We start from the raw sequence: 72,089 nt of genomic DNA on the forward strand, positions 1-72,089 counted from the left end.
TGTGATTTTTTTAAGCTCATAAAAACATCTAGAAGGTCAGATCTGTTTAGCAGGACTTCTATTTATGATGGAGTTTCCTCACTGAAATCTTTACAATCAGACTGGGGTCAGCAACCTTTGATCCCCTCTGACCACGTTGGGAGGATGGGGAAAATTCGATCACCTTAAACAGTTCGAAGACAGAGGGCTCTGGGAGAAGGAGAAGACGATGAAAAGATGGGGGAGGACAGAGCTTGGAAGCAGAAGACAGAAGGGGTGGAGACAAAGAAGGAGGGGTCAGGTTAGAAATGACAAGAAACCGGTGCTCATCTGCTGCTCTCTGATCAGAGTCATCAAACTGAGCAGCTTAGCTAAAAGAGAATCCGGTGGTCCATCTGGGGTCCTGTGTGACACCTCCCGTTTCTCAAAGATATCTGAACTATAGTTATCTTTACTAATTTTGACAATGTAAACTCATGAATGTCGCATCAGATGAAAGAATAATTAATTTCAAAACGTAGAATGGTTGGAGCTATTTTGATGCGAAGTTTTGCTGCTTTTTGTTCGTTTCTATTGGGATGAAAAACAAAATTTTTGGAAACTATTTGCTAGACAATGCAAGTTATTTGTGGTGTCTGGAAATGTGTGATACTGATATAACTCATATCTGAAATTCCTTTGTTAAGAAAATCAGAAAAATATATTGAAAAACAAGTAACACTTCAAGCAGTAAATAATCTGTTTGCATTTATTCGCAAAGACTAAAGTTCTTGGAAGTGCAAACATTCAACCCTATTGCATTAAAAAGTAGTTCTGCACACTTAATACTAAACAACAACAGGCAGCTGCAGTGCTCCCTCCCACCTCACTCCGGATTAGGCTGACAGATTTCTTGACTTTTGTTGTTGTCCATCTCTGCAACTAAGAAGATGATTCTACCTCTGTTGTGGGGTTTGCCAGATCCCCAGATGGTCATCCAGCACGTGGCTGGAGGTGGACTGTGAAATGACCCCCCCAGCTGGACACTGTGGCCAGGTCACTGATCTCTTAGCTGCCCCTGACCCCCCTCCTCTTCCTTTTTTTTGGGGCCAGCTGCCATCGCCACAGTCCTAGCCTAATGGTGTTGGATCACCTCCCCTCTGAAAACCCCCCACATCACCAGCTAGCCAGGCCACAGGGAGTGTCCAGATGCCCTCTTACCCTCCCCTCCCTGAATACACTGGACACAGGAGAGTCAGGGGGGTGGGGAAGAGTGTAAAAGGGTGGGCTGGTCTGAGCCTCCCCCCTCAGTAAAAGACAGCAAAAAGGGGAGATGAGAGCAATAGCCACAAGGATGATGACCACATAGGCATGACATTGACACGGACGAAAGAAAAGAACCTTTTAACCATAAAAGTGGAATAGTCGCCTCTGGAAATTGGAGGCGACAGTAAATGCATTTGTGAGTGCCAGGGTGTCTCACTCATTGTCCCTATTACATGTCTCATGGAGGGCAGAGGAGAAGAGGGGGGACAGGCTGAAACTAGACTGGGAAAGGGAGGGGTGATGCTTAAAAGCATTCTCAGTGACATACGCACACATGCAGTCAGACTAGAATACTGTTCAGTTGTTTGCAACTAATGCGCTGCTGCTTCCAGATACTGGTACAGTTGGATGACTTGGCACGGGCTCACCCGGCGCAGAGGGAGGTACGCCTCTGCTGGGTTGGAGTCTGGCTGCCTACTGAGAGAGGGGGCTTCTGGGTTTGCTTGCCTGAAGTAATGTCGATAAATCAATAGGACACACGTCACTGCAAGCCCAGAGAAGCCACATGAAACTGTCATTGATCGGCATAAGGTGGAGTGTGTGGGGGAAGAGGGGTAAGGCAAGGGGGAGGGATGGATAGTGTTGGGATGGGAGGGGTGAAGCTGTGGGGGAAGGAGGATCCAAACATTTGGAGCCCAAGGGTCATCTATTTCCCCTTTACTCCCACTTCCTCTACCCCTAACAATGAAGGCTAGCGCATGGATGGGGTGTCAAAGGTCAGCTCAGTAGCCAGTGGTCCCTGAACAACAGTGTTGAGCCACGTGCCTGTCAATAGTTCGCTGTCACAGCTCACAAAACACAGAATGCCTCTGGTGCTAGAGGACAACCGCTGTGTTGTCCACAGCAGTGCTGCCTTCTACACACCAGCATGCTGTGCTCACGCTCGAGTTTCTCTATGCTGTCATTCAAGCAAATCCGCAGCAGTTTGTGATTTGTCATTCATGACTTCTCCCTCAATGAAAATACCAGAATACACTTGTAAAACAGGGCAGTCTTCAAAGAAATGCACGAGCCGTATGCATTTCATACAACACTCTCAGGAACCACCATCTCCTCCTATGCAGCAATGTCAGCAACCGCAACAGCCAGAAACAGGAGCACTGAGCGTAGCAAGAAGCCACAGCTGATTGCCTTCCCTCCCACTCTGTCTCTTGCTCTCTCCTTCTCAATCCTGCATTTTCAGCAGTAGTTGCAATTGGCGATCAATACAGTATATGATCGACACGGGCCCTAGATCATGATATCTATTCCCTTCTCTAAGGGCTAACCCATCTCAGCGCCATGGCTCTGGAGCCTGTGGTTCAATCGGGGTTAGAAGTTCAGTGCCTGCGATGGTCAGAAAGACAGAGACTCAGTGATCGCCTGGGTGTCAAGTTCTCCTGACAGTCTGTCTGGCTCAGCCTGCTGGGTTTTGATCTGAAGAAAGCTCGGGCTAACCTTGGCCACAGCACCACTCCCACCCTCCTGCCTGTCTTCACTTCTCAGTCCTTTTCAGTATCTACCACGCCATAATTCTCTGCTGTTGCGTCAACAGTTGCTCATGGCGAGCTAATGACCACCACATTGATCATGCCTGCTCGACCTCCAAATTGGGGTCAACAACAAAAGAGGCCAAGTCTCCAGTGTCAGGAAACAATTGCCATTTTCAAACTGTCATTTGTACGTCTTCTTCTGAAAATAACACAGAACAAGGAACCTGGATTTGTACCCAACATGCCGCAACCTACTTTGCCTTCGAGCGTCCTTCAACCCCCATAAGGACGGTCACCTAAATCTCCACAGAACCACTATCCTCACTGCCATTTTTCACCACTGATTTCCAGCAAGCTTTTAACCTTTATGTAATTTTTTTAATTGTGAAAGTTGACACCAGACAGGAGCCCCTCGTCACCTTTGCATTCGTTTTTCTGACATTTTCATTATCACGATAGGTATAGGAAATAGACAGGTGCAAAATGCATGGCAACCCTCTGTCCTTGCTCGACCGGTTGCCATGGAAACGGCTGATAGAGTAGGTTATCGATCGCTGTGTCCAGTCCCCCTACGTTCCCCCACCCCCTGTACCGACTTTTTTTCTGCAGTGATGGGCGTGGATCAATAGCCTGTATATTGTATGGTTTTCTCACCATTCGCCCTCCATAATAGCAAAAACCCCCCAAAAAAAACAGCATAGAGAGAGAGAGAGAGAGGCAGAATTGTAAAAATGTAAGCGATCATATTTAATAGGAAAGATGAGTTGAAAAAAAAATCAAATCAAGAGAAAAATGCCTGGAGTCTGATGAAATGTAAATACTGTGGAGCTGTATTTGTATTAAGGAAACTGAAAATTCCTACCAAAACAAATAAGCAAGCAAACAAGAAAGACAGAAAGTTGTAGAAAACCTCAACATTCCTCCTGTCCTTCTGTCACAGTCACTTCAAATTCTACCTTTTACTTCTCTCTGGCAGACTATTTTCACATACGTGTCATGCTGCATTTACCCGCATGTTTTTTATTTCAATTTACTGAAATCTTTTTTTATTTAAATTAAGTTTTACTATCAACCATCAGAGAGGTCCAATTGATGTCTTTAAAAACGTGACGATGAATAGAGGAGCCTCTGCAGACCTGGGGGAGCTCGTTTAAATCTCGCCTGAGGGATCCCTCAAGCGAGGGGTCATGGTTGAAGTCATGGAGCAGTAAATTTAAAGGTGGGCACTCCTCAAGGTGTCTCTGTCGCCCCGAGGCACGGTCATCACAATTCCAAGAAAGGTGGAAATAAAAGTGCACTGAGAACACAAAGGCTTTTGGCACTTCTGGAGAAATTAGCCGGTCAGCTCACTGATGGTCAACCACCTTGGCTTAGCTACAAACAGCCCACACCCCCCCTTGGCCCACCCTTCTAAATGACATGATCCCATACATCACTCATCATTCAACTCACCATTTCTCAGTACAGTATTGATATTACACTGACAAATGAATGTGAAACAGGCAGTTTAGATGTAATGAGTTTAGGAAGAAATCTGAAAAGCAGGAGAGCAAAAGTGTAAAGGACATTGCATATATTTTACTCCACCAGTCAAGTTCTCCTTTCATGCACCACTTCACCTCTCAAAGTTTCACATTTTATAGCCATATTTACAAAAAAAATTGAAGACTTAATACATGTGGATGAGGTTGAGCCTATATGGAGGGTCATATTGTCCATTTTTCTCCTTTCGAACCAAGTTGCACTTATATACAGTCTCTCCCCCTACACACATATGTCAATATGTTTGGTCTTCAGTGGTAGGAATGTGCCCTGAGGCTCCCATATAAAATTAGCAGACCATTCCCATGTTGGCTTCCTTTCATGCCCCCACTTGCAAAGCGGCCGACGCCACTGTATCAATAATTCAGCCACAATTTAGTTGTAGTTGGGCCACATGTTACGGGTCAGTTGTAATGGGTGCTATTGCTACCGGATGCCTGCTCCATCTGATGGGTTTTGCAGGAGGTTTGTGGCCAAATGGCCTGGGTGTCCAATCACTTTTTGACTAATATAGATCTCCATGTAAGTCTGCTGAATTTTGCCAAAAGCATTTCAGAATAATGTGCAATTGCAGGTCATGGTAATACTGTCAAATAAATAAGGTCTATTTTGTTCTTAAGGGTGCAGGGTAAGTTCAATAAACAAAAAAAAAGTATATTAAAATTACTACCTTTGTGTGCATTTATTGAAAACTTTTACCATTCTTTTACGCATGTTTTGTTTCCTGATCTGGTTTGCTACAGTTCATCTGGCACAATTAGAAACATATCAGAAAATATGTTAAATTTTGTTTAAAAAAAAAAGAGCGCCTACAGCACCATTGTGCCTATACAACAATAAGGCGGCGTGCATGATCATGTTATATGGATCAATTCATTACCTCAATAATTAAAAACAAAAATCACGCAGCTTTATTGGTTTTTGTAGTAAAGAAAACAAAAAAAGCCCACAGATCAAATAGCTTTCTTCAACATAACATATCTTTAAATGTCTTTTCCCCACGTAGTGGAGAGTTAGCTATATGTGAGGTCATCAAGTTGACAACAAATTGACACTTCAGAACACAGCTCAGCCTAAACAACCACATGAGTGTTTTGAGGATTCATCCATCGAATCCACAGTGGCCTCAAACAAGTCTTGTGGGATCTGCTCCCCCGCATGCATCCCACCAACACTGCTGGATGTCTGCCCTCCTGTCTTAAGCCAGCCTTGGGGTGGTGGAGCTGCTAATCTCACACTATAGCTGAATTGGAAATCCGCATGTGTACGTCCATGTTGGACGGGAGGGAAGGGGCTGGGAGTGGAGAGAAGTGGCTGCCCTTGCACCTTGGTGAGATGAAAAGCTCTCAAAGCCTGGAGAGCAGGAAAACACTGGCAGGGCAAAAGTCAAACTCCTAAGGCCACAGAGAGAGAGAAGAAAAAATCCCAAACTTTTTCTTGTATCCTCTGGCAGATTGTGTGTGGTCAAACTGAGGGCTTAGTGTTAAAACTGAGTTATTGTATATGAAATGTGCATTCAGTGCCACAGAAAACTTCTGAGCAACTTGTGAAAAGCTGCCTGACAGCAGTGACCTGGTTTTGCATTTGGTATTTCACTGTACAGTGAGTTTGACAAGTACAATTTCAGAAATTTTTAGCACAATTTTATTTTATGTTTTTTGCACAAGGTATTGCATCATGTAGTACATTTTTTATTTAATTTTGATAAAGGTTATTGTGAAATGTACCAGAACAAACCTGCAATTATAATTAGGGCTTGAAATGAGATTATTCTTACTCAAACACATGACATTTGAGCACTACACAATATGTATGTGATGCAAGCAAGAGCAACATTTACCTCTTAAAAACATATGTTGTTCTGAATAATGTGTGACACACAAAAGATTCTATTCTCATTGAAATAGCAGCTGTTTTGTTGGGCTTTTTGTTTTATTTATGTATTTTTTGTTTTGCTCCACTTGCTGATTTTAAGTGAACGGGTCTATTTTTCTGAAAAAGGTGAGCTCAGGTAAGGATACAAAATATAACCATATACAATACTATCTTTATGTTGCAAATGTGACACAGTGTGCTAACAAACAAAATTTATGCGACATTAACAAAGCATTTACAAGTCAGTGTTACCATAAAGTACATGAAGTTTCCTTATCTGTTTAACTAGTAATGAAAAAGGTTTTCTGTCCATCATTTTTTGTTTTCTTCTTTGTTTTTTAAACAAACATATTGACATATTGATAGACTACGAGAGACTATTGTTGATTGATTGCTTCTAGAATTTTTATTGAAAGAATATTTTAGATTCTGTTTTAATGTAGAGCATCCTCGCCTAAAATTGACATCTGCTTTTTTTGTCCTTATAGCTTGTTAACAGGTTAAAATGCTGACAGACTTACTTCAGAATTGTGTCTGGCTGATCTTTTAATCTAATTCAAAATTAAGATAAATTCATCAGATGCGGGGGAGATGCAAATAAGAATGCCCAAAGGAACTTTTAGTTTTTTACTTTAGTTCCTGTGAACATCTGGTGATCAGAGACCACACTGCTATCACTCCAGCTCTAAAAAAAAATGAACTCAATGTTCTATAGTGTTTTTATTCTGTGCTCATTTCACAAATGACTTCTACATTAATTAACTTGCTTAAAAATGTAAAATTCATGCCCCCAGCTGTGGCAATGTTGACCATAATAATTTCTTTGTCTGTTTTCTGAGTTTTTTCAGAAACTACAGTAAATTCAACCATTTAGAACGATCAATACAGACTCAGAGAAAAAAAAATCCAATCCACTGCAGATGCCTGAACAGCCGATGCTAGAGGTTAAGTGTTCCTGAGTACACATCGGGGTATGTGTGCTAAAAAATAAATAAATAATTATATATATATATATACATATATATGAGAGAAAAGCGTAAAGCGCAGAAGTGATCTATGTCCTTAAGCACCTTGGTGTGCTTTGCTGGCTCTCCTGATGAGCTGTCGCTGTAAGTGGGTAGAAAAACACCTCTAAGTGATGTGGGCCTTTAGTCACCTGACCATCACGAATGCCACTGTGGGCCCCTAGCTGGTCCAAGTCTGCATGGCACGGCAACATATTGCGTAGGTATAAGGCAGTCAGTAGTTATTCATCATCCATAATGTTAACGATTACAGCATGTCGATAACAAACCCAGGAGTTAAATGAGTTTGTGCACTCAGCTACGCCTGTGCCTCGGCAGTTCAAGGTCACTCCCTCCCGTCTCTGACAGGAGGGATGATTCCCGGGCCAAGCTGCAACCACACACATCTTGCCTCAAGGTCAAGTGTGCCACTATTTAGAACAAATAGATACATAAAACACTCAATCTTGTGTGTGTATAAGGTATGGGCCAGGACCTTGGGCCGGGATAAAGTTGGCCAGCAGCTCGTATATTTCGTCCCGTACTTGTATTTCAGCTTGACACTTTGTCACCCCACACCCCCTCCACTCACTTTAACGTTTTGAAGTCCCTCTTGTGTGACTGAACGCAAAAAGTTAGCATTGATTCTTGCTATGTTAGAGCTCACCAGAGTGCAATGTGGATGGATCTCGAGCATCTCGGGGTGACAAACTGTGTTTATCATTCAGTCCGTTGGCCAGCTGAATTTAGACTCTGCAGCCTCCTTTAAGCTGCTCGTTCAGACATACCATGACCAAAGCAGCTATTCACCTATGGATGGCTGAAAAAATAAAAACACAGAGGGCCTTTGTGTTTGAGCAGAAGCAGGACACGGCTAGGGCACGTGGTGAGAGGATACACTTGATTTGGAGTCAGTTACCAGCTCACGCCTATCATAATGGACAATGGGGCAAGGGCAAGTGTCTCCCTCTCCTAAGCTTTCCTCTCTCCCTCACCCTGTCTCTTGGCGTGCTTCCCCCAGGAGACACGAGCCGGGGGCTGGGCGCTCTGATGGCCAAGCGTGACATTTAAACCCCTGCCCTGCGGTAGCTTTAGGGGGGCTTTATGGAGTAGATGGGGGGCCACAGAGAGGTCCATCTGAGCACAGTGAAAGAAAAAAGGGGGTACGGGCAGAGGCTCACCCTACAAACCCCCTATTACTCAATGCACACAAACTACTCACCCCCCACCTCTATGCTTCACCCTGCAGAAATCCTCAGTATGTCAGTACGGTGGGGGCTCCATTGTGCACGGGTCTTCCACTGAAGAAAAGGACCCTTTGGTGATAAACAATTCAGCTGTCCACTCTGATCACAATGGGGGCACATCCCATTGCTTTGAGCATCTGTTTCGAGTAGGTACTGGTCCCCTCGCTGCTCAGCAGCGTTGACCATACAAACACGGTGTGCAACTAAATCCCTGAATCTGCTGGCCCACTACCACCTGCTCTCATCCTCCCCTCCTTTTATTATTCCTTATTTGGATCAATACTGTTGACTCCACTGCAGTATCTCTCAAAAGACAAGTTGAATAGCCTTGTGCTGGCTGTTCAGTAGGATCGCATGCTTTTTAAATTGTCTACAGTGTGGCAGCAAAACTGCATGAGCTGATTAAGGCGTGCATGAGAGAGAAGATGCTTTTCTGCCAAGACACAGGGCACAGAGTTATCTATGTAGGCCTCATACGTACAGCAGAGTCCATGGCTACTTATCACCCCCTTGTGGACATTCAGCATACATCATTCCTGCTTTTAAATTTGTCCACTCTTTTTATGGTGAGACTGTTGGTCTATATGGTTACCTGGTTATATGTATGTAAACTTTTTCAATGTTGTTACATACTATCATTTATCAGATTAAATTATTATTGGATGATCCTTTCCACCGCACTGTACCTGTAATGTTTATCTTATTTATGGCAGAAGGGCAGTGTTTACCCAGCAACGCTGCCCTTCTGCCACACATAAGGAAAACAGGAAAAGGACATCTCGTCCTTTTACTGAATTACTTCAGACTGTGGGAGAATGAACATGAGATTCATGTAAACATGTGCAACACTAATACATTTTTAAATTAAGGCTGTTGGTTTTTTTTTTTTACATCTTGTAAAGTTGTTTTGAGTATTTGCTTATTTATATCTATTTGTAACACTTTAAAATCAAAGTGATCTGCATTTTTAATTGTTTCAGTTTCTTTAATTTGTTTTAATGTCTTTTTATCTTACATTTTATAAAATTGCTTTGCTTTAGCAGAATGCACGTGAGTTTCTACTTATTATGCAGAAGGAATTATTTCAATAATATATATTAAGATACATTTTTAATCATATTAACCAATAAAACTGTCTGGAAAGTCCTGTTTGCAACTCTCTTTCAAATTCGGAAATTCAAAGTTCAAAATTTTCAAGGAGAATCGGTGAAAGGCAGTAAAATAAGGCAAAGAAAAAATACTGCGAAGCAATAGTAATAGTATTAATAGTAACATTAATTATAGTGATCAAGAATACATTGAGATATGGTTCACTGTTTTATGTGGGTTTCCAGAAGATACGTGAATGACATGTTTTCTGGATTTCATCCAATATCTCTGCCAACTATCTGATTCCAAGGGGTTAACTGTGAGCAGGGCACTCTGCTGGGGAAGCGCTAATCAGCTCGGAAACATTTGCTGCCCTTCTGGCAAGGTCAAAAGGGTCACGGTCCCTGGGCTGGATGTCCACTCCATCCTGTGCTCCTCCCCCATTGCTGTAAAGCCCAGCCTCCCCTTGGGGCCTATAGGCCCTGCAGGCACAATCACTGCAATGCCACTATAGGCCCACAGAAGCTGGCTTTAATCTATATGGAGCCCTGGGATGGACTGCGGCTGTCTGTCCATCAGCCTGTCAGTGTGTCTTGCCTTGACCGTACATAAGCAGCCATGGACCAGAGCTATCGACTTAGACAATCCGAACCCACATTTGTGATTGGTTTGCAGAGCCATCCGGTGGGCCCCTCCTGCTGTTTGACCAGGTGATTGATCTGTTAACACTGGCCACTGGACGTGTGTCTCTGAATTTAATTTCAGAATTCATTTCTGTGGGACGTGTGTGTACAGAAATGATGTAGAGTCCCAGGATCAAATGAAGGATTGATGGTTTCATCTGATATCTAAGTAAAAATGCAATTTAGATTTCTTTTCCACCCTTTATCATTAGATATTTGGAACGTGCCTAACAGGAACACTGACCAACCCTTAAAGCATGGCCTTATATCATTCTTACAATTTTAACAAAAATGTGAACAGTGTCTGCGTCTCTAAGCATTAAAGTCTTGAATCACCAGAGGTTAACCCCTTTGAGTGAAGATAATTTCTCAATATTTTTATTTGTCAGGCCATTATATTTTCCAGGCCTTGAGGCATTTTTTCTTTGTAACAATATCTCTACTATAACTGAGATACTGTTTATCAACAATACATGAAAACACCTGTAAAGAAGCCTTTGTTGTCAAGGCATTTCATCACTTATCAACAGCAAGAGAATCTCCTGCTGTTAAAATAATAAAAATGCTGAAAAGGGCACTAAAGTCAGGCTGAGAGGTTAGGTAACCCTGATTCATTTCACAGCTCATAAAGAGCACCAACGCATCGGTGAGTGGGTATTGTCCACCATGGATTTCCCAGTCCATTCTGCTTTATGCTTCTCTGTTTTCAGAAATGCCCATAAAACACAAAGACTATGAAATAAATGTGACGACCAAGACAATGCCTGAGTTAGGAAGTGAGGGCTGATTTGATGGAGTCTCTCTTTCTCCACTCTGGCCTGCTGCAGACGTGGGGAGAGGGGGCAGGCTGCTTGGATATGCATCACAAAGGCTTCCTGCAGTATTGATCTGCAGTGGGTTAAGGCAGTCTATCAGCAAATGTCCCTCTCTCTGGGAAAAACAATAGATTAAAAACACACAGCTTGCAGGGCGGGAGGCTGCTGATGGGCCCTTATCTGGGCCCAAAGGTCACTGTGTACAGATATAATCCACTTTCACTTAACAGCTTCATTTAAGGCACCTCGCATGCAAATGGTGGCATTTCAGGGTCTATTCAAAGACTGAGGTTTTGTTTTTCCAAGAGGCAGGCAGGGTTTTTTTAAACATTCTTTCAGAGATGGGTTGAAAGTGTTCAGTGCTTAAGCTTTAGTGGTTGAGTACATCATCTTTTCCCAAATCAAGAAATGACCACAGTGTTTTTATGACACCTAATAATGAAAAATGTATCATCTGAAAAAATTTAAATGCCCTATTTTATTCATAAGATATTGACACAGCAGGTAGTGCTGCATATTTCATTAAACTGGAGCTCTGTCACTCCAGTGGAAAATGTATAAACCCTTACACTATGGAGCAAATAAATGCACAAACTTAGAAATACAGCAAAAATATCTATGTGTAAAAACTCATTTTTATAATTTACAGCCAAATTTGTAGTACCTTGTCCCCCTTTCCACTAACAAGTTGAAAACACAGGTTATACTTTGATGCCCTCTTTCTATTTAATTAAAGTTTGCAAACTGATTTATACATAGGGCATATATAATGGTTACAATAAAACAAACAACCATTAAAAAGTAACAAACACTGTTTTGGGCATAGGTATTCCAACATTACTGATGAACATCATTTAACAATGTATTTCAGATCACTATGTCATTCAAACAACAAACCTAACCATCGGACAGTAATGGCACAACCTCAAAATGTTTCTGAAACATCGCCAAAAAAAGTCAGTAACACGTTCTAAAAATCAAACTGTGGAACTTGTGATCAAAATCGAAATTCAAAAAAGAAAAAACATCACTGCTGGATTAACAGTAGGCTGTGATGTCAGTAGCGTTCTTTAGGCTCGCTAAACTTACGTTTCTTCGTAGGCAAGTCGGTGGACGGCGTTTCCTGACTGGTGGGAAACTGAGAAGCCTGAAAACAGCAGAAGAAACATGCATTTGACATTTAGTAAAGCACGGCTTTATGTGTCTACTGACAGGCACCATCCCACTCTGAGAAACCAAAGCGACCAGTGTTGACTCATCTGTGGAACAAACGGTTCCTACGCATTTTCCACTTATTAATCCTAAATCTGCAGAACACATCTTGGTTATGCACGAATACTGCAGTATTATCAAACAAATCAAATCGTGTTTTTACGAACCGAGTGATAGGTCATGTGAGGACATGTTTCCACCCACATTTACATTTCTTTTGACAACAGGTAGTAGTTTTGGATAAACTACCAAATTATTTTCATTTATTTAACTACAGTCTGTTTGTTGCCCATGCATGCTTAGGTTTGTCTCCTGCTGACAAACGTAGAGAAACACACTTTACTTTTCCAACCTTGCAAAATCTACAAAAGTCTGTATAATAAAAAGAGTTTTCATTATTACAGAATTACAGAAGATGTTAGCAATGCTACTTAAGCAGCTACATGACCATTTTCATGCCTGATTTTGTGCTTACTTTTTGTGCTTGAAGACCATTACATCCTAAATGAGCAGAGATGACCTTATTGGGCCCATATCTATTATATATTTCAAAGATGTGCCTGATTAAGACATCAGGTTTACATGATAATATAGTAATTGCTGCCTTAAAAAAGGCAACTAGTCTTCCACTGTTCAAAATGTTACAAACTCTAGAGAGTTTCATAAGTACAATTTCAATTTCTGCACAGTTACAAAGTGTTTTAGTGTGGAGGGGGTTGTCAAGCTGTAATAGAGTGAGGCGAGGACCTGTAGCTAATAGGTTTTAAATGTTAGACTGACCATAGTTGGCTTGATGATCCTTCCACTCCTGGTCCTTTTCGTCCCCACCTCCATATAAGAAGTCTTCTTCACCAGAGTGTCCATCTGACAGAGGAGAGATGATCCTTAAAGCCAGTGATTATTAAGTACACTTGAGGCACTCGGCTGCCGTCAGCATTTTTGCGTTTTGAACAGATTAGAGGTCCTTAACTTTTTAGTATTAGCATTTATAGCGCTCTTGAAGGCAAAGTTAACCCCCCACATTTCTGGATAATAACACTGTTTTTTTGTAAATAGTGCAGACTTTCAGCTTTAACTCAAGGATTCACAAAAATAATGCATTAACTGTTTCATTCCTTTTATTGAGTCTCATAAATGGTTTCCTTAACTTGTATCTCTTTGGACCTCATAGTAAGAGTTTCGATGAACAGCTACAAGATCAACATTTGGAATCAAATCCAGATCTTTATTTTTATTTTTTCTATCTGTCATGGAAACATTAGGGGATAAGCCTCACCTCGCCATAAACCTCCACATCAGTTAACCAGTCAATTTTACAAAACAGTTCTTGAAACACTTTTTTAGTTTCAGCTCCCAAAAAACGCTAGAATATCAATATTCAGAATGCTCAGATACAAAATATTATAATTTCTCCTATAACTTCTCAAAAGAAGTTTTTCTTTGGTTTGGCTTTTATATTTTGAGTCGATGCAACAAACAACAACAAAGCTACAAACCACAGGCATATGTAACAGATATAGTGCATTTTAACGGCCAAGTCGTCATATATTTTTAAATGTCACCTGTTCACAATGTGTTGAGCATCATCAGTGAGTCACACATACCTCTGTGACTTCCTCACAAGTATTGATCTCCTCATGACAGCTCACCTGCACCTCTAGAATTCATAAAACACAAATACCTTAAGATTGTTTTAGTTCAGCTTGAGTTATTATTATCATATTTAGTCAAGACTACTAACAGAGTCTAGCAATAATATTTATTCTACATCTTTCAGTTTAAGATTTTTCAGTTTATTAACTGAGACATCCTGAAAATAAGTTTAACAAAATAAGATGGGAGACTTTCAGTTATTGCTTTGTTTTAGACTGTTTTATGTTTACAGATTTTTACCAGTGTTCTCCAGGATTGTGTTCTCCTTTTGAGCCTCCTCCACACATTTAGGGTCTTCACTCTATGGGGTTACAACAGCTTTACTGAACATCATGACTGGAAAATGTCAAAACTTACCACAATGACAAAATGCTGACACTGACTCACCGGTTTTTGCATCATTTAGGTACTTCCCACTTTGTATGTTAGTAGTGAAGCTACTACTTCAGTGCATTGGACAATGATCTCAAGAACATACTTCATTCTAACATAAAATGAATATGTAGAGCACATTTTCGAGGAAAAAAAGCAGGAAAATTTGTAAAATCTGCTATAAAAATGACAACGAGTTATACACATCATGTTGATTTACCAGGGTTATGTAAATAAAACACATTTAGCAATGCTTTTTTGGCCATTGTAAAGACTATTGTGTCTAAAATGATAATGTGCTATTACGCAGGATAAATAATACTGTAAACAACATAAATCACTTAATGGGCTAAAAAAACCAAGTATTTGTCCACTGACCTGGGTGATGGCATCTTCTTCATCTATCTTCAAGACCCACTTTTCCTCCACCTGAATAATTAAAGAATATGCCTTATTGAGCTCTCAGAAGGGCTAATATGAAAAAGCTGCACATTTAACATAAACCTCATGAAAAAGAAAGACAAAAACCTTTATATGCATTTTAATGTCTTTTATCACTTTCTATCCCTTTATCTTACAGTTCTCTCAATTAACCTGCTCTAGCCTGTGTCTTTCTGTTGCCATGTCAAACTTTAAGGTATGGTAGGGGCTGACCACCTCCCCCATGGTCAGTTTGACAGGTTCCTGTTCAAACTCCATAGTGTCACAGTCAGCCTCCCTAAAGCCGGGTGGTTGGTATGCCTGAGGAGTAACTGGAAAATAAAAAAGCAAACACAGAGTGAAGCAACAGTGAAAGGGAAAATCAGCAGCTTTTTCAAATACGCAGACCAGCCTGTTTTGAACCAATGACCATGCCACATTCAAAGTCAGGGCAGGCAGTTCTTCCAAGTCACATTGTTATTGCCCATATGAGTGTTACAGTCTCTCTGCGAAACAATGAAGTTTCTGGATGGAGCACTCTCCAGCACCCCATCCAGTGACTCCAAGAGGGCTGGGTACTCTCAACTGCTGTCTGGCGCATGGGCTGGGTTTCTCACTATGTTATTGTGTGATTAGATACTTGCATTAGCTGAATAGATATATAATGTGTGAGTATGTGTAGAAACTTAGTGGCAGTAAAAAAAAACAAAAAAGTTAATGAACTGTTGTTAATATGTTAATATTCACTTGGACACCATTTGAGGAAAATATGCAAATCGTAACAACACACTGAAAAATTTTCTGTTTTTCCTGCGTATGAATCATCTAAACCCAGACCTTCATCTCTTTTTGTCTACTTTTCAAAAAACAGAAAAGCACATCACCATTGTTGAATAACTGCCAAAAAAGATCAAAGCTGGGGCACGTATGAGACATCAAGCAGCACCACTTAAAACACTGGATTTAAGAGTCTTTATTGTGATTGGTATAATGAATTAATAAAAAAATAATAATAAAAATGTTCAAAGCCTTAAAAAAATGTGGGTTCTATATAATTAATGCTAATCATTAATTTTGATGTGAGTGTTACCATCGTCATAGTAAGCCAGCTTCATGTTGAGGTAGACATTTTCTGGCAGAGGGCCCAGGTACTGCATCACAGTGTAGAGCTTCCTCACCAGCAGGATGATGGCTTTCCTGGTGTTTCCACATGACATTGATGAGACTTTGATGTTGTTATTGCTGATCAAGAAAGTCAAGCAAGAAGAAAAATGAGCATAAAAGGGCCCGCTACTTCAGCTGCTCTGCCAGACAATCATTACACTGGCAGGTAAAGGGTATATAGTTTCTTGGGGTGGTCTAACATAAGCCAGTCACTCTGAAGTCACATTTCAAAGATGATGCAGTTGGAGAGATGTTAAGAGCTCCACCCTTTAATTCAGTTGTAGCCCAGTGCTGATACAATGATATAGTAATCATTCTTTCAAGGCTTCGATTTATTGACACAATAACAGACATATCACCTTGGGTTTAAGTTTTACTCATACATAAAACTCTTTAAGCTCCTCACTTCTTTTCTCCAACTTTCAAGCAACTTCTGGCCCGAAGAAAGACAGGCAAATTCAAAGATTGACTAGGTAACAATTAAAACAGAAACTCAAGTTACTTTCTCATACGTGAGTGTAATCTGTAAGCATAAACACACCCCACCTTTCAAAATCCATGTGTGCCCCTGCTGCAGAGTACTGGATCCTAAAGTGGTAAAACTCGGTCACTTTCTGAAAAAGACGACATGCCAGATGTTATAGGTAATCACTATGGAGACAGTAAACGGAAAATGGACCACTTCTTATATATCACTTTTCTACTCTACTCAAAGTGCCTCATTCACCCAATAATACAAGAACTTTTTTCTACAACCAGTTTCTTTCCATCTAACGGTCACACACATTCATACCCCAATGAACACATGGGACAGCAACCTTGGGTTCAGTATCTTGCCCATAGATACTTAGGCATGCAGACTGTAGACTGGAGCAGCCTTCAAATTGTTAAACAGTGAATATTGCAAAAAGATAACCTGATATTTACCTGTGGGTTCTCTGGGTCGGTATAAATCTAAAAAATAAGGCCAAATGGACAAACATCAGTACCGCATAGAATATAAGACTAAATTATCTAAAACATTACAGCTCTTCCGACATTTAGTTGCTCATGTGTTAGATACACTCGCTTTTCCAGGCTGACCCTAACTGGTTTTAATACAAAGAGTCATTATTCAAGAACACACATTCAAGTATTAGCAAAATACTCACAGATATAATGACTGTCCGAAGCTGGTGAGGAAGAAAAAACAACATTTTGACTGCATTAGTTGCTCTGATACAAAAAAAAGTGGAAATTACAATTTATTTTTTTAAATCTCCCCTAACGTATGTGTACATTACAAATCTTCTGACTGATAAAGGTCAAATGTGACTTACGTATTTCTTTTCGATGGCATCAAAACATCCTTGCATCCTGGTGGAAATTAAAAACAATTATGATCCATAGAAAAAATAATAATTAAAATTAAGCACAAAAAATGAAACAAGAACAAGGAGCCACTGAAATTATTTCTTGATGAACAAACTGGCATTAATTTAATTGTAATGTAAATTTAAAAGAAATTTTAAAAAAACTAATTTCTTCAACAGCCTGTCCCTTATTTACACTGTTACACACTTGAAACTGTTGCGTGTAACATAACAATATACTTTTCATCTCATTTTCCATGACCCTAAGAGCTAGAACGTTTTATTTATGAAGCATAATTGTCTGTTGCACTAATTAGATTATATTTGTTCACTGCATGTAAATATCTTCTTGATGAAAACAGATCAAGAATATCATTTCAACTTCACCAAGTTCAATCAAGTTCAATTTTTGACCAACCACAAAAGATATGATGGTCTTATTTTTACCTTGTAGGTCTGTTTGTCTACCTATGGTAAAACATAGTTCTGGTGACACCTACTAAAACGAGAACTATCATAAAGTACCTCTGTAGGGGTTTGTCTATGAACAGATTTTGTCAAAGGGATAACACTGGAAGACAAAATCAAAACTGGTACATCACAATGGAGCAGTTGATATGACTCCACAAGATGGTGTCTATTTGGCTTTAGTGACCCTAATAAACAGCTCTTGCTAGCAAATGTCAAGCTGCTGTAATTTACCACTGAAGAATCTGAGTGGCACCAGGACAGCTGTGCTCCTCTCTGAGGATCATCACTTGCTGATCTAAAAAGAAAAAATAGAACGCATGAATGTTCTATGGAACTTTTTCCAGGTAAGTGAACTTGAAAGCTAATAGGATGTACAGTCAAATTAGGTTCATATGTAATCTAACCTTCCACATATTTTTTCCCATAGGCTTTCCCCGGGAAAATGCCCCTGAGGTATGTGATGCCAGATACTGCAATGGCCAGAAGCTTCTTCATAACAACCAATGACTGCTGCTCCGAGGCAATCTGATTAGGAAACAGCTGAGTGCTCTGTATGAGTGAAACAAATTAATCAGACTCAGCACTGCTTAGTCATGACAGGTAACACAATTATTAGAAATCCTGCCCTCCAACAGCTGCGTTTCAGCTATAGCACCTTATTTAATACATACACAAACAGAATTTTTCTAATCTTTGTGGACCTCAATATTAGTGCCACAATTTGTTTCTGTGTAAGTCTGTTGATATTTGAAAAAAAAAGCACTGATGTTATTTCACCCATGATGCAACTTAAATAATTACTTATGAAACATGCATGACAAACAATACTTTTATCACAAACCAAGTGACTCTACTGTTAGTATATCTCATATCTCAGCATAGTGTGCCGTGTGTTCTTACAATGAAATCTTAGAAAACTGGAAAAGTGATGGACAAAGGTGGCAAGCCTTAAAAACTATCTACAGCAGTTTTATTGGCTTTCAGTATCTGTACCATGTCCTTCAAAAGTCTTAAGTCTCATTATAAATAGTCTCACTAGAATAGTGGCTTTTAAGAAGCCATTCTTACGGACTGAAATAGCAAGAAAAGGCTGAGGTATGCCACATTACAAAAGAATTGGACTGAAGATTATTGACAACAGTTCAAATGAAATAATTAATCCAAATATGAAAATGTTGTTGCAAATCAACATTAATATGTACAGAGGTCAGGAGAGAGGTACAGCACTGAGTGTCTACAGCCATCTGTAAAACACAGTGGAGGCTCTGTTATGGATTGGGGTCAGTGATACTGGATAGCTTGTCAAAAGTGTAATTATGAATGCAAAAAAGTAACATTAGATTTGATCCACCATGCAGTAGCAGCTGGAAAGCATCTGATTGACAACAGCTTCATTTTTCTGAGAATCCTCAGAAAAATGGACCTGAAGAAGGAGCTGCTGACCGTCTTCTACCGCTGCTCCATTGAAAGTGTGCTGACATATTGCATCGTTGTATGGTTCTCCAGCTACACCACAGCACACAGACTCAAGGACAGCTTTTACAAGAGGGCAATAGCCCTAATCAATGCAAATAGCTGACCTGATTGGCTACCTCCCTGGACTTTTTTGGGGGGGAGGCAACAACGGTAAAAACAATAACAATAACAATAATAATATTTATATTTATAACAAGTTGCAATAATAACAGTGTGCAGTACACATACACTTCTTCTTCTTCTTCTTTTTTATTACTAAGTTAATATACTGTGTTGTGTTTCTGTTGCGTTGTGATGTGTCATATCGTGTTGTGTTGTGTTATATGTAGTGCCGACGTAGGACAGTTTTCCAATTTCATTGTACTACTGTACTATGTATGACTGTGCAATGACAATAACGAGTTATCTTATCTTATCTTTCAGCATAACAATAATCCCAAACACACTGCTACTGCAGTAAAACCATACATGAATGAATCACTTCTTGAAGGACATTCAAAGCTCTGCTTTGGATGTTGGCTTCCTTTTGTTCCATTCCCACTAAAGGTGATTCCACATTATTTCAATAATGTTGACGCCTTGGCTCTTGCACTAATAGTGATCCATTGTTAATACAAAAACTACTTTTTACAAAACTAAAAACTGCCGTTGGAAAAAAAGGAAACTGCCTGCTAGCTAAGCAACTTAGTGTTTGCAGGATTACATCACAATAAAATCATATGAGTAATGTATTTTACCTGTGATGTTCTCACTTGCTGTGCACACGCCATACCTTTGGTGAAAAATAACAACAAAATTTAAAATACAATAAAAAGCAAAGCAAAGAGAGAAAATTTGAGGACAGATAGGAGTCTACTCAGAAAACTGTACTTACTGTAAATCGCAACTAGCTAGCTGACCTTCTAGTTTCTAGCTGATGTAGCCCTCTACTTGTCTCTAGCACACTACTTTGACCTACCGTGAAGTTATTCTATAGATTATGCTCTTGTAATTACATGGGAACAATAACCAGAAACACACGGTACAGTCGTTCTGGGGAACTAGGAAATAAAAGCTAACCTTTTGGTGTTAGCTATTATAAAGGTTCCCGCTAAATGTTTAACGGGCAGCAACCTGTAGAAATCAATGGCAGCAACAGGTTCACCACCAGGGAGCCAATCACAGAGTAGGGAGATAAAAACTAAAAACAAAGAGGGCTTCAGAGCCTTTTGTCTACCGCTTTTTGTTTTGTTTTTTTATTGTTATAATTTTGATTTGATATGTCAAACGTTAACTGAAAACTAACGTTTTACCCCAAATATGTTTTTTGTGGTGATTTGTGTTGATGCAGCGCGGCCCCCGCATCGCCTCCGTCTTCACTTTGTAATTTCATTGGCCAACCGGTTGTCAATCACAGCCGGGACACATTCAACGTAATCTTATTGGCTTCGTGTGGGATATTACTCCACTTCTATTGGTTACTGTATTTGTTAGTTACAAGGGAAACGCCGGCCCTAACGGTGATGTCATATGTCGTTACGCCATTTTTGTTGGAGAGCAGTCGTGTTCAGAAAAGCAGGATTAGATCCAGTACAGGTACACAAAACGGTACCTTGAATAATCATCTCTTTGAGTTGGTCCAGCAACCGACGAGACACCTGCGTGTCCTCCACACTCACAAAATGTCGTCAGAAAACCTGGACTCGGATACTCAGGTGGACTACGAGGACGAAAAACAGGTGGGTTTCTGCCTGCTATCTTGATGTTGTTAGCTAACCTCAGAGCATGCTAACTAAGCAGTGGCTAGCATCAGTTAGCATAAGTGTTTGCAGTAAGCTTAGCGCTGCACCAATGCACCGGGGAAGACCTGGAAGATGCGTACAGCCGATATGAGCTGCTCTGTATAATGGAAGTGGTTTAGTTGTAGCTGCCATAGCATAGAAGCACCTTGCTTGTGTGTCACTTTGTTTTGTCCCTTGCTTGGTGTCATTGGCTGGCGAGTCCACAGCAGCTCAGGCCTCATTGGTCTGTACCCGAGGGGGGGTTTACACACTAAATGTGTGGCCTGCGGTCTCCAGATAAAGGCATGACTGGGTAATTTCACTCAGTGCACACTGAGTAAGTAAAGATAACTGCGCTAAAGTCGAATAGAAAACTGTCTTTCCTGAATGGCTAGCAGTTTCTGGATTCCTGGTGGTCTTGCACTGACTGTGACAACCAGCTGCAGTGCTTCCGCATTTCCATACTATGCCATAAGCACAGCAGCGATGCCATGTAGTCCATTATTAGGATCGAGGGTTTGCCAAACATTCTTATGTCAGTATCTGTTAGATTAGTGTTGACACTCGTTAAGTTTATTTACACTGTACCAACAGTGGGGCAGAAATAACAAGATAAACACCCGTGGTGGATGCTAACATTAATGTCAGTATCTATTATCTTTACAAGAAAGATGTTCAGTCCTAACACTATAAAGCAAAGGTTATAATGTAAAGTCTAGTTTTCTCATTTTAAGTACTTTTAACTTTGTTTTTATTATTCACATATCTAAATTGCGTTACTCAATACGAGAAAACTAATGAAAAGTGGAAACTAAACGTTGCCCAGCCTTTACAAGGTAGGAAGTTAAAAATTCAGACTTTGCTTGGCAAACTTGTTGATTTCTGTTTATAACCGTGCATTACTGTTCATGCCCTACTAATCATAAAGTTGAAGGGAATAGAAATTGTTTGTATTGCAGTGACAGATGTTGCTTTATGACTGTTGATATTGTCATAACTCAATTTGAATCATGAGTTTTTGTTACTGAGATTCTGTGTGAATTAAGCTGATGCCACAAAAGGAAATATTATTTTAATATTTCATCTCTTCGTAGGCGACACAGCCTGTGCATTTAAGCTTTTCCAGTAGTTTAAGCAAACCTTATAAACAGGACTTTTAACCCTGTCTGTTGCTTTAAGTGAACAAAAAAAGACAGTCCTTCCTGAGGGGAATATTTAGTTATACTGTAACTAAATATTCCCCAGTTCCACTGTGTACACAAAGACTGTGTTGGAATCTGCAGTTTCCCTGCATCAAAACCAAATATAGTACCTCATAAATTTCTCTTCATGGACCCAAGTGAATCAGCACACTCTGTGCAACACCTCCTCCACCCCCACCCCCCCAAGGGAATCTGTTCATCGGCTTCTGTGTCCTGGGTCACATTTTATCCCTGCCCCAGCAAGCTTTATAGGCTGAGTGCCCTATCTTGTCTCTATAGTGGAAGTAGGTCTATGCTGTGCAGCTCACTTGAGGTGTGTTTATAAGGAATGTCTAAATGCCCTTTGGAGTTTGTCCATTATAGTCTTGCACTAGCCTGTTTTCTGAAATAGTTTTAACATGGAGTCAAGCGCTTGACTCCTGCTGTGTGCACAGGGTGGTGCCCCAGATTAGTAGCTTCAGTATCTACCTGTCGGGTACTTGAATGGCAATGTCTGACTAGTTTTACTAGTATTCGGCAGAGGCATCAGCACAAGCCCTTCCATTGTTTCAGAATTCCCACTGTAGGCTTCAGCAATCTAAGCCTAGCATTGTTTGGACAGCCCGGTCATGTTGTTATTTCTTGACCCAAATTTTCAGATTTTCTCTAAATGTATGACTACATAACATAGTAGTTACTATTACCAGAAACACAGTTGAGCACAAGATCACAATAGGATTTAGCAATTAATAGCATAGATTTTGTGTCTTGTTTAAAAAATGGAAAGTTGCAGAATTCAGTTACTATAAATAATGGACTCTGTTACAGCGTTTAGTTTTATAGTAATTTTGAGATTTCAGCTTTATACATTCTAGTTTTATTTTTAATATATGCATAAACAATATTTTGGTCACAAGATCTTTAGCAACACAACTTTCCAATAGAGCTTTAGTTGTTTGTTACTATCATAAGCTTCTAAAATCATTCAGCATTCATTCTTAAGGTCCCTGGTCGTACCAAGTTTCCTCTCAGGCATTATGGTGTTATGAGAGACTGTAAGAGGAGGACAGTCATGCTGTGACTCATGCTATCATGGAGTATATGAAGTTTCCGCTAGTCACTGTCATGCTTTTGAATCCCTTTCACAGCATTACTTTTAGGTGTTTTTAATGTACTGGTCCTGTGCTCCACAGTAAACTTGTAGTCTTTGTGGAAAAAGTTGTAGAATTGCAGGGTGGCCAGAAGTGAGTGGCTATCACATGACCAGCTGTTCTAGTTGTGAACTTTTCTGAAGCTGCATCCACCGACATTTTAAAGGATCCCTGTTTTTCTGCAAAACAAGAGGGTTAAACCTTTTTTTTGTCTCTACAGGACTCTCAAGAGAAAAATGCAAACCCAGTTAAAGCAGAAGAGGCGAAGCTGAAGGCCAAATATCCTGGTCTGGGCCAGAGACCCGGTGGGTCAGACTTCCTGATGAAGAGACTACAAAAAGGAGTGAGTTACTATAGTTTGCCTATGATGCGATCAGAGACAGCAGCAGCCGCAACAGCAGTGGAAAAACAGGACTGTGCGTTAATGAGAGCTTCTCAGAAAACAAGTCATTAAACACCTGCACCCCACGTAAAATTGAAAAAGGATAGCTGTTGTTTTGGTATGGTCAAGCTGCTGTTACTATTATTGAACAACGAACAATTTGAATGTAATTGCAGTGAACATATCTTTAATTTTTAATAAAGATATCAGCGATCTAAAAACCTAACTGATAAAGTTTATGCTCACCTTAGAAACCAAAGAATCAAGGCTCTACCTAGAACCACCATTGAGTTGTTGATTCATCAGTGCTACAAGGGTAAATTAATTGAAACGAAGAGAAAAATAATTTCTCCATCCTCAATAGACTGGAATACAAAGCTGCTAGATTGATGGCACGTGCAGTACAGCTTGTGTGACAGAGTAACTTTAATTTGTATTTTGAACTGCAGAACAGAGCACCCAAAGGAAACTTTAACTCCAATCTCACTTTTCCCGGATTTAAAATTGTATGTCTCTCTCCACCTGCACATGCTCTATATGCTTCCACCTCTAGAGGTTGTTGAAAGTCATTCTGGGAAACATGGGTAGGAGTAGGAGTAGCCAAGACATTCAGAGGGAAAAGCGTTTTATCATAAGATAATAAACACTATCAGAGACTGAGGAGGTAGGTAATCTCATACTTAAATTTTTTAAATGTTGAAACATAAGCATATGATTTGATTAAAGAGAATAGCATTACCACTGTGGTATCTTCTCTGATGTGTGAGCACTATCGACATATTTGTTATTGTGCTGGTTCTAGTTCTCTTTAGCTGTTAAACTGAACACTGTTAAATTTATAGTAAGGAACAATATTAAAGAAGGAAATGCAAAGCATGCTTTATAATGATTACAGCTTATCTGGTGACTGTATCCTCATTTTATAAAAGGCAATTTGGAAGGAGGTAGAAGATGATGCGGCTGGGTCTTAAAGCTACATTCAGTTAGCATTGTTTCAAATTTTATTAGGCACACACAAAACCGGTTTTTAAAGCTGTTCTGGTTTATGGGTATGATTGTGGTGTTCAGCATTAAAAAAAATGGTAGTTAAACTCAGGCTGCTAAAGATGAGTATGAATTTTCCTCCATCTGTTACACAGGAATACATTTGGAAAGTTTTCTATAGCACTAGTGCAATCAGCAATAACCCTTTGTACAAATATGTAAGCACTGTTCTCAGTATTTAGCATGTCGCTAAACTTTGTAGCACCTCTGCTCTCTCTTTTCACGCAGCAAAAGTACTTTGATTCGGGTGACTACAACATGGCCAAGGCCAAGATGAAGAACAAACAGCTTCCTGTGGCAGGGCCTGACAAGAATCTGGTAACTGGTGACCACATTCCCACGCCACAAGATCTACCCCAGAGGAAGTCCTCCTTGGTGACCAGCAAGCTAGCTGGCTAGCCTTTGTCATTCAAGAAGCACCCTCCCCCCCTTCCCCCCCGGGATTCCCAGCAAGCATCCCTCCTCCACTTCACCTGTGTCCCCAATATGTCCATCCACTCCCCTCTCTTCCTTTTACATCCCCATGCACCACTGGCTTTAACATATCGGGCAGAGTTGTATAAGTTAAAACTCCATTTGCTTATATGTGGGTGGGGCGGGATGGGAGGGACGGAGGTTTAGGCGGCCCACAAGGTCACAGCCTTCTCTGCCTTCCCACAACGCACAGCTCTGCCCCCTCTGTGCACTCTGCGCTACCGCCTCCCTTATATCTTGGTTTTCAGTGTTCCAAGATGCATTACAGTAGGTGTGTGTGTCATCGGGCAGGGGTAGGATGGGATGAGTTAATGCACTTTGTATTCTGTATAGTATTTTTTTTTTTTTCATTTTTGCATCCTGAATGACACCAAAATAATGTGTGTACGGGAGTTAGGAACCATGATCACAATGTGTTCTTTGAGCTTCATCTTCCCTTTCTATGCTGGTAGCTAGCTTCAGCGGGAGGGTTTGGAAGATATATGTGAATAATTGCTTGCTTACCAAATCTGTGAGGGGCAGCTTAAGGGATACTTGGCATTCACTAACACCCTATTGGGAAATGAGTGGAAGTTTCCTTGCATCTCACCCCTTCAGTCACTTCAGTCAAATATAATCTGACGACAACTGCTGCAGCTCATCCAGGCAGGGATTTGAAACACTTTTTTCTCTGTCTGTGTGCTTCTGTTGCTTTTATTTCCTACACCTTTTGCTCCTGTTTCTCTCATTTAAAAAAAACATGGCTGCATGTTTGTAATATGTAACAAAAAAAAAAAAAAAAAAAAATTAACATGCTTTTGTAACAGGAGTGGAGCAGCTGCTTAGTAAGTGATCAAAACAACCACCTAAAGTCCTGAAATGTCCACAGTCACACTTCTTTACTTGCTTTGCTTTATGCTATTCTGACAATCCATGTACACACGCTCCTGTTTGCTGCCCAGGGTGGGAGCCAGTTGAGTATATCCTGGTATTATTTTTAAAGGCTGGGAACCCTGCCAGCCTATGAGCTCAGCCTTTGTGTGGTTGCTGTTGAGATGCATCAAGATATGTGCTAACTATGAGCCTAAAAGATTTGTTGGGGGGGAAGCACCCTGCATAGTGTATATGCTTCTGTAAATAATACTCAAACAAGCACGTAACTCGTGATAAGCTTAGCGCTTTAAGGACTAAACCGGCTAGCATGCCTGAGAGAAATGGTAGTGCTAAATCAACTCAGTTGGGATTACACCCTAGGATTTCTGGCTTGGATATTCTTTGCTTTAACAACTGAGCCGAATTCCACATTGCAAGCCCAGAGGCTGTGGATACACTTGTCTTTTCAATGTGACTGTTACTATCCAATCATCCTGCTTACATTGCAATGTGATGAGGCAGCTTTGAGCCCACACTGATCTGGCTAGAGATGTAAGGAGTGATGTGGCTTCCACATATCTTTCTGGCTATTTTTGAAGCACTGATGCAAGCACTTCTAAAGGTTTTGTATCCAGCCACAAAAGTCTCATTGAGATGACAAAAAGTACCCAGAGTCGTTGCAGTCATACTTGTGTCTTTCAAGGCCATATGTAAAGTAAATTTTTTTTTAGTATTTAAGGGTTGACTATGAAAAAAAACCTAATTCTGACAGTGATTTCTAATTTCATGTAAGAGAATGTTTTAATACTTAAGAATGAACAGTATGTCATAGTGGTTCCCTTAACAGCTGACCTCCTTTCACTGCAGTTCACATAATGAAACACTAACCTTAGTTTAAAAAAAGTTCAACTACTTCACTAAAATCTCAGCTGGAGTATTGCCCTACATTACTACCAGCACGTCGTAGAAGTTTATTCTCTCCAAAACTCACACTACTCATATGGATGTTTGATCTCAGGGGTGTTAGAGGGTAAACGACAGGCAACCTGATAAGTGCAGCTCTATAACGCATCATCACGGGCTTAAAGTGGAACAGGGCATATCTGCAGGAGCGCCAACACTTGCGAAGCAGAGAGAGATTTTATAACACATGGTGAGGGGGTAATCCCACCTGTTATCGTGATTCAGCTTCTGAAACAGGTCAATGGAACGATCGCTAAATCTCTATACTTTGAATGTGCGCCCTTCGCACAGTCAAGAATCTGAACTGGCACTCACTGAGAATCAGTGTAAATTACTGCTTCAGGGAACCTTCACAAACGCACACTCCACCACGTAGGCTAGGTAACAGGGTGCATGCACCATCACGTTCTCGACCTCACTTATTTTTCAATGAGACTTTAAAATGTGTCAAAGTTGCAGTGGGTGAAAGAGGACTGACTTGTGCATATATGCTTGTTGTTGTGGTGGTGTATGAATGCACTGCTTTTCTCTGTTCCAGCTGTTGTAAATAGACTTAAACAGGAAATTATTTTTGTTGTTTCCCACTTGCGTTCCACTCTTTCATAGCCCAAGCTATTTCTGATTCAATGGTTCCTCTCTCCTTTCTGTTTAACACTACTTCTGCTGTATCTTATTGTATCGCAGAGGCTATGTGAATCTGTATCAAATGGAAATATGTGTAAATGCTGCTGATTCAGTCAATGACAAATCTAAGAGAGCATACCCTGTAAAGAACATCTGTCCTCTTGATTCTGCCAGTCTGACTCTTTAAGCATCTCACTTCAAGAGTCATAAAGCTCCTGTGGCAAAAACTGGTTACATGTTAACTATGTTAAACTTCAACTTAAGTGCAGATTCCAAAAAATGTATGTATAAATGCATCGTTGGTTTGGAACAAATGTGTGGTCTAGCCAGATCTTAAAATTCTGAGCTGCTTTGTCACTTTGATAAGAACAGACTATTGTGTTGTGTTTAAAAAGCCTACATTATTTCTGCTTCAAGAAGTAAGCCCAGGTTAAATAAAGAAAAGGTTAATATGCTGTGATGTTATGAAACAACAGTGGAGAGATGTTCTTGAATGCTACTTGATGTTTGGCTTTGCAAGGAGCAGTGCAACAAGAGGAAATAGCTGGGTATGTTTCATACCCAACACACAGGGTGTCTCTTGTTCAGCTATGATAAATATGTGCCAGAATGTATAAAATAATTAACAGGCTGTGTGCTCTGAAGTACTTTTGTGCTGCTTTTACCTTATCTGTTTTCTTGTTTTGCAAGTAATATTTTTTTTTCTTGTGTTCTCTTAATGCATAATTAGTATATTTCATCCTGGCCCAAGACTGCAGGGAAATCAGATGCACCCTTGCTTCCAAGAAAAAAAAGGGTTTACATGATAAACAGGATGACTGGAGAATACAGGAATGATTTTAAGACTTCAGAAGTACAAGGGTACTTGGAATGTTTAAGTTGTGTGGAAGTAGGTGAGAGGATTTTTGTCAGTATTTGAAATAAACTTTTACATTAATAAGGTGCTTTTGTGGGGTTTTGTTTTATGAGTTCAGTTGTTCATCCTTGTTACATGTTAAACAGATGAATTAGCTGCTGATTAAATCCTAAGATTTCTTGCATGGTCAACAGAAGAAATCTTGGGATGAGGCGCAAAACCCGGAATGTTCTGGGTTTAAAAAAAACAGAAGAAGGAAGAAGCATTCTCAGACACACAAACGCATAGGAGGCGCAAGCTTTCATTTAACACTAGGGGGAGGCATAATCATGCAGGTGTGAGAGACGAGCCAGGATGGAAAATTCTAGGTGTTTCTGTTATACCAGCATATAACATGAAAGGTGATGAAAGCTACTAATTAGGATATATTTTGACATTGGCAAAGCAAAGACAGTTCTTTAACTTAAGGAAATGTGTCAACATTGGCATTCTGTCATAGATCAAATGCACTTCTGCTTATGTGAGGATAGGGTTGTTGTAAATCAATGGCACGTTATGGAGCTCGGAGATTTAAGATGATGGTTTCCTATACTCCTTTATTGGTAGATTAGTGTTGGAGTGATATCAAAGGAGTGTAATGGTGTCACTTCCTACCTAGGTGAATGTCCCTCTACAGTGCAACACATCTGTCAGAAGATAATCCAATACACTATAATTTTAACATTATATTTTAACCATAAAGTCTTAAACTACTTTATTATTATTAGTTAAATTAAATTGTGTTTTGCTTTGAGTTTAAAATATTTTACTTTGCTTTATCATTATTATTATTTTTGTTGTTATGTTGCCAAGCGTAGGAAAATAATTAATAATGAGGACATAACAACAGAGTTTTAATTATAACCTCTGTGCGTGTTTTCAGTTTTATTGTTATTATAAATTTTTAGAATTAATTTTGGGAGTGTTTATGACAATGCCTAACACGGTTTAAACTGGAAATTTTTCCACGCCTACGTCGTGCGTCAGTGAGGACTATAAAAGGCGGACTCAACCGTTTTCAGTGCGTTACTTCCGCTCGAGAGAAAATGCCAGAGATGAAGCGTTAGGCAAGAAGCTAGCTTTTTGTCAAATATAGCCTAACGCCGATTTTCTTGTCGAAGTATTTTTCGTGTAACAGTTTGGTGTTCGTTTGAAGTTAACAAGATGGCCAACTATATGATGTTGAAAAGGAACCAGTGCACCTTAATGGAATATCTTATTCCTCAAAATGGAGTCTTGGAGGGACCAATGCACTACGGATCGGGAAATTCCTCTCCGCAGAACGCCACAGGCTCCTCTAAAGACTCTAGCAATGGGATTGTGTCCAATGGTACCCCCAAACGGCCGGACAACCTCGAGGTAACCTCAACAAACGGGTATAAAACAAAAGCTATCCGGGACCGGGAGGAAGACGGTTCGTTGCCGAGCACCCCGGAGTTTCATTCGGACAGTGAATCCGACGAGCAGCTGGAGAGAGAAACGAAACTCCTTATTCACAGTTTTTTGGGTGACTTTATTGGACTTTCTCAGCCTCAACGAAAAGAAACCAAAGCACTAAAGACGATGAAAAGAGTTGTTGCGGACGTATTAGAAAAGCACAGATACGCTTACAACGGTAAGTTGAAACCAGTCTGTGCGGATTTTGCACAAAGACCTTTCAGAGCGTTTGTCTGCTTCACTCACAGGCTGCCTTTTAACTGCTTCAAGTCACCACAAGCTTGCAATTTTTTAAACCGAGACCAAACTGCTAATATACTAAAATAGAATTTACACATTTCACTAAACTTCGACTTAAAATAAGTGACTTCGATTTTCTGATCTAGTCTAATTTTCTTTTCGCAGGAATGATTAATAAATTGTCATTGGATGAAAGAGACGAGGATATGTCATTTGTCGGTGCTGTAGCGAAGAGCCTCTTTGGAGACCACACGACCAACTGGGGTCGTATTGTCAGCTTTATGGCCTTCGGGGCAGTGGTCTCTCAGCACCTGAAGGAAAAGGGCAGGGACAACTACGTGGCGCTAGTGAGCCAAGAGATTTCTGCATACCTGCTGTCTGAACAGCGAGACTGGATTGTAAAAAACAATGCATGGGTGAGTAGTGACATGATTGGGGGAAAATAACTGCATAACTTCCTTTTATTGTCCCAGAAAGTATTTTGTGCCCAGTGAACATAATCTGCCTCTTTCTTACCCCATCTTTCTTTTTCCTTTCCAGGATGGCTTTGTGGAGTTCTTTCGAGTAGCAGACCCTGAGTCGATAGTCAGGCACACACTCATGGCCTTTGCTGGATTTGCTGGTATTGGGGCAACACTGGCCCTGTTGATCAGGTGAATTTGGTGGACACTGAGCAGCAACCTTTTTGTTTTTTTTTCCTTTTCATTTTTTCTTTTTTTTTTCCTTCCCCATTGGACACCTTTTCAAACCGCTTTCGGGAGGTGGAATGGACAAAAGGAAAAAATGTTTCAGAAATACATTATTTAATTCAGAAGTCTATTTTTGCTAAAAGATGTCATAATAAAAAGGAAAAAGACATTTTTTTTCCTTTTTTGCTAGTCTTTTTTAAATGATTGTTTACTCACTATATTTTGTTGTATAATGCTTTGGTGGCAGTGGTTTGTAAGAATGACCCAGATCAAAACTAGGAAGCGAAACCTGCATGATTCCAGTTTCCAAAATCCATTCAGATCTTCTACAATCTTTTGAGGATATCTGAAGTCAAGAGAGTGCTGGAGGAGGTGGATTTGCATGAGTGTGGCAGTACTTCCTGATTATGAAAATGCTGGAACTGCACTAGGAGACAAGACCAACAACATGGACTTTTGACTGTAAAAGGATTCTGGAAATTTTGAATCTGTTGAAAAGCTGAACAAGGACTAAGAACAGTTGGGGGGGGGGGGGAGGCTGAGGCTATGTGCTTGAACAGAAAGCAGTCTATGATCCAGCTGTAAGCTACAACCCTGTACAGATCAATTAAAGATATTTAATTTACATAGTTTGGCCTTTTCACACTCTTTGCTTAAAAAGGAAATTCGCAAAAGCAGGAAGTTGGTTAAATCTATGCTCGTTAGTTCTAATGCTGCTTATTTAGGCCTGTGCAGTAAAGTTGACACCTACACATTTGTTAGCCTTTATACAGTCACACCACAACCCAAATGCAGCACAATGGCTGCCATTTCCTAGAAATTTTAGGCTGCAGCAGCACCTTCCTCACACTAAGTGCTCAGCTGCATCCACACTTCTAGGTGCATCTGTAGCAAATTATCTGCAAAGAGCTGGTGCACAATAACTGAATTCAACAAGCAGATTGTGAAACTAGGCTAAAGGAGTTCATAACATCCTGAAATTACATAACATTGTCTACTTCCTGTGTTTTTAGCTACCTAGAGACTAGTGACTTATCACATATGGCACATTTGATTGGGTCTTTGCATTTTTAATGTCTGGGCATATTTTCATGCGTTGATGCAGTTTATTCTAGTTTGTCTTTTAACTGCACACATCTTTAAAGTCTTTGCCATCCAGGAGGTTTCTAAAGTACACTTGACTTCTACGGTGTTCTGCTGCTGTTTTGTTGAAAGCAATCCTGATGCGTGGCTTCACCCATGTTTGTTCAGATCCTCCTGTTGTCTCGGGTTACAGAACAAACACTCACTCAGGTCTCAGGAAGAAATGGAGTGTGTCTCGCCATGGTGATGATCCACAGCAGGCCTACCCTAGTCTTCTCCTGTGGCTAATGTTATCTACCACCCAGGTTACCCCTGTAGTTAACTGTGAAGAACAGACTGGTAGACAATAGGGAATTAAGGCTGAGGTAATTTCATAGAGAAGTTTGCGCAATACCCGAATGGACTGGGTATGCAGAAAAGAAAGCTCTGCAGTGTGAAGCACACAATCTTTAAACAACCTTGAGACTGGTAACTAGGAAGAGGGAGAGTGTGTGTGTGTGTGTGTGTGTGTGTGTGTGTGTGTGTGTGTGTATTTCTCCTTCTGAAGGACTAAAGCTGTTTTCCAGCGGTAAGAAGTGGAAGATCTGATATAAAAGAGCAAAAGTGGTGTGCACAAAAAGAGGGAAGCACACTGTCACTACATATTGGCAAACCAATTCTGAAAATGCCAGTAATTTAGACAAATGTAAAAACAAAGATTTTGTATTGAACTGAAAATGAAACAGTTGCTGAAATGGGTGTTGCGCTTGCAAATTTCAAAGTCATTGTGGTTTATACACTGGGATAGGTGGTCAGTAGCAGCAAAGGGAAGCTGTAAGATGAATTCTGTGACAGTCTCACAATATACCTTTTTGTTTTTTTTCTTAAACTTTTTAATTTTCCAGCTGCATTAGTTGCGTTCAGATACAATAGTGAAGCTGTAAACTGAAAAAGCTCACTCCAACACATCAGCTTGAATTCCTTTCGTGGGATAGTTTGAGGAGTGGTTTAGAAACCTTTGTCTGCACATACCATCACAGAAACTACCCACGCAGAGAGATAAAATGGTTGGGCCTAATCTGTCTTTACTCAGACTGCAGAACTCTTCTGGATATCAGTCAATATACCCCCCTTTGACATTTAAAACTAGTGATTTTGGTCTGCAGCTCATTAGGTTTTTGTTTTATAGTGCCTCTGATAAGGCAGTCTGCCTTAATTCCCATCAGAGATATTCAAAAGTAAACTTCAGAAAACAGTTTTGGTTTCAAGTCAAACCCATTTCAGTTGCTCAAGTGTTTCTTTTGCAATTTTGAAACATGAGCCTGAGGACCTGGCAAAGATGGTATTGGTTAAGTTGCTCTACTTCCTCATAGCAACAGCCCGCCCCTTGATTTTAAAATAAGCAGTGTTTCTGAGAAGTCAGCTGACGCAGAAGTTAATCTTTAACGACGCTGCACACTGTAGAATTCTGAGAACTCTGACCCTGAGATACAAAGATAGGCCCAGTTTTCGCAGTTTGCTTTAACACTGCGTAAAAGGGGAGCAAAATTTGTTAGATTAAAAAGTTAAGTGCTTGCATGCCCTACTAGCCACAAAGAGACAAAACAAGAGTTCAGAGCTGCTTCACTGGTGCAGAATTAGAGGCTTGCACTGTTTACTTTAAGGTTTGAGAGGAAACTTTAATTAAACCTTTGACTAAGTCTGTGCTTGACTTGAAGAGAACCTGTTTAAATAACTGTGCAAAGTATCAGCTGATGGCTCTCCTTTAATGGCAGGAGTTCCTTTGAGCTAAACAAGTTTAAATAAAATGTAAATGGCCTGTATTGAGTGCTAGATCAAATCCTAGTTTCTACACTACATTTTGCAGACATTAAAGCTAAACATTCACTCTGTTACTTTTGGTGGCTGGGGCCCGTTCACAGCCTTTATCTCTGCTGACACTAGTGTCCCACGCTTCTTTGGAATCTGTACCTATAACTGGTTTGCCCAGAAGAGAAACGCCTGTTGAATGCCATTTATGCAAAAAGCAGACATGTGCATGCACATTCTCTCTGATAAAAGCAGCTACAAACCTGTCCTTGTTATAACTCACACAAGCCTTTCATTCATGCTCAGTTACTTATAAATGGATGTCAACAGTCTGTTTGTTTCATTTATTTTTTACAGAAGCAAAGAGTACATATGATCTGTTATGTGCTCGTTGTGCAAGAAACCTGCCATGAAAATATTGAAACCACTTTGTGTCATATAGTCCACATTGCAACTCAGTGCTACTTAGATGACATTGCAAAACTTTAAGGACAAATTACAGTTCTATAGATTTACAGACAAATTTAACAAATTTATGAACAACTTTATTCATATGACTGTTCATATTCATATGACTCTCGTGGCTCAAGAGTTAGGAGTTCGCCTTGTAATCGGAAGGTTGCCGGTTCGAGCCCCGGCTCGGACAGTCTCGGTCGTTGTGTCCTTGGGCAAGACACTTCACCTGTTTCCTACTGGTGGTGGTCAGAGGGCCCGGTGGCGCCAGTGTCCGGCAGCCTCGCCTCTGTCAGTGCGCCCCAGGGTGGCTGTGGTTACAATGTAGCTTGCCATCACCAGTGTGCGAATGTGTGTGTGAATGGGTGGATGACTGGATATGTAAAGCGCTTTGGGGTCCTTAGGGACTAGTAAAGCGCTATATAAATACAGGCCATTTACCATTTTTACCATTAGCGATTGTTTTGCACCACAATGGTTCCATGATACTGGACTTCACTACATCACACTCTTTTTTTTTTTTTTTTTTTTTTTCTTCTTCTTCTTCTTTTTATGATAAGATGGTTGACTTCAGTTCACCTTACACCCAGTGGATACCTGCCACCTCGAGTGTCAGAAAGTAGAAACGTGGCTGCAGTCCTTTTTTTAATGTGGTATTGTTAGAGGAGATACTATACAACAGTTGCAACAACAACAAAAAGAACTTGAAGGATGTATCAGAATCTGTGAAAGCCCCTGCCTGTGGCTAATATCTCAGTCTTCCTAGGTATTCCTGAATGCACCATTGTAAAGCTCAGCTTAAGTAATTAGCTGATTCGGTGTACCTGGTCTGGAAACAGAATAAAGCCACTCCAGTTCAGAAGTAAGTCCCACTCATTCTGACTTCCCATTTGGCATTTCTCCGTCCATTGTTGCTTTTTGTTAATTAGGCATTCAAATATAAATGAGCCATCTACTGCTGTGTCAGATTGCCATATTGTTTGTCTTTGGGTTTTCAGCTTTAAAATTCTATTTTTCTCCTGTCTAATCATACTTGTGTGTTCTGTGGTAGGAACTGTTCATAGATATGAGTGTCTTGCTCCCATGCATTTCCAAAGCCTTTTTAGCATTGTTGTTGGAAGCGGCTATTTCGGGATGTAGATAAAGGAAACAATGTCTTTAAATAGAAGTGTGTTTGTTTTTAAATAATAATTGCAGACCAGAGGTTGTGTGGTTTGCATTCGTCAATGGCTCAGCCTGAACCTTTGAACATCAATCTCTTCTTGGTGAGGTGATACTTATCTCAGATCAAATTGGATCCACTGGGTGACGTGTCATGTTCCTTCCTGAGTGGAGTCATCTCTCCTCCTGAAACTTTATTCTTTGACTTGACTGATGACCATAGTGCAGTATTATCGGCTTATCCGTGTTGGCAGTTATGACATACAGGCTGGACTCTTGTCAGTTTCTACTGCAGTCCTCGGTTTTCTTTTGACACCCTGTACGTTTAAACTGTGTTCATACCTTTTTCTTTAAAAAAACAAACAAAAAACACTTATTATAGTAGTCTTATTAATGACATTTATTTAAATTAGTAAATTTTATATTGTTTGGCAGACTAGATCACTTCAGGATCAGTTTTAGTTCTCTGCCTAGGTTCTCTGTAATTTTGATATAGGCGTCTAGTTTGTGATGTTATAAATAGCTAAGGCCTACCACTGTCTAGTACGCAAAGATATGCAAACTACAGGAAAATGATGCATTTGTTTCCAAATTAAGTTGCCAAGCAAGTTTAGGATTCTCCATAGAAATAAATGCACTCTTCTCTTTTAGTGAGTGTTTGCTTTAAGATAGCTTATTGTAGGCTGTTCACACAAAGTCTTATAATAATAATAATTATTATTATTTTTATTAGTTTTTCATGGTTTCATTTGTAAGCAATAAGCATCATAACATTGTGGAAAAATGTCCACGATGGCTGCTGTGGAGAAGCTGGAAGACTGCTTAACATTTGGAGTCACTTCTACAGTAATGTGCAAAAGTCTTATCCATCCTTCATTTCTTCATACACTACTCAGAAAAATTAGACATGTGACATGTAGTGTAGCAAAAGTCGGAGAAAGGGTCGGTAATCATATAAAATTTTTAATCTGAATTACTGTGGTTTGTTTAATATATGCACATTTTAAAAACAAAAGTCCAATCATGGAGATGAGCATTTCCCATCGTGTTGCATCACTTCTTCTTTTGACAAAAGTCATTTGTGAACTGACCATTTCTTGTATTTCTTTTCCCATTCTTGCTTTATATTGGATGTCACTTGCACAACAGTAATATTTTGTGTCACCTACTTTGGTCATATGTTTCCAGTGCGTGAGAAGTTTGGACTACAGGCAGGCCGGTTTAGCAACCACACGGTATTACCTTATGGAGCAAAGCTGTTGTAACATGTAGATGTAGAACATCTTGCTGAAATAAGTAAGGCCTTCCTTGAACAAGATGTAAGGAAGATGGCAGTATGCATTCCTCTTAAATCCTGTATGTGCTACTCAGCATTAAGATGTTTAAGTTGCTTGTGCAATGTGTACTAGTGCCCCATCATTATGGATGCTATTATTTGATGTTAGCTTCTAAACAGAACACATTGTCCCTTGTCTCTCTGCTCGTTAAGATGCTGTTAACAAAACTGAGATAGTCAAAGGAGCTTGCAAAGAAAAGTGTCTGGACTTCTTTAAGTTGCTTGAAGACGTTTCACCTCTCATCCGAGAAGCTTCTTCAGTTCTGATCAAGATCAAAAAACTGAGATAGTTTTCCACTTCATTAACGCCATCTTAAATGAGTTCAGGCCCAGAGAAGGCACCAGTGATCCTAGATCTTGTTTATACACAATACTGTGCACATGTTTTGTGCCAGCCCTCTTTATATTTTGCTAGGGAAATGGGGTGTGATTGACTGAAATTTACATGGAAATGCAGTATATAAGCCTAAAACAGAATTTGTACAACTCTAACAAACTTGAAAGTCAACATCTGACCATCTTCATTCTTCAGCACAGCCTCAACTCTAATACTGTAATCAAGCTTTCTTATAATTTCTTCAGCAATAGTTTGGCTGCCATTTCTGTGTAATTTTACACTGAAGTGCTACTGACGATTGACTATCCAATACCCAATCACATTGCAAACCTATTGTCAATTAACCTGATTAGTTGTCTGATTTTCCAGAATGTAACAAAAGCATTTGGTATTACCCAACTTCACTATTTGCTAGCAATAAGATTTGCATCGACTTTTCAAATTGTAACAGCTCTTAGTGTCAGTTTTCTTTGTTAGTAATATTAAGTAGCATTTAAATTAAACATCTTACAACTTGCTTTGGGAACAGCACTGAACATCTAACTTTATCGGCTCATACAGGTTTCTTTCAGGGTTCGTACGGGTGCTTGAAATCCTTGAAAATGTTGTTGTTAATGTTGTCTTTTCAAGGTATGAAAAGTGCTTGAATTTCAGATGTGGTGCTTAAAAGTGCTTGAAAGTGTAGCTGTATTTCATTCACCACAAACAACTATCTGATTTAATAGTTTTCCTATCAGATAGATATAAAATGAGTCGCAAAATGTAAAAGGAAATTTTCCCCGCCTGGCTGCCTTGTGTCTGTTTCAACGTGTGACCCCGCCCCTCCCTCGGCCAGTCGGGGATGAGTGCGCTAACATACCTGTAGGTTGCTGTTGTGATGTCAGAAAACGATAATGGCGGAGTTTGCGCTCTCCAGTCGCATGATAGGTGAGTGCTAGTAAATAATTTTCCAGTACGCGTACGTTACACACGCTATATATATTTTTTAAATTATGATTATTATTTTGCTATCAAACTCGCTGTAGAAATGATTGAAATACACTGAGTGTGATGCAGTATGGCAGCGCTGTTATGGAATACGCTGTGAACTTAGCTAACATTACTTAGCAGTGATATGAGTTAATTTACTCAAGTGAAAGCTTTAAACATTAGCCCGATACATAACTGGCCAACTTAGGCTTTCTAATTAACCCTCTGGGGTCGACGGACCCAGAGTCTCCATTTCAACTTGGGTTGAAAGTGCGAACTTCAAACTGTATACCAGTTGTTAAATTGTGTTGATAGGCCACGTAAAACCGGTGTTTGGTTTTTTCTGAATAAAACAGTGGCGTTTACTCCGGGAAGAAACGGTAAAAACATATTTTCTAAGGAGAGCGCTAGCAAACACGTTTTGCCTGTGAGTGAAAAAAGAAAAAACACTCCATCCTGATTGATGTCGACCAATCAAAAAATGATATGGCAACATGTGGCATCTGGTTGTTTGGGAAGAGGGGGAAGTTTTAGGAGTGACCATAAATAATTTTTGTGCCTTCTTATCTGATGCAGAACAGCTGCTTCTTTTGTAAAGTAGTTGTAAAAAACTGAGCCTTGGCTGCATTTTTAGGTAAATAGTACCATATAACTTTGTTGTTTGCAAAACTGACAATTTATTTAAAAATGTACAATTTCTATTTGCATTTGAATTTATGAAAATGATGTGTTAAACATGCTTGTGGTTTTTACAGTCAAAAATATCACTTTCTACTCGTATTTTAAATTGTCTGAATTTAGATAAATTGTGCTGATACAGTATGTCGAAATGAGAAAAATAACAGATTAAAAACTCTATCTTGCCAAAGATGAAATATAGTCAAAAACGGCCAATTATACCCTGGACCCCAGAGGGTTAAAGGCTAAAAGCAAAGTTGTCACCAAGTACTGTTTATATTCGTGTGTATTGCTGCAGCTTTTTTGAGTATTAACTTGGTGCCTTTGGGTGAAATAATGGTAATATGAGGGACCGATCCATATGGTCACAAAGAATAGCCACTTGTTTCTGTGCTACCAAAGTTCCCCGGCTTTCATTCAAAATGTGTTTCTGGCCAGCACCTACACATTAAACTACTTAAACATTATGAATGTCTTCAAGCTCACACTGAAGCCTGTGGGGCACAATCAGCCCCACATTTATGTGTATTTGTATATGAATATTTCATACTTTAAAGCTGCCTGTTTATTTAAGGGAGATGAACAAAATACATTGGAATTGTACGTGATAATATGACGGATGATAAATTCAATAGATTTTAAGTAGATACTTGTAAATTTTCTTAAAGTCTTATATGTTGAATTGAACGATGTGATCTATTCAAAGCCTCTCCCAGTCAGTGCTGTTCTCCATGCCTGTCTGACTGTACATGATGTTATTAGCACAAACACTTTAAAGGTGATCATTTAGGACTTCAGCAATAATACAGACAGCAATGTAGTTAGCAATAAAGCGGTTTAATTGGGAATTAACTTAAAAAACAAACATCTCCTATTTCTTGTCACACAGGAAAGAAGCATCAATGTGCTGGAAAAGCTTGCAAAGGGACCTTGAAAGTGCTTGAATTTGACCCTGAAAAAGGTGTATGAAGCCTGTTCTTTGTTTTTGGAACTGTGTAGAAGTTTCTAGCTTAACTTCAACTACTTCCAAGGTGTCTGAATTAGTTCAAATCACCAGCTATTGGCCTTCATCAGGGACCTTGATGCAAACACACGTGTGATAACTGTCAATGGAATAACCTCTTAAGACTTTATTCTGCCTGAAGGAAATCCTGTGAGCACAGATAATGTGTCTTTAAAGATAAATAGTCCTTTAAGAAAAAGAAAAAACCAACAACAACGTGCTATTGGCTGGTTGTGGCACATTTTCATTTATTTCCTCAAGCTGAAGCTTAACTCTAGGCTTTTTCTCAGCACATTTTGTACTCTACAGCCAGTCTTTGACCCTGAGTGAAGTCATTGGAAGCTTGTTGTGTTTTGTTCTATTCCAAGGATAGAACAGTTTGGTAACAAGAGTCACATTCTGTCTGGAAGGGTGGGATGTTCCCAGCAATGTTCCCAGCATGTTACCAACAGGAAGGAAATTGCAGCGCATTGAGGAATAAATAGCAAGCCACAGAAGCCTGTGCTTGTCAATCAGTAACTATTTATTAAGCCTTGAGATGGCAGTGTCTTTTCTTATACTTCTTATATTTTTTTAACAACAAAAACTTTACTCTGAATTTACTTTGCATGGGCTTAAAGGAGCACAAAGGCAGAAAAATAACTTTCTGACTGCTTTTTTGAAGTTACAGTTTGTCTTCTGCTGTGATATAGTCTGGTAGCCCAATGTACAAATATGCTGTTGAGACATGGGTTATCGTTGGAGTTCTATAGTAACATGATTTCGTAAGTTTGACACAATAAAGTGACCTGAGAAATGGAAGTGGTTAGATTAACCCATCAGTGTGGCCCAAGGTCAAAATTTCCAACTATGTCCTTACTGACTCCCAACTCTGTGCAGTCATCTGAGTTTAGAACTGTAAGTACAATACTGGAATTATGTCAACATTTATCTATATATGGTAATTTCACAAAAAACAACTTTATTTTTTAACATGTACCATTTGAGCATAGCTATTCAGCTGGATATTGACACAGAGCCAGCCTGCCTATAAGATACACACACACAAACCTAACACATGATGCAGGAACTATCTTAGTCAATAAAGAATATTTAAAGTTGTAAATTGACAGAAAAAACATGCAGTTAGTCTAGAAAAAAAGTAATTCGTGGAAGCTTTTGGGGGCTCCATGTAAGTTGGTGATATTGTCTGGTTGGGAACCTGGTCTAGGAAGAATGTACAATGATCTATATTCTTACAATGACATTTTGCAAAGAGAACGAGAAAATGCAATCCCGTCCAGCTCTGCATTCATGCAAAATATTCAAGTTCAAAGTCAGAATGAAAATGAAAGCAAAACTAAATTACGTTATAATCATAATAAACAGAAGATTTATCGTAAGAGTTTGGACAGTGAGGGGATATAATAAATCTAAAGACTCTTAAGTGCAGATTGGTGTCACCTGATAAAATCTGGTTTTGGATTTAGTTTTTATAAGGAGCCTGGAAAGAAAAGTGTGTGGACTTAAAGATGTTTCTCCTCTCATCCAAGAAGCTTCTTCAGTTCTAAGAGCAATTGGTGGATTGTCCCAGATTTTAAGCCCTATGGAAGTGTCCCCAAGAGGGTCATGGATCCCCTGTTGAGCCTCTACCTAATCACACGAGCCAAGGTGTGAAAACGGGTTTGGGTCACAATCAGCCAAGGTTTCACTTGAACCCATTGTGAAGCCTAGTCTCACCCTATCATGTGATTTACTCAGTAAATTAGAGGATCAATATCAATAAGGGGTCTATGACCCTCTTGGGGACACTCCCATAGGGCTTAAAATCTGGGATTCTCCACCAATTGCTCTTAGAACTGAATAAACTTCTCGGATGAGAGGTGAAACGTCTTCAAGGAAACTTAAAGCAGACCAGCGCTTTTCTTTCCAAGCTCCTTAAATTACGATGACCTGGATGACTGAGAACCTTCATACATGCAGTTTTTATGTTATCGGTTACTTTCATGATGTTTTCTGTGTTTGTGTTGATGATACAGTTGTAAGGGAAAAATAACAGGGGGTGACAGCCACCTGAGAATTGCATCATGTTTCCTTCTTAGTCACTGAACTCTTATGACCTGTGGCAGAAGTAGATTTTGCCCTGCATTCTGTTTTCAGAAGCATCGTGACTTGGCTGCAAGGCGTCTCTTTCCATTGACTTCTGGTATTTTGGGGTCAAACTGTGACATGTCTGAACTTGTTTAACCTGAATGTTCCAAGGTGTGATGATGATATCACTGGTGGGTGGAGGTCAGGTGGTCAGTGTTGGTTACAGGTTGTTGGCGCCCCCACCCTGCCTTCACCTTTTTTTGGGAAACTGCATGTTTGCCGCTGGTTGTTTATTGAGATCTGCAGCTTTTAACATTCCTCACAACAATCTCTGGAGCTCAATGTTTAAAAGCCACTGATCCCAGATGAATGGAGGTTATTGTGTTTATTAAAAAAAAACACAGTATGCTCCTGATAGTTATCCATTTATGTGGTCATTTTCGAGAACCTCTGTGCTGAACATAATTCATATGACTTACTACCATTTCACCACTGAAAATATGGGATCATGCGTCTTTGTATCACATGAATTTTTTTTTCCATGATTCTTCTTGCTGAAAGGATGAGTGCTTTGAAACACGTGTCTCTTTTGTCAGCAGGATTTATACATCCACTTTTCTTGTTTCAGCACTTGGTCAGCAAAAAGATTCAACACAGACCCTTTGCAAATGAATCTCCGGTGTCTGAGATTTAAATTTACTTCTCAAGCAAACCCACAGATTTTCAGTTGGACTAGCAAATATTACTGCTGCATAGGAGACAAAAATGAGTCATACTTTAATGTCATGAGCTAAGCTTGACTGACGCATCATTCATTCATTAGTGGTCCCAGTCATATGGCACAATAGGGCAGTCTGGGCAGAAGGCTTAGCACAAGAGCTACATGTAAGCTTCCTGGTAGATTTCTAGTACCATATTTGTGTAGTTTACTTAGAATTTTAAGTATGGAAGGTATTTCTCACTTCTATAATGTTTTATAAAGTCCCTTGTCTCAATAGTATCAGCTGGCCTATGACTGTGGCAGTCTGGATTGTTCCGTTTTTCACTAGTAGGCATACTCATAGATACTTTTTTTTTTTTTTTTTTTTTTTTTGGCCAATTGTTAAGAAGGAAATCCATAGATTCTTTGTCATCTATTTGTTTTTGGTGTGGTGGTGTGGGAGCTAGCCTTTTCAGTCGATAATTCTAGAATGTGAAGAGTTTTCTGCCTCTCTGTGTTAACCCTGCTGAAGACTGTCGGCCTGTCAGGACTGTGATCTGCCTTTTGCCCAATGGTAACTGTGATAGGCTCCAGCCCAACCACTAATTTGACTTTGATATGTGGAAGTTGGTTAATGGGTTCTAACTGATAATGAAATCATGGTGTTCAAAATGAAGTGTATTTAGCTAGGCTATAACGAATAACATTACTTTTATATATTTTCTTAACCTTTTCCTAGAAGATTTGGAGACTCCCAAATTCAGTGTTGCCTATGTTTTTTTTTTTTTTGTTTTTTTTTAAATCTGCTGTGTAACTTCTCATAGAAACAAAAAGAAATTGTAGATGTTGTCCAATATTCTGTACTAGAGACAGTAAATTTTCTCATTACGCGGTTTCTTTTGCATATCTGTAGCAGGAATTAATTCACTGCAATGTCCTCCAGAGATCTGAGTTGTGCATTACCTAACAGTAACGTTTTTTTATTTGGACGCACCCATGGGGAAAGGTTGAAATATATGATGCTAGAGTATCAAGTAGTCTATTGTATGTGCTAAATTACCACTGGTTGTGACTACAGTTCTAGCTAAGTCACTATATGTTGGTAGCCCAATGCCTCTCTTAACACCACAGCATCTTAAACTAGCCCTATTGCAACAGGACAGGTTTAAAAACAGAAGTGTTATGCCTTCATTCCTTTGCAACATTAGATATGTTTACTAGTAAGAGTACTGTAATATGATTCCACACATTTTTCTGAAACCTTATATTGTCCACTTATATTACCCACTATATAACTTATCCTTGAAGACTAACAACTAAGATAATTCTGAGGTTAGGGTGTGTTAGATTGCTTAGAGTGACTGTTTTTAAGCAAAGATAAAGTGTAAGTAATAGAAGTTTCTTTACCAAAGAGTCTTTCATTTTCTCAGTTCACCTGTAATTTAACTTAAAGACAAGAGGGTATGTTTGAAGTTTCAGTGAAAAGATGCATGCAACTTGTGTACTGGAATAAGCTGAACTTTGCAGCTAAAATATGGGGCAATCAAAGTCAAGATAAGCAGAAATCATTAAAATGACTTTGTGTTGGTACTATTAGTTTCACTTCATTAGCTCCCTGTTAAATCCACTTTTTGAATGATCACGCATAGTAGAGCTGGGCGATAGAACGATAACGATATGTATCGCGATATAACTTTTACTCGATAGAGAAATTAAGCTATCGCGATAGACCTCGCCGCTCTTGTCCTCTTAAAAAAAAAATTTAAAAAAAAGGTCAGCCAATCCAAATTAAGTAGCGCAGAGCCGAACTAATCGCAGCCGCAGCGTCACGTCGCGTGACTTGTTACGTACAGCACAAGTGCCAAGCCGCACGTGTGTTTGTTTGGGAAGCAGCCAACAGGTAATGGAGCCTATACATATACACATTACCGAGCGTGACCGAAGAGAAAACAGATGATGGTTCCAATACCGGAGAGATTGTCGAACGGAAGAGCCATAGAAGTTCCGTAGTGTGAAGGTATTTCGGCTATTTCAAGTCTGACAAGAAACAGAGTAGCGTGCACTGTAAATTGTGCCGAAAGCAAGTCTGGAAATACAATAAACTGGTGCATGCGTCACACTGTGCGCCACGTTATTGTTTCGGTGAAATGAATTTCTACAATACTGTTAATTCTACTCTCTGCAGTGTTTAAATGCTTACATATACACACAGTTACTGTCCCTCCACACATACGACTGGGTTCTGCTTCTATGCCCCAGCTTTGTTTACTTTTTCCCACCGAGGCTTCTAGACTTCTGATTGGCCAACATTTCTGCACGGTTAGGAATCTAGCGCCACCTGCTGCTTTGGCATGTTCATAGCAGCGTTTTCCTTAATTTCTGCCTTTATGTGTGGACGGGATTATTTTTTAAAACAAAAACGGAAAATCTCCGTTTTCAAAAATACCCGTGTACATGTGGACGTAGCCTCAGTCTCTGACTGGAAGCGCTAATTCGTCATTCGGCTTTTGTCAGACTAAAGTAACTGTTAAAACTGTTTGAAAAGCTAAGCTATACAACAAGGAGAGATTGAGAATTTCCTTTTAGTTCTCAGTTTATTTGATATTGACAAAAGTTAGTCAGTTTTGTCTGTTCTTCTTTAAAACAAACTAAGATTTATTTTTAGAATTAATATTTTGTTTCTAAGTGGAATTGACAATTTAGTAGTCTGTTTCGTTTGTTCTATTTTGAAACTTAAACGCTTTAGCGGCTGCCTTTTGTGTAGTTTGCAATATTTGCCTTTATTTATCTGAAAAAGTCTCACGTTCCTTAAGTACATCTACCCTGTTGAACTTATTATGGGAAATAAATATTTAAATAAAAACAAGCTGCTGATTATTTCACATTTTACTTGTGAGCAACGGCACATTTAAATCTTACAAATATAGTTATTTGGCTTATATCGTTAAAGATATCGTTATCGCCTGAAATGAAAAAAACATATCGTGATATGAAAAAATCTCATATCGCCCAGCTCTACTACATAGTATCATATTATCCCATCAGAACACTTTGCTCCCAGATTGCAGGCTTACTTGCGGTTTCTGGAGTTTACAAAAGTAGAATCGGAGGCAGAGCCTTCAGCTATCAGGTGCTTCTGCTCTTGAACCAACCCCCAATTTGTATTCAGGAGTTGGACACCCTCTCTACTTTTAACCTTAAAGTTGTGGAGGTTTTATTTGTTTTTGTTTTTTTTAAATAAAGTTTATAGTATACAGAACAACATGGGGTTTAAATAACTTAGTAGTTGTAGCATATAAAATAGTTAGAGTCCAAGTTCTGTTAAATGTTTTACTAAGAGAATTAAATTACTGTTTTCAGTGCATAGTTCCCCAGTTACATGCCTCAGAGAATACCTACGCACTTACAAAAACGATAATTAGGGGCTTTTGCTGTAGGCTTTGCCATTGTTATGTCTCAAGGACTTTCTGTGAATTTGGGTCAGGTCTAAAGTCTTTCATCCTCCCCCATACATGACGATACGAGGGATTACTTCACAGACAAAATACAAGCTCAGCTGATAACCAAAGACAAAAAGAGAGGTCTGCTAGCTCGAGCCTGTCGCCTTCACATTACCAGAAAAAAGCTGCTTGGTAAAGTGTTGATCCCTGTGTTGGTAGGCTGTCATTTCATAAAGACAAAGAAAAGATTGGTCATTGTGTTGTGGAAAACACAATTTAAAAACATAATCCACTTAATTCTGCCATGAATGCTTATCAAATTGATTTAAGAATTTTTATATATACATGCGCATTCCTCCAATGCCTTAATCCAGTTTTACTATACAAATCCTACGAATTCAATCAAAGTCCAAACCAGAAAAGCGGTTTAGCTGAAGATCAAATGTGTTCATAAACAACAACGTGAACTGTATGAAGTTTCTTCTAATCAGAACTGAGTTGGGGATATTTTCCCAATTATTACAAAATTCCATAAGAAGAGTACAACCAGCAGTAACCTGACCAAACTGATGCATATCATCTCATTCTTTGCAACAGATTCTCATCAATGTTCCAAACTTTTAATTCATCAGACGTCCACAATGTTATAATAGGTGACGCACAAACACTTAGTGTAGTTTACTTTGACTCATGAAACATGTAATAATCCACAGCTGAAGATAGTCCCCAGCAAATCTATTGTTTACTGCAGTCTGAAAGCTTATTAAGCCAAGTGTGGCTACACTGTTGCTAAGTCTTTTTTGACATCACCCGTGGTCTTGTTTGTCTGTGAACATTGGCGGTCAGTTGAGACCACTCATGGAGGCATTGCTTACGTACCTTGGTAGCAGACTTGAGGACACTTGATCTGTGTCCATCCAGCTCCTTACCACCGTTGGTCATGAATGTCAACTTTAGCTAGACTGTACAAGACTGGTTTAGGCTAAGCTCCTGTACTGCACACAACAGAGTGTGGCCAGCTACATTGTGTGCACAAACATATGAACATATGGTTGATGCTTTACTGCATCATTGCAGAGCTGAAAATGTTAAGGCCAGCTCAACTTTAATTTGCTGCATGTCACGCTTGCAATACAGTGGCCAGTGCCAGGCATCAGGTTGCTTGTACTGGTTTTGCAGTTCAAAATTACTTTATCACTCGCCTCTGTCCAAGCAACGAGAATACAGTGTTATATTTGCTACACTTCATTTGAATGGCCAAATGTAGCTGGGAAGGTGTTTGCTTAAATCTTTCTTAAAAATGCTTTGCTAAATAAGGTAGAAACTTATCAAGATAGAAATCTGATAGATTGGGTAAGCGTGGCATCAAACGGAAATTACTGCGTGGGTGGTGTGACTATAATACTAAGCCAATGTAAGCCAATAACAGTGGAACAATATGTCAATACCACCACTGACTTGCTGCTAAAGATTGGTCTTTACTTTATTATACACTTTCACCAAAAAAGAGGAGATTTTTTTTTTTTTAGAAAAACACATTTTTCAAAAGGTACTGTGAATAATTTCTTTATCGGGAAGTTGTGGTAATTCATGTGTTACCACAAGCAAACCTTAAGATTGCAATGAAGGTCTAAAGTCTGAATATAAAGCAAGTTGATTATGTTTACCAGGTTAACATTTAAGCTTTTCTGTCTTTAAAAAGCACTTCATAAAACCAAGGACACAGGACCTGGCCTGACCATGACTGATTTCATTGCGTATCTAATGAACAGTAATGGAGAAAGAAAAGCATTGAAAACTCAGGCGATATCAGGTATACACCAGCGCGAAATGTGCATATACACATGCCACTTGTTTGCCATGGGCTATATTATATGTCATCTGATCGTGGTGTTTGTGCAGACGCTGTTTGCAGTTCTATATTTGTTTGCTTCAACAATGAGCTCAGCCTTGAATGAAAAGGTTCACATTTAGGAAATGTGCCTCTTTAATGAGAAGGGCAACATTTTCACGTGTGATATTTAACCCACCACAATCTACAATCTTGAAAACGGCACCCTGGAATATACAGAAGAACTTTGGTTAGACTAATAAGGCAGAATGTTCATAGCAAAAATAATATTAACTATAGGTTTGAAAGGAAAGTTCTAATCCATGTTTGGTAGATGGTTGACATACACAACATTCACCTTGTCCAAGAGAGGCTGCTGCCACAATAAAATGTAAGAGACACTTCACTTGGTTACACCATGTTTGTTTATCCAGGTTGGAGTTCTTGTTGTCTTTAGTACTGCGTTCTTCGTGGCATAGATTTAACAAAGTGCTTGAAACATTCCTCAGATCTTTTCCCATATTTACACGATAACTTCACGTCATTGCTGCAGATCTGTCGGCTGCACATCTGTGTTACAAATCTTCCATTCCACCACATTCCACAGATACTCTGTCTGAAATCTGATCAGTGTGGAGGCCATTTGAGTACAATAACCTCATTTAAGGAGCAAGTCTTGTATAATTTGAGCTTTGTGACCTGGTACATCACAATGCTGAAATTAGCCATCAGAAGATGGCTGCTTTGACTGTGGTCATAAAGTCATAGACATGGTCAGAGGTAGCGGATGGTGTGTAAATTATGTAGTTTTGTGCCAAGAAAATATCTTCTGTGGTCTAATTTTGGTGAACTGTGAAAATTCTTGCTATTCTCCTCTCACATCAGCTAAAGAAGACAAAGCTAACCAGGTTCTAATGCCAGCTCAATGCAATTCAGTTTTATTCATATAGCACCAAATCACAGTAACAGTCAGCTCAAGTTCAGTATTCATTGTACAAGCACATGTTTTTAAAAATGATCAGGCCCCATCTTATCTTAAAGACCGCATTGTTCCCCAATAGAGCACGATGCTCTCAGACTGTGGGCTTACTTGTGGTTCCTAAGATATTTAAAAGTAGAATGGAAGGCAAATGCTTCAGCTTTCAGCTTCCAGTTTGAATTTGGACAAACTGGAAGCTGGCTGGACATGCACTCTCTCTGCACTTTTAAGCTGAAGCTTAAAACTTTCCTTTTTGATGAAACACATAGTCGGGGCTGGATCAGGTGATCCTGAATCATCTGATCATTTGTTATACTGCATTAGGCCTAGGGTTTTGCGTGCTTCCCATGATGCACCAAGCGTTCCTTCTTCACGTCCTACTTATTTTCTCTCTCCCGTGTGTGTTTATATCCCACTCTGCATTTAATTGGTTATTATAATCTCTGCCTCTTTTACATAGTTATCTTTTGTTCTGTTTCCCTCCAGTTATCCGGCAGATGGTTGCCACTCTCTGAACTTGGTGCTGCCTGAAGTTTCTTCCTGTTAAAAGGGAGTTTTTCCTTTCCACTCAAATCACCAAGTGCTTGCTCATAGGGGGGTGTTGTCTGATAGTTGCAGTTTTCTCTATTTTGTTGAAGGTTATTTACCTTACAATATAAAGTGCCTTGAGGTAACTGTTGTTGTGATGTGGTGCTATATAAATAAAATTTAAATTGATTAATAAAAGGGAGTTCAAAAGCCTGGAGCGTCTTATGCAGAATATAAACTTGTTCACAACAGTGACAGAGGAAACCAAATAGATTTACTTGAAAGCACTTGTCGGAAATAGGTTGTAAACAACATCCTCCTACTCATCTCTGTATGTGAGCAGAGATGACAGACCCTATTCATCACTCCTCCGTCACCACCTTCAATATACAGTGATGAACCTCTTTCATTCACCTTTTTTACCCCATTTGTTTCTTAATCAGAAATGGACAGGTTACAACCTGAACAAACATTTTCATTAGACATGTCACAAAACTGTGCAGTTATCCCATACCTGCTGACTGGAAGCAGATCGCTCTGATAAATCTGGGGTAAACTGTATAACCTCTGTGTGTGACCTCTGCTGCGTGACTTCTGTAAGAACAGTATGCTTCTGAGTGCATTTGATCTCAAATGTGCTGTGTGCAGACTTTTGTGTTTCTATGAATGTATTCCACACTTGCTCTGTCAGGATTTGTGACCATTATAGCTGACATGGATCGTGTGAGAAAATGCCTTTTTTTTTTTTTTTTTTTTTTTTTTTTTTTTTTTAGATAAAATAATTCTCGTGAGAACACTGTACCCACATAGTATCAACATAACGATAAAATCTCAACGTGATGTAATGTGTTTTCATTTCGTAACATTTCCCAAACAATCCTACAACTATTATCGTTGAAAAGGGCCGTTCCCTTTAGTGACGTTAGCTCTTTCTGTAGTAGTAGCAACACCAGCTGAGTGTGGGAACTGTTTACACCAGGACAACTGAATGTGTTTTCAGTAAGCTTTTTGTTGTTGATTATTGACTGGAAGGAAAAGGAGAATATTTTCTTTTTCTCTTTCATGGGATTAAACAGGTGAGAAAGTCCCAGAGCATCCAAGAAAAACATTCAGGTTAGGCTTACTGTAGGACTTGGGGAAAATAGGTGTTAGCTGACACTGCATCAGATTCTGGCAATGAAACCTGATAGGCGTGAGACAAGGAAGAAGTGCACAGTCTCATGGGAAGACATGGTGCAACGAGCAATGATTAACACAAATGGTGTTCCCAAGCTCAATGACGGCACGTGGAGAGGACATGTACGCAAGGTCAAGGAGAAACACGCTTGATGTTTGTCCTCACGTCCAGTTACATGAGAAAAATACACAAACTTTATTAAACATACATCATGCATACACGTAATATTTGATATGCTAACGTGAACAGATTATGTCTCTTATCAACTTTGTGATCCTTCATCTTGTAGTGCCTACATGTGCATTTTGTTTGTGGTCTAGTTAACATGTCTCCAGACGCATGTTAACCTCAAATGCAGATTTGGGCCAGGTCAAAATTTCATTTTTCCTCCAGTACTTTTGACTATAATCGATTACCTATACAACTAATAGCTTTTTTTTTTTTTTTTGCTAGTATCAGTGTTAGTGCTAAATGGTTAAATGAAGATTATCAAAGAGTATCAACCATTAGTACGGTAGTTATGTCAAAAGGAGTTTGCTATCCTGACATAATGCTGTAGCACCATGCTAGTTTGTTCCATCTACTTTTTTCACCTTTGATTGTGATGTAGCTTGTAAGTCTCTGCATTAAGTTTATTTGGCATACTATGATGAATAATCACAGGTCTGTGTGCCCTGGAATTAGACCCCGAGAAGCTAATGTAGTCATATGCAGACTGCATGAAGTGCACATGAGTTGCGTTGCTTTAGTTTAGTGATCCAAGGCATTTTCCAGTTTCAGTATGAGCACCCAGACATTCCCTTTTTAGTCCAGAAAAACAAGAGCTTAGTCCAAAGGAATTCAAAGAGCCCTTCAGTGAACCTCGAACAGGCTCCTCAGTTTACAGAAAGAGAGGAACAGTTATGTTTTCCTGTGTAAGGTTTGCACCCCGCCTTGTCTGGAAGAATCTGGTTCACAGCTATTTGATAGTCTGTTGTGCAGTAAAAGGAACAGAAACACAGCTAGTCTCTTAATAAAATCACAGAACATACCTAAATGTAGACTAAATGGCTTTAATCTGCTAAAACACCAGGAAATCTGTTACTAAAATTATAGAAAGCATTTGTTTTTTCACCGTTAACCAACATAGGTGCAGAAATCTCATCTTTGTTGTCTGGAGGAACATTTCTTTCCTCCAGCCTTGGCTGTTCTTTTTATTTTTTTTTTGTGGCTTTATGGGAAGCACACTTCAAAAATCCATCCTTAGCCTCAAGCATATGGCATGCACCTCAGGCTGATGGTGTGCAATGCACCCAATTTAAGACCTTTCTATACTTGCCTGCCTGAACAGATTTGGTCTCCATGTGCTATGTTTTCATAAGACTTGGTTATGGTTTCATGTCATATCCCAAAAGACATGTTTTTCTGTGCTTTATCAGCCCACGCAGAAAAATTCTTCTGCCACCTAAAAAATAAAAAATTATCTGACACCTTCGGTGTTTTGAGTGAAATACTGGCAGACTTTTACATCCCACTCACATATCTGACATAATTAAAGGTCCTGACACAGGAGTCTGTGGACTGGGGAAGTACATGTCTGTTTACCAAATGTGAGGTAGCTTTGGCACACTCTCCACATTTTTGAGCTGCACGCCCACGCTCAAAGACTGATTCAGTTTCACAGTGCAGCTGTATAAAGTGAGTCTCCTACACAAGTTTCAGTCTTTTGCCTTTGGTGATAAGGGCAGCTGTTAACAAGAGATTCTACACAAATCCACAACAAATCAATTGCTTTTAATACTGGAGACGGTGGAAAATAAGGAAACTTTAGTTTTAGTTTCGTCACAGAAGTTTGTGTGATCATAGCTTCCCGCAGCAGTCACAAGATTTGTGAAACTTGGTTTAGGAATTCTAGTCACATGTCAGTAGATCCAAGAAAGTTTGTGCAAACATTATGCATATTACATATAAAAATAGCATAGATTCTCTGTACAGCAGTAAAAAAAAAAACTAGTAGTGACCTTGTGGGATATGTGTAATGCACAATCGAGGCCACGTGAAAGTAACGTAAACATTCGCCGGGGCGATCGTGGCTCAAGAGTTGGGAGTTCGCCTTGCAATCGGAAGGTTGCCGGTTTGAGCCCCGGCTTGGACAGTCTCGGTCGTTGTGTCCTTGGGCAAGACACTTCACCCGTTGCCTACTGGTGGTGGTCAGAGGGCCCGGTGGCGCCAGTGTCCGGCAGCCTCGCCTCTGTCAGTGCGCCCCAGGGTGGCTGTGGCTACAATGTAGCTTGCCATCACCAGTGTGCGAATGTGTGTGTGAATGGGTGGATGACTGGATATGTAAAGCGCTTTGGGGTCCTTAGGGACTAGTAAAAGCGCTATATAAATACAGGCCATTTACCATTACCATTCAGTATACTGGTGGATGGTGGCTGGCACGTGTCCTACAAACCTCTACACCAAACCACCTTATAGCAGTTAAGATATTTTTGGCAATTAGAATATGTCAGATATGTGAAACTCAGGTCACTCGTAGAAACTAATTCCTGACAAAAGTCAGTCAGAAGGCAGCCAGTGAGTAAGCTGCCTCAAACTGGTTTTGCTGGAGTTTTCTTCCTACTGTTGCCAAATACTTGCTCAAAGTTGGTTGCTTGTTTGCTGTGTTTTCTCTGTATTATCGTACGGTCTCTACCTTGAAGCGTCTGCTGTTGTGATTTGGCGCTATAAAATTTAATTGAACTGAAGGGCTGAAGAGCAAGAAGTGATTTCTATAAGAATTACAAAATGGTTCACAGTTGATTATGTGAACTTGACATCATTTGTCTTGCCAGTTTTCTTAGCTGAATAATGAAGAGTTAGAACTTGCCCTTCTTTTGAGTTTTAGACTGTAAGAACATGAAAATGAATTGAAAATCATTTTAACTGAATTTGGATCTGAGCATAGTCCCTGTTCTAACTGAAACCACAGCCATCTTTAAGAGGATTATGAATAGTATGTTTTGTCTTTGTCTTAACTGATTTTGAATGAGTCAGGTGGTTCATTTGAACTGCGCCCAACCTTCTTCTGGTTAATTTACCTGGGTTAGTTTAATGCCAGTGTCCGTGAACTTTGCCCAGAATTTCTTTCCTTTCTGTGCAATGTGAACTCATCCACATCAGCCATTCAGATCCAGTCTACACAGGAAACAGATGAGCTCATTTCTCAGTTATAATGGTCGCAAACGCCACATTTCTGCTTTTTCTGAGGCTTTGCGTCTTTAGTTTCTGTTTTCCTAACCACGGACTACACAAACTGGAATTTAACTTATCTCACAGATGGTCTTCCTTGTTCCACTTCACTTTGTCCTCATTGGACTCTGAAACAAATGAATGGAACTTCCTGTTATTGTTAATTGTTAATATTACTGTGGAATTACTTGCTTCCTGTTCAGCTGACTGATCAGCTGACTTTCTAAGTGCTTGGTACTGTAAACTTTGAACCCAGTTTAAGTGCTGACATCATTATTCCACGTTCTCTTTTATGTCATCTATAAACGGTTAAAACCAGCATGTCATGTACAGTATGCAAGTCTTTAACGAGGCTGTCTTCCAAAGTGGCTATTTAGTCTAGCTCTGAGGGTTTTTTCTTTTGTTTGCTTCCTCCTAAAGCAAATTTACTCACTGGAAAGCCAACTCACAAGAACAGGCTTGTCTTTGGCAAAGACCTATATCTGTAAATGCCTTTCAAGTCACCCTTTCATTCTTTCTCTTTCATCTTTTTACTGTACAGTTTTATTGCTCCGTGTCCCTTCGTTGTTGTATTTTAACATTTCCTGAACACTAAATCTGCTGCGAAGTTTGTTGCTGTTTGTGGGATAAGTGTGAGGAATGAAAGGAATGACGATCAGCCCATATCGTGGCGTTACTCCAGAGTAAGAGGGATACAAATTTCTGGGAACATGGTGTACTAATACAACCTGTGTGCATGAGGGTGTGTAACATGGAACTAGTGATGACTGAATTTCCAGGTGCTAGTTTGAAGGTTATTTGAACTGTGGATGGTTAAACAGGAATATCAAGAGCTTTTATTTTTGCCACGACTCACTAAAGCTTTTGAGGGCTGGCCTTTGTCTCTGCTTTGAATAGCAAGGTAGACTTTAAAGCACTGCCCTGAAAAAAGAAAAATGAAAGCGGCTCATAACACAGCTGCTAGTCCAATTGCAGTTGCTGTCTCTCAAGTCAAGAACCAACCTGCTGTCCTGATTCAGTTTTTCCAGTTTTCCTTTTGTTTTGGGTACACAGGACAGTGTGGGTGTGTGTGTCGGTAACAGATGGTTTACTTCAGGGCTATAGTTAATAGTATTCCCACGCAGTTCCCTGGTTCAGGAAACTTATAGGCAAGAAGCAAGTCATCACTTTTGGTATAAACAATCTCAGCTGACTGAAGGCAAACAGCAGCTTGGAGATGGCAAACACCCAGTGCAAATAAAACACCACAGTGTTTCAGGCAGTATGTCTATGTCTTACTTCTATTTTGACAGTTAAGAAGGGCTGTTCCTTGTTTATGAGGAAAAATGCAGTGGGCTTCTATAATAAAATGATTTATTATAGAAACAGGGACGGGGATAGTGCCATGTTGAAATGAGCTTTGATCTATTTCACTCTATTTTGGGGCAATCTGGGTGCAACCGACTCATATTGTGACCCATGACACATTTCTTTTGTGTTAATATAAAAAAAGTTAGGCATAAAACAATAGACTTGATCAGTGTTATGTCATCCATTACTTTGTAGACTATGCCTTGAGTACAGCTGTTAAGCTGGTAATTTCTATGCAAACATCACAAAGGATGAGTGGATTTAGCAACCCTAGGCACTGCATTCTCATTAGTTAGCTGGTTGCTACAATCTTATCAGTTTTACTAAGGCCTTTACACACCATCCATCCATCCATTCTCTTCCACTTATCCTTGTCAGGGTCACGAGGGAGCTGGAGCCTATCTAGGCTACCATAGAGCGAGAGGCAGGGTACATCCCGGACAGGTCACCAGGCTGTTACAGGGCTAACACATAAGCAACTATTCGCACTCACATTCACACCTATGAGCAATTTAGAATTACCAAATAACCTAACCCCACTAACTGTGGAAGGAAGCCAGAGTACCTGAAGAGAACCTACACAGAAAGATCCTGGCCAGGACCTTCTTGGTGTGAGGCAACAGTGCTAACCACTGTTCAGATTTTTTTTGTATGTGAATAACAATTCTGACCAATCAGACCTGCACATTTCACAACAAGCACGCTTGTAGCTCAAATCGTGCAACTCTAATTATAAACCATAACATAGATAAAATAATACTAATTTACCTCAGACACACAGGTAGATGTTGCTCCAGGTCAGTCGGATCTCAGATGTGGTCCCAACTCTGCCAAAAAGAGTTCAAACTGTCCCTCTAACATCCTGAAGTGCATATGAAGCACTTTTCTTTTTTTAGCAATGCACTTGTTGTGTAAAGACCTTTAATGTGATCATAATTTACAAAATGAACAGCATGCTGTATTCAGCAAGACTTTAAACGAGTAACTGAAATCGTAACATTATTAGAAAAAGACACACAGAGGTCATATGGCAGTTGAAAAGAAGATTATGAGAATTTTAATCTTGTATAGAAATGATTTTTGTGAGGAGTCACCCCCCTGTTGGTTCAGGTTTAAAGCTCTTACCTTACACATTTGTTACACTTTTCAGTTCCAGAGGACATGTCTATCATGTATTGACTATACAGGCCGTGGTTAGTGTGGGAGATTTGTCATTTCTCGTTAGCTGGCCAGTATTTACTGTATTTAGGTGTATTTTGCTTTTTAGCAACCTCAAAGGAAATATGTTTGTTCTCTATAAATGTTCCTCTGTAGTGATCTGCTTTTTTTAGATGAATAGCGTGTGTGAAATTTCGAGCTTTTGCGTTAAATGGCAGCCTCCACCCTGTTGAGGTTAAAATCTAACTGTCGGTGATGTGTACCAATCTCAACCTAATTTGACAGCTGAACACTGACATGAAAGGTGTCAGACTAGGAGGGTTGTTCGCCTACACTCTAACTTAGCTGGGGACAACATTTACATCACTGCTGACGTGGCTGTGTGCTACTCTTAATAACTGCTTTTGGGAAACTGCATCTTCAGTCTTGACTTCAGCCTATACCAGTGGGTGTAACTTAACACTCTGACATGCCACATAATTACTTATTTGCTATTTGTTGTCTAACTGTGCCCAGGAGAGAAACCTTTCATTTCATAATGTTCCCTGTTGATCAACATTTAAGGCAGGTTTGGTCATACAGCAAAATGGGTGAAAGGATGTAAGGCATCAATTACTTATTTTATCCACGAAGAAAGTAGTTTGTTACACTATTAAGTACTTTTACTTTTCTAGGGTAGATAAAGTGATTAGACTCTTGAAAAATGTTAAAAGCTGTCTATAAATCTGAAGGTTAATCAGTTTGTTAATCCCTGACTCAAAGTGTGCTTGGAGGTTGAGCAAGATACTGAACCCCAAATTTCCCCCAGTGTATCAATCAGATTGTGAGTGTGTGTGGCTTGTAGTAAAAAGTGCTTTAAGTGCTCAGTTGCAGTTTTGCTGAAGGCCACAGTTCACTGAAGTTAACAGAGTAACATCAGCAAAAAGAACCGATGCAACTCTTAGTTCACGATAATGGCTCCGGCTGAGCAGAGATTCTTGTCAAATAAAAAAAGTAAAATCAAACCCGGTGACAAGGGTAACCCTGCCTGAGGCCCACACCAACTGAGAATTTGCGTAACTGCCTGATTTGAATGTGGACGCATGGGGTTATGGAGGGAGCTCATGTGAACACTCATGCATGACACCTTCATCCATCATTAACTCATACAAAGAAGACCCAACAGGACCCAGTTAATATCTTTCTAAACCAGGGGTGGGGAACTCCAAGCCTCAAGGGCCGGTATCCTGCAGGTTTTAGATGTCACCCTGGGTCAACACACCTGAATCAAATGATTAGTTCATTACCAGCCCTCTGGAGAACTTCAAGACATGTTGAGGAAGTAATTTAGCCATTTAAATCAGCTGTGTTGGATCAAGGATACATCTAAAATCTGCAGGACACCAGCACTCGAGGCCTGGAGTTGGCTACCCCTGTTCTAAACCTTCCATTACCGCTAATTTTGTGTTGCAGTGAACATGAGCAGACAACTTGTCACAAGAAGGTTGTTCAGCATTACAACCTTTAAAAGAAAAATTGGCAAATTACAAAAAATGGTGCACTTTTATTGAAAACAAACAAATCTTCATGCTCACTCTTGACAAGCTAATGGTTACAGTATGAAACGATTCTCTTTATTTGAGGCTAGTGAACTATTAAAGATGTTTCTGCACAAAACGCTTGGGTGGAGCACATCGCTGGTTAGCGGCCCGGATCAGCTGTTTGTTTGTTTTTTTTTGTTTTTTTTTTGGTGAAGAGGAAAGTACCTAAATGCTTGCGTCAGTTAGAGAAACCTGTGAAGAGAAAACTGCAACTAGTGCAAAATGGTTGACATATTCTGCTCTTGTTTCACTGTTAAATTTGACTGAATGCAACTGAGAATGCTGCAGCTGTGGCCTCAAAGCCTTAGCTGTGTCAGGGCTTGTTATTATAAGAGGTGTGTCTCTTCCTGTAACTCAATATAAATTGAATAAAGAGAGGAAAAGGGTGCTTAGAAAAGTTCAGATTATAGTTATGAAAGGCTTTAAAAAGCATCATTGTTTTCATGTGTTTTGTCTCCATCACTACTGCCCTGTACTCATTGCTGTGGAGACGCCAAAGCAGACTTCTCAAAAGATCTTAGAACAAGTCATGCAATACTTCCTCGAACTTACTTACTGGCAGTGAAGTCTGGAAAAAAATTTGTCTCACACAACTGATTTCTTCCTGTGTATCACTAAATTTACCCCCTTTATTAACAAGCCCCCCAATCATACTTATTCACTAGAGTCCCAAACCCGCTTACGGTTTCCTACACTTTCTTAATCTATGAAAATGTAAATTTAGAACTAGTTTATTAACAAAATTTACTTGAATAAAGTAAAAGGATGTAAAATTTTGATAAAGGAAGCTTTGAGCTTCAAACAAATATTACTAATATTCAGTCAATCAAATGGTGAGGATGTCCTGTTTTAGTTTTTAGCATTTTGTCTTAATACTGTAATTTAACGTGGCACATCATCACAAAACATTACGACATCTGTAAATGAAATGTAATCTGAGTTTCTTTTTTTGGTAACTTGTATTTTCACGTAAAACGATTACATCTTCTTTTAAGGACACGTACACATAAGCCTTGTCAACATGAATAATCATGAGTCCTCCAGTCCTAACTCATGATTAATATTTAGCTTTGTTGCAGGCTCTCTTTAAACTGTGTGTCAGTGCAGCTGTTTCCACAGAAGAGCCCAACAGCTGAGAGAGGATCAAGGCTCCAAAAAGCTGGATGACATCATGCACTTTAAATAAAAGGCTCACATCATTTGTAATTAGGATTGCACAACAAGTTAAAGACCACTTTAGTGAATTATTGCCTGTGGCCTCATAGCCCTTTAAACTATATTTAAGGGTTTTGCTGAGTATATCTTTTTTTGGCTTACACTTTGTGCACACAGCAAATACAGTCTGGTTTTAGAGACACGTCACGTGTATGTTGCTCTGGGGAACTTGAGTAGAAGCTGGCGCACATTAGAAACGGGGAATGTCAGATGAACTAAATTAGGGTAATAGCTTAGTATAAATCACGTTCGTCATATCTGAAGTGCATTTATGTAGCACAGGCTACCCTAGCGTCTCGGTTTAACTGTACTGGGGATTATTTTAAGTATCACGTCCACATCAGTGTGCTCACAATTACAGTAACATTTAGAGTCCCATTGAATATTTTTATCAGCAGATAATAGGTATTAGCCAGTCTGCATCATCATTTATAATGGCCAAAGTATAAAAATTGAAAAGTAACACAAATGGAAAAAACACCCTTCAACCATGTCATTAGTGCTTATGTTGCATAGTTTGTCTGCTGTAAGCCACTCCGCAATTGCCTGTTTCGTTTGTCTGAAAGAAACAAAAATGTTGCCCAGTGCACATACAAAACCGTAAATGTGAACTTTATGGTATCATCAGTGAAATAAATCACTGGTTCCCCAAGAATGAGAGATGTCTTGAAGTGTGTTAGATACTAGGTCCATTGTAGACCACTAGAACGCCATAATCAATGGTTATGTTGGTTTATGGTTGCTCAAAATCTGTCATGTTTCTCTTATTAAGCTGTCAGGTTTCTTGTATCATGTCGCGGTTTTGAGTGAAACTTGCATGATGTAGTTACAGCATTTTAAAACTATGAAATCATCTGTAGATATTATATTTTCGTATTTCTGAAATCAGTGTGACCTCTTGTACTTTGACAGCCAACCTTACCTCATGCATGTTTACAGAGCAGCGGTGACCCATACAGCCTACTAGCGCTCGTAACATACGAAGCCCGTATTGGTGATTAACAGGTTGACTTACGTCAGCCATCACCCAGTCACTCAATCTGTTTCTTGCCAAAACACAGTGTCACTTGGACACTTTGTGGGATGAGTTTGTTTTTAATGACAAAGATCAGGGAATGCAAAACGTGATGCACTGTACATACATCATACAGCCACTGTACACTTTTTTTTTTTAAAGACAGGCAACTACCTACTACTGTCCTTCATGTAGTTTTATGTGTGCTGTTTTTAATTTACTGTCGAATCATCTGTTTGCATTTGTGCTTAGAAATGTCCAATCCAGCTGTTTATCCATGACTTAATTCTTTGTACATCAGTTTTATTAGGCATGTTGTTTGGATCAATACTTACCATAATGCTGCACTTGTACCATAGTCCCATTACGGGAAGATGATTTAAAACATGATCACGCTGTGTATAATTTGGCTGCCATACAATCGACTTGGCTGTGCAGACAAGAAGTGATTAAACAGTGAAGTACTCAACAGTATGTTGATTCACAGTCATGCATTTGCAGCACACCCATGCCATACAGAGAAGCTGATAAAACAGAAGTGCAGTCCCATGCGAAATGTTGTCACAGTAAACACTTCATACCCGGATGTTTACAGCCTGAGCAGCTTGATAACTGATTGGCATGGCTATATCAAATAAATTCCAGTATTTTAAAAGGAAACCCATCTTATCAGTCTGGTCTCAAGGTTGATGACTCATTTTCTTTTTTAGTTTTTCAAAAATAAACTATAAAGACATGGAGTTACACAACTCGCTTCTTACCAAAACAGCTTTAAAAATATGGAAATATATCAAAGTTAGATTTTAGATTTGAAAGCTAGCAAAACGGTTCTTTTGCAATTGCACATAAAGCTCCTTAAAGGGAAAGGAACTGCTGTCTTCTGGCTGACAAACTCATGACTTACTCCAGCACCACCACTCCATCCTTCAACTGAGGACTTTGTAGTTGACTAGCAGACTGTTCTCGCTGCTAGTGCGCCGTGACACTAACACCATAGACCACTTTGTGCATAGCTCTCTTGTGCCAGTTGTGATCTGTCAGCTCATATCAGCAAGGTTTGAAACATAGGAGGAAAGCATATTATAAATGACTGTATCAGAAGATACAGTGCACCGGTCCGTCGTGGTGAAGAGGGAGCTGAGTGTAAAAGCGAAGCTCTCAATTTACCGGTCGATCTACGTCCCTACCCTCACCTATGGCCACGAGCTGTGGGTAGTGACCGAAAGAACGAGATCGCGGATACAAGCGGCAGAAATGAGCTTCCTCCGAAGGGTGGCTGGCCTCTCCCTTAGAGATAGGGTGAGAAGTTCAGCCATCCGGGAGGGGCTCAGAGTAGAGCCGCTGTTGCTCCACATCGAAAGGAGCCAGCTGAGGTGGTTCGGGCATCTGACAAGGATGCCCCCTGGGCGCCTCCTGGGTGAGGTGTTCCAGGCATGTCCCACCGGGAGGAGGCCCCGGGGCAGACCCAGGACACGCTGGAGAGATTATATCTCTCGGCTGGCCTGGGAACGTCTTGGTGTTCCCCCGGATAGCTGGAGGAGGTGGCTGGGGAGAGGGAGGTCTGGGCCTCTTTGCTTAGGCTGCTGCCCCCGCGACCCGGCCTCGGATAAAGCAGATGAGGATGGATGGATGGATGTATCAGAAGAGGAATGGTATAATAACCGCTGTTTTCTGTCTTTTGCAGTTGCTGGGATGCATTATTGTGACCTTCCACTGGAACGACAGTGTTGCCAAGATGAAAGTTCATCAGCTTAATAAACTCTACACCAACGTTTCTATCCAGCTCTGTCGCATCCTCATCCTCTGCATCTTCCATTCATCACTATCACATTACACATTGTGATTGTAGATCGACTTAACATAATGGAATCCTGCACATTTAAAACTCAAAGCCTAGCTTCTCTATCCCAGCTGTTAAACTATTAGCTAAAAAACTCATGGTTTTTGCAGCAAACATGCACTTTATTTTTTATTATTTATTTATTAATTTAAATGAAGGCACTTAACTGATCTGTTTGGTTTAATTATTTTTATTTTATTATTTTATAACCATGACCTCCTTGAGCCTGGTTCTGATGGAGGTTTCTTCCTGTTAAAAGGGAGTTTTTCCTTCCCCCTGTTGCCAAAGCACTTGGTTTTCTCTTTTCTTTGTATTATTCTAGGGTCTTTACCTTATAATATAAAGTGTCTTGAGGCAACTGTTGTTGTGATTTTAGCGCTCTATAAATAGATAAAACTAAACTGAATGAAGAACCTTTATTTTAATTGCTTCAGTTGTGAGTTACATGTTTCTTAGTTCTCTGTCCATTTAATAAAACTGAACAAATGTCAGTCTTGTGGCCCTGAAAATACTGAAAACAGTACATGAAGCTCTTAACATTAAGAATCCATTAAGAATGTTTTCTAACGGGAGGATCTACTTTGTCAAAAATTGATTGTGACAACCATGATTTGTTTTTGACTGAACTTCTTTTTGTTCTTAGGAAAGAGAATAAAATGAGCTTTTAGAATTTATAAACTGAAATGGAAATGCAGTTTGTTTGGGTTTTTTTTTTTTTTGGGGGGGGGGGGGTTATACTTTATGTATTATGTGTGCAATTTGTTATTGTTGTTATGCCTCATTTAGTGTTCCAGTTTTTTATTCTTAACATTGTTAATGGATTATTAGTTACATTTAAATGTAATTAAATAAATTATATTTCATTGTATAAACATTAAATAGTTTTGGAAGTAAAAGCAGGTTCTTATCAGAAAGGTTTCAACATTTGGATGCCGTATTGTCCTTTGAACCCTCTGGGCTCTATGCTGGCCATTTCTGACCACTTTTTCTTTTTTGATCATTTTTACAGTGTTAATGCATATGGAAATTTTCAACTTCAGCTCCTTGAATATATCAATAATATACACTATACATCCAATTATTCCTTATAGCTTTATCGTGGCCACATTTTGGCCAATTGAAACCCATTATAATGACATTTTTTAATTCCTTGTTATTGACAGTAATAAATCATGCAGTTTAGGTAAAATTGCTTTCATTCTAAACTTAAGACATGAATATTGTGTTGTTGTTGTTGTTGTTGTTGTTTTTTTTTTGTTTGTTTTTGTTGTTGTTGTTTTTACCAAATCGTGACTAGCCCGGCTAGCGATTTTTTTTCCAGTCGGGCTACCAAAATCTATCTCTGCCCTACCCGTCGGGCTATCATAGGAAGGAAAAATATATGTCAATGCTTTTGCATTCTTTCGGAAATGTATCTGGGTAATTATGTCATTGGCATCGGTGAGCCACTGTCAATATGTGACATATTGAAATCGCGTTTGAATTTGCGCTTGTTTTTTGCTTTCACTTTGCAATCGCACGAACTGTGTATAGAGAGCGACAGTACTGATTGGTGAGTCACGATAATTTGCGCACCAATTCGTTAGCTTACTATGCAAACATGACAAGTGAAATCTCCCGCAGCAAGCTTAAACATATGAGAGGTTGATCGCGCAGAGAATCGTTGAGTGTTATGTGAGTCCGTGTGTAAAAGCAGCAGGATATATATTTTAGTTCTGCTGAGCCAAATAAGACAGGTCAGGGTGAAGAAGTGACAGCCAAAGAAAAGCTTACCACAAAACGGAAAAGTTATGACAAATCAGACTATAAGGCAAAAAGAAAGTCCAGTGCTATGGTTTCATGGACAAAAGAATTTCTGTGGCTGCAATATGACGAGCTAAATAATAACCAGGGCTGCACATAAGTGGTCCGCAGGCGCGCATTCGCTGTCAAAATAAAAAACGCACACAAGATAAGAAGTTGCAACGCGTGTTTGCGTACATAAGATTTTCTGGAGGAGGACAGACATTTGTGTAGAACTCTTAAAGATGTCGAAGAAGCTCTTTTAAGCAATTACTTTGGTGTTCCTCCACCTCCAAAGAAATGTCAGAAGGAGTCCGAACCACAAAAGAAGCGCGTATTCTCGAAAAAGTGGTTGCAGGAGGTGAGCTGGCTTCAAACAAATGATGAACGCACAGAGATGTGGTGCGGAATGTGCCGTGAAAATCCCACTCTAGCGGACAAAAACACTGCCTTTTATATGGACGCAAATGCGCGTTGCAACTTCTTATCTGGTGCGCGTCTTTTATTTTGACAGCTAATGCGCACCTGCGGACCACTTATGTGCACCCGTGTAAATAACATAATGTTCTGTCGGGTGTGTTGTTGGTTTTCCCTCGATTTCTGAATCGACAAGCGCCTTTGTTACTGGGACCAGTAATTTTAAGAAAGCCCCCCATTAGAACCCATGAGAAATGCAAGAAATGCATTATTGCTCAGATATTGCCAAGTCAATATCTTTCCTGGAACAAACACCAATTGCAAATAACATACTAAAAATAAACCTGAAAAATCTGTTTAGAACAGCTACTATGTTGCAAAGAGTGAACTACCACTGGCAAAATTTAGCAGTCTTTGCAAACTTCAAAAAGCAAATGGCCTAGATCTTGGTTCCACTTGTCTCTTACCCATGACTTCAGTGGAAATTTCAAATTCAGGATCTGACACAGACTGATTCATGTCCTACACAGTTCTTACAAGTTCATAGAAATTTCTGTTCAATTAGAACCAAGTATTTGAGTTGATGATTGTAATTTTTATACAATGTTGTAATTTGTGTTTCAACAATTTTTTGATTAATGTTTTGTTTGTTACAAAACATCAATCAAAAAATTGCTCTCTTTTTTTTCGGGCTACTTAAATTTATTTTGGGCTACCAAAAACTGAAGAGTCCCTACCCGAAGGGCTACCAGGGGTTTTGAAATTTTGCGAGCCCTGACATCATTTACCCATTTTTGGCCAAACAAGCAATTTCATGTAATATTCTTAGTTTTGTATAAGGGCGTACGGTGGCTTACTGCACTCCAATGGACCAAAAGAATGACGCTATGTTGCCATAGGTTTGATCTTAAGGATGTAATAGCTTGTGTTTGTGCATGACATTGCAGCACAAATATGTATCTGCAAGATAGTGGAATAAATTACAACACATCAAATATTACATAGGCTGCAGTGAGTTTCTGTAGATGCAGGCTATTGATCTTTGAGTTTCCCAGGCAAACTTAGCTTCAAAGCACTTTTATTCTTGTACTTTTCATAGAAAATACCATACCCAAAATATTAACTTTCAAAAAATTTATATATATGTATATGTATGTATATATATGTGTGTGTGTGTGTGTGTGTGTGTGTGTGTCACAGGACATTTTGCAGAGTTCACAGCTGCAGCTGCAGCGCAAACAACAACAAACACTGTTTGTAAGTCTGTCCTGCAGTTTATGCAGGTTCAGTTAGTGCTGCTGCTATAAGTAAGCCCAACAGCTTCCAGATAATTTTCTTCTGACAAGATGGCAAGAAGGTCATAACTGCTTCAAGCTCCCTGACCATATGATGTGATCAGGGAGCAAGGATAGGAAGAAGTCCTCTGCCCTACTATCTCCTGGATGTCTTGGAATACAATGCATTTGTCCCTTGGAAACCACTTCATAGGAGTGGGAGTTGTCTAAAACCTACAAATGAAGAGTGATCCTCGAAGAGCTGGGGCACATGCTGATGATCTCAACAATTGCAAGACGGCCTTGTTCCTGATGCTCAGCCGCTTCTGCCATTGATCCGAACATACAGTAGTCTGAACTAGATGGTTAACCTCACCTCGCCAACAAAATGAGAACAAGGTTTTGTTTTTTGTTTTTTGGCTATTCATCAATAGAAGTAATAATGCAAAAAAGTTAAAATCATTGTTACTGTTACTGGTACTGACCTGCACTGATGACTGAAAAAAATATTCAACTTATTCCCTTTTCTTTCTGAAAAGTTACTGGTAATATATAACCTGACATTTAAAGGGTAAAAAACATGGCCATAACATGCTAAGTGGGAGTTTTTCTGTCACTGCAAAAAAAAGTAATGATGCATATTTAATCACTGATACTGTTAATCATTGATCTACATCCAACTGCAATCATGATGAGAAAATAAATCAGATTGCATGTTTATTTTGAAAAATTTTTTTAAGCTTTTATCTCTTTCTAAATAATTACAATTATGTGATCTAACTGATATTTAACTGGCACCTGTGGCTCAGTCAGGCCCCTTCTGGGAAATGGGGGGGGGGGCCTCGAACCTCAGGGCCTGGGGCTCGGCCCGCTCTGGCGCGACTGGCTGCTGGCGGAGACTGCGGGCACTTCACTGCTGGGTGACCCCCGTCTGGGGAGCTCCTCAGCTCTTTTCGGGAGGGTGGTGCATCTGTCCCTCCGGTGGTACTCCGTGGGCTCCGTGGGCCTGCTTTATGTCCCGGGGGGAAGGGCTATGGCTCCCCACACCCACTATCAAATAGTTACATGGAAAAACCTTTTGAAAACAAGTGCGCTCAGGCACACAGGTGTGACCACAGGTGTACACACGGGTGTTCATAGACATACACACAATCTTCCCTGGCAGGTGCCTCAAAGCATGCCGTGCATTGTTGGTCTTGTGTGCTGCTCAGTAACACTCAATATTTATTATTTACTGTTACTTATACTTATCTAGAGTGTTGCTGTGGTTTTTGTGTTGTTGTCTTTATGTTTGCTTTCTTCTTCTTCTTTTTTTCCCCACCAGGTGATCTAGCAGATTTAGTCTTTTCTCTGTTTGCCTCTTCTCCCAGTTCTCCCTCCTTGCTTTAAAGTTATCTTGTCTACGTCTCTCCTTTTCCTATCCCCCAGTCATTTCTGTTCCATTTGTAATAACTTAAAAGTTTAAAAGAAATTATAAAATAAAATAAATAAATAAATATCAAGTTGACCAGTATGGCAAAGCCATAATGATCCACTTGGAAAAGTAAATCCGTTGGGCATCTTTCTTGGCCTTCAGACAGTAATTCTGATTGCTACAGTGCCGAACGGAACAGGCAAAAAAAATCAATTATATTGAGAAAAAAATTGAACATTATTCCCCTTTTTTCTGAAAAGTTACTGGTAATATATAACCTAACTGACATTTAAAGGGTAAAAAAATCTTAATTTGAAGAAAATTTAGGTTTTCACCTCAAGGACTGATGCCAATTTGAAAAATCAAGTTGAAATTGTTTAATATATATTCATTTTATAGCATTTTGTGACCTTAAGCAGGAGGTGGCCACTTTTGTCCATGAACATGCTAAGTGGGAGCTTTTCTGTTTTTCTGTCACTGCACAAAGAAGTAATGATGCATATATAATCATTGATACTATTAATTATTGATGTATTTGGCCATGAACAAGCTGAGTGGGAGTTTTATCTATTTTGCTTTCCATGCACAACAATAACAATGCATAATAATCAATGTTGATGTTAATCAATTACATGTCCCAGACTCGACTATTAATAATACAAGAAAATCCAGTAGCACTGCGAATTTATGAAATGGTCATTTTTGAGGTTGTCTTCCAACAAGTGCATTGTACAAACAAACTGGTGTTTTAAGGGTTAAACAAGTAAAAAGTCATGTCTATTTTATATTTCTGAAAAGAACTGATATTAGTAAAAAAATTTATGCAGAAAAAATAGCAAAAAAACATACAAATAACCAACCAACAGACCTAATCTGTTGGTTGGCACTTTTGGCCATGAACAAACTGATAGGATTGTGATTTTGAACAAACCCAGAGGGTTGTGTGGGTGTGTGTGTCATTCTAGATTAAAACTCTGCAATGATTTGTTTTTGTGCATGTTTCTATACAAATGCAAATGAGGTTGTACTGCCATGTTGTGCACTTTTGTAAAATGTTCACCTCCTTTAAATCCCTCCCTACATCCTTAAGCTATGATTTTTTAGAATCCGAAACGTTACCCAAAAGCTCTTTTTCTGCAGCCATAAATGATTCAATGGAACCAAATACCTGTGGGCGGGCATGTATTTCTTCCCCCGTCTCTTTACAGTACAGTTGTTGGATGTCTCTGGGGAGTCTGCTGGATTATGGAAGGGATTTCTGTAGGATTTCTGTAAAACAAAGACAACTGTTTTTTAAAACACTAAAGAGCTCGCCTGTTGCATCAACCAATCACAAAGCCTGCAGACATGACATACCCTTAAGTGCTGTTTACATGCATTTTTAACAGCAGATATCTCAGACTGTAAGCCGTGTATAATAGAGTATTGCATCAGTGGAACCAGAACGGCTGTGAGTATATAAACCTTTTAGAACAGCATTGGCCTACTTTGTTATCTAAATGAATAGCATTACAAAACTTCATCGGGATCTATTGTCTATGATGACATTTACACTAACCCAGTGACACCAGCTGACAAATACGTGATAAGACTTTCAGATAGAAATAAAGGACAAAGTGACAAAATGACATCTATGTAAAACATGGTTATATTTAAAAAGCAGAGGAGGTAAAAAACACAAAACAAAACCCATCTATACAGTGAAAATATATATATATTGAAGCCTTACAACCACAAAAGCTGATATTAAGATAGTATTAAGTTGACCTCACTCACAAGAACAATGCATCCTTGAAGCCACCATGAAGTCCACTTATGTAGACTTCTGCATAGACTTCATGGTGGCACAGGTGGGAAAAGTGTCATGGAGGTTTGTCAAATAGTAGGATGTATTGATTCATGTTTCCGGACACAAATTTCCCCTTTTTTTCCATTTTCCTGCACACTATTTGTCATATCTCACATGTGTTGACTTTTGCGATGAGTCTTTTTCACTTTTAATGGGGGAAAGAAGTGCACATCTGGAGGGTCAAAGTAAAGATTTGTTTAAATTTAGGAATTACAAATTACTTTGTAAGTTTATGCAATAAAACTACTTTGTTAGGGGTATCAAAGGAGTGACGCGTCCCCAATGAAGAGTCTAGACAACATGTGTTCTGCAGGTACTAAATATGCTTACCTACATAACATCGGTTTAACAGTTGTGCTGACTGTCACAAAAACCCAAAAAACATGACAACTGCAGTCCATATACACAAACAGACTGTCTTGTGACTCACATTTTGCTGCGAGACTGGGCTGAGCACTCTTAGGAGCTATACTGACCACATCCTATCCTGTTTTCAGTGATAACTGAATAACTCCTGGGAGAAGATGTGCTCATCTGCAGTTTGTTTATGTGGTTGCCTGACATTCCACGTGCATGCTGCATCAGTAGTTGAGAACATTGTGTTCTGAAGTGCAGTGGTGAGACAGATTCCTGCTAGAAACTGAAATAACTGCTCAGAAACACATGCCTGGACATGTATGCCTTACATAACAGGTCAGTGTAATCTCATCAGATGTGACTTGGCCTTACAATAACAAGGGAGGTACAAGAAGTCAGGCATTCACAATTTGAAGCTTGACTGATGACACACCGCAGCAAGAACAGGGCAAGAAGATCTGAAGACACGCTGCAGGGCATTTTCATTTGAAACACTCTGTGTCAGCCAAACAGCATCATTAGAAATGCTTAGCCCAACTGTGTATCTTAGATGTTCAGCTCAGTTCAGATTCAGGCATGTTGATAGTGTCAGTATAATTTTTTCATATTACATTTAAAATTCCCGAGTGCCTCCATCACACATCCCTAGCATCCTCTTCTGTCACAGCAACCCTCTGCATGTCCTCTTTTACTACATCCATGAATATTCTCTATTTCCTCTTGACTGGCAGCTTCATATTAAGCATCTTTGTTCACTTTTCCCACTGTCCCTCCTCTACAAATGCCCAAACCATTTCACCCTCTTGGCCTCTCTAACTTTGTCTCCAAAATCAGTTGTGTCAAGCTGGGTGAGGATTTACTAGGTTATGAATGTGAAAGCATAAAACATTCTGTGCTAAACAGACAGTGTAGGGTAGTTTCGGTAGATGACAGGAGCTTCAGGCATGTATGTTAAGTACTAAGACGTAAGAGGTAGCATGCTTTTATTTAGATCCTCGTGGTTGTTAGGTGTCATCAAAATAAGTCCCCAACCAGGCTTTACCCATATCCGTCATTTTTCTTCCATATTTAGATATTATCACACTGGACTTAAGCTGTCATTCTCTCTGCTCATTTCTAGAGCTTCTACTGACTATCATTCCTCTTTTTTATGCAGAGCATACCTACCTTTCTGCCACCTGCATCCTGCTCTCACTACAGGTCACAATGTCTGTAACATCATAGTCCACTGAGACTTCTGCCTAACCTTATCTTTCAACCTGGCCGGTGTAAACAAGAAGGGGCTCAGAGCCAACCCCTAATGTAATCCCACCACCACCTTGAACTCATCTGTCACTCCTACCACACACCTCATCACTGTCCACACACATGTCCTGCATCACCCTCACATACTTCTCGGCCACCCCCAACTTTCTCATACAGTACCACAGTTATATCCTGGAATATTTTAAAGTGCTATTATCTCAGTATCCTCACCTTTAAAAAAAAAGAAAAAAAAAAAAGCTCTCAACAGAAACAACTTTTTTATTACACTTATTTTCAGTATTTCTTTAGGAAAACAGAACTAAACCCTCTTCCCCTTTCCCCATTCCCCTTTTGTTTGGTTAAAAACAAGCACTGTGGGTCAAAACAGTACTGATTTTCTCTTTGTGTGCGGTAAAAACAGGCCCTGTGAGTGAATAGAGTAATTGCAATTTGTATTTAAAACATATTTGCTGTTTCAGTTCAGATGTATATAAGCATCACTTCTGGGGGAAGGTTCACAGCTGGGATTCTTGTGTGTTGTTTCATCCCTTTAAGGGTGAGCCATTGTAATAGTTTCACCTGCACACACAAATCTGTTCTGTTTAGGTAGAGGAGATCGTTGACCAATCAGAAGACTGATGTTTAGATCCCTGGATGCTTTAGTCCAAATGCCAAAGTATTCTTGGGCAAGATGAGTTTTGCAGAGTGTGCATGTTAGATTAAAACACTTGGATGCAGAAAAAAGTGCTAAGATAAATGAGCCATGTTGTATAAAGCAGCGGTCCCCAACGGGTCAAGGACCGGTACCAGTCTGTGAGTTGTTTGGTACTGGGCCATGAGAGTTGAGGCTCGGGTGTGAAATTTATGGTTTTCAGGGTTTTTATTGATATATTTTAAACTGTTTTTATCGTTATTTCGGTTTCACTGAGTCTTTTCCTGTGTGTTACGAATCAATTTTTCTTTTTCTGGGCACCGGTGCTGGTTTTATTTAGTTGTATTTATTCACGACACCTTAAAGGCCGGTCCGTGAAAATATTGTCGGACATAAACCGGTCTGTGGCGCAAAAAAGGTTGGGGACCCCTGGTATAAAGCACTCAGTTAGATTAGAAACATATGAACTACTTCTTCTACCATGTGTGTTTTAAGGCTATTGAAAAAAGAAATGGAAAATCTTCATCCATCTTTTTTTCCCATCTTTTCTCCAATTTTTTCAAATCTTAACTTTACTTTGCCAGGTTCAATTTAATATCTTAAATCCAAAAGGATTGCAGTAATTTAGTGAAACTAAGCTCAGCGTTTCATAAATTCAAGTTAATCACAGTTAATTCATGATTTAGCAAGAGTTAACAAGAATTCCTCCACAGCAATGTGAATAACTGACAATTACTGCAAACACTTGATTGCAGCTCTTGCTACCAAGAGTAGCACAACCAATAATTAGGCTTAGTGGAAAATTACTTTTTCATGTAAGGTTGGGTAGGTTTGGGTAGGTTTTTCATTCAATAAATGAAATCAGTATTTAAGAACTACATTTTGGATTATTCAGGCTATCTTTGTCTAATATTTACATTTTTTTAATGATCTGAAACATTTAAGTATGACAAATATGGAAAACATTAAGAAACCAGAAAGGGGTCCAGTACCGTTTCACAGCAGTCACGACAAGAATGCGACAACTGCATCAAACTGGGTGAGGACGCTCATCAGTGTGAAAAAATAGAACATTGTGTCCTACACAGACAATGTTGGGTAGATGACAACAGCTTCAGGCATATAGGTTACGCACTGAGACTGAGGGAACATTCTTTTATTTAGATAACTGTGGTTGTTAGGTGTCACCAAAATAAATCCCTCCCAGGCTTTTGCCAGTAAGTGTATGTCATTGTTCTTGTGTGTTATGATGTCATCGTGTTCCTACTTGCTGAGTTCTTTAAAGTTCACTCACATTTTTTAATGTTCGCTTTGATACATATCTGTGCAAAATCTTGATCTGCATTTGCTTTTATTTTTATAAAAAGAATGTTGT

General features: G+C 39.5%; 3 protein-coding genes across 7 annotated transcripts; 2 read left to right on the plus strand and 1 right to left on the minus strand.

Annotated features, from left to right (window-relative positions):
- Positions 1-4,569: 4,569 nt before the first annotated feature.
- On the minus strand, positions 4,570-20,239 carry hormad1 (HORMA domain containing 1). 5 transcript variants are annotated; one of them, XM_080896584.1, is made up of 16 exons: positions 20,006-20,239; positions 19,869-19,903; positions 18,060-18,204; positions 17,887-17,950; positions 17,152-17,188; positions 16,984-17,004; positions 16,760-16,786; positions 16,379-16,446; positions 15,759-15,910; positions 14,843-15,000; positions 14,627-14,677; positions 14,117-14,177; positions 13,828-13,880; positions 13,004-13,087; positions 12,101-12,158; positions 4,570-5,692 (listed from the first exon to the last, which is right to left on the minus strand). In XM_080896584.1, the coding sequence occupies exons 2-16, from the start codon at positions 19,899-19,901 to the stop codon at positions 5,685-5,687; spliced, it is 1,020 nt and encodes a 339-aa protein (XP_080752710.1). In that variant the 5' UTR covers positions 19,902-19,903; positions 20,006-20,239; the 3' UTR covers positions 4,570-5,684. The 5 variants fall into 5 exon arrangements, with proteins under 5 accessions (XP_080752710.1, XP_080752709.1, XP_080752711.1 ...); XM_080896583.1 differs by lacking the exon at positions 4,570-5,692 and having other exon boundaries at positions 11,563-12,158; positions 20,090-20,239; XM_080896585.1 differs by lacking the exon at positions 4,570-5,692 and having other exon boundaries at positions 11,563-12,158; positions 15,759-15,865.
- Positions 20,240-20,618: 379 nt separating this feature from the next.
- On the plus strand, positions 20,619-28,506 carry ensab (endosulfine alpha b). The gene is made up of 3 exons (XM_080895973.1): positions 20,619-20,849; positions 23,444-23,566; positions 24,878-28,506. The coding sequence occupies exons 1-3, from the start codon at positions 20,634-20,636 to the stop codon at positions 25,046-25,048; spliced, it is 510 nt and encodes a 169-aa protein (XP_080752099.1). The 5' UTR covers positions 20,619-20,633; the 3' UTR covers positions 25,049-28,506.
- A 971-nt stretch (positions 28,507-29,477) lies between these two features.
- mcl1b (MCL1 apoptosis regulator, BCL2 family member b) lies at positions 29,478-31,452 on the plus strand. The gene is made up of 3 exons (XM_080895971.1): positions 29,478-30,072; positions 30,300-30,550; positions 30,675-31,452. Exons 1-3 carry the CDS (start codon positions 29,622-29,624, stop codon positions 30,789-30,791), a joined length of 819 nt encoding a protein of 272 aa, XP_080752097.1. The 5' UTR covers positions 29,478-29,621; the 3' UTR covers positions 30,792-31,452.
- Positions 31,453-72,089: the final 40,637 nt, after the last annotated feature.

Source organism: Rhamphochromis sp. 'chilingali' (assembly GCF_963969265.1).
Source record: "Rhamphochromis sp. 'chilingali' genome assembly, chromosome: 11".
Lineage (NCBI taxonomy): Eukaryota > Metazoa > Chordata > Actinopteri > Cichliformes > Cichlidae > Rhamphochromis > Rhamphochromis sp. 'chilingali'.

Excerpts from the sequence above, each read along its gene's own strand:
- hormad1 (XM_080896583.1), bottom strand. The coding sequence starts at position 19,901 with ATGGCGTGTGCACAGCAAGTGAGAACATCACAG. Across the intron at positions 17,005-17,151 it reads ATGCCATCGAAAAGAAATAC|CTTCGGACAGTCATTATATC; the intron begins GTAAGTCACATT and ends CTTCCTCACCAG. Across the intron at positions 13,881-14,116 it reads CACAATCCTGGAGAACACTG|AGGTGCAGGTGAGCTGTCAT; the intron begins GTAAAAATCTGT and ends TATGAATTCTAG.
- mcl1b (XM_080895971.1), top strand. The coding sequence starts at position 29,622 with ATGGCCAACTATATGATGTTGAAAAGGAACCAGTGCACCTTAATGGAA. Across the intron at positions 30,073-30,299 it reads GCACAGATACGCTTACAACG|GAATGATTAATAAATTGTCA; the intron begins GTAAGTTGAAAC and ends TTCTTTTCGCAG. Across the intron at positions 30,551-30,674 it reads TTGTAAAAAACAATGCATGG|GATGGCTTTGTGGAGTTCTT; the intron begins GTGAGTAGTGAC and ends TTTCCTTTCCAG.
- ensab (XM_080895973.1), top strand. The coding sequence starts at position 20,634 with ATGTCATATGTCGTTACGCCATTTTTGTTGGAGAGCAGTCGTGTTCAG. Across the intron at positions 20,850-23,443 it reads ACTACGAGGACGAAAAACAG|GACTCTCAAGAGAAAAATGC; the intron begins GTGGGTTTCTGC and ends TTGTCTCTACAG. Across the intron at positions 23,567-24,877 it reads TGAAGAGACTACAAAAAGGA|CAAAAGTACTTTGATTCGGG; the intron begins GTGAGTTACTAT and ends CTTTTCACGCAG.